Source organism: Halichoeres trimaculatus, unplaced genomic scaffold (genome assembly GCF_033239565.1).
Source record: "Halichoeres trimaculatus isolate MK-OKI-2021-1 unplaced genomic scaffold, fHalTri1.1 fHalTri1_scaffold_17, whole genome shotgun sequence".
NCBI classification, from domain to species: Eukaryota; Metazoa; Chordata; class Actinopteri; order Labriformes; family Labridae; genus Halichoeres; species Halichoeres trimaculatus.
The window spans coordinates 11,600,177-11,672,265 of record NW_027437195.1 but is presented as its reverse complement, the minus strand read 5'-3'; the positions used below and the strand labels follow the sequence as shown (position 1 = coordinate 11,672,265).

The 72,089-nt window shown below is 39.2% G+C and overlaps 1 protein-coding gene and 1 long non-coding RNA gene across 5 annotated transcripts; both read left to right on the top strand.

Moving 5' to 3' along the window:
- The first annotated feature begins 18,966 nt into the window (after positions 1-18,966).
- On the top strand, positions 18,967-46,642 carry ppp2r5ca (protein phosphatase 2, regulatory subunit B', gamma a). 4 transcript variants are annotated; one of them, XM_074692781.1, is made up of 16 exons: positions 18,967-19,290; positions 19,381-19,446; positions 20,233-20,383; positions 35,732-35,931; positions 37,079-37,189; positions 37,419-37,511; positions 37,622-37,752; positions 37,846-37,905; positions 37,991-38,099; positions 38,360-38,413; positions 38,577-38,747; positions 38,849-38,976; positions 41,156-41,257; positions 41,385-41,457; positions 42,907-43,023; positions 44,117-46,642. In XM_074692781.1, the coding sequence occupies exons 1-16, from the start codon at positions 19,264-19,266 to the stop codon at positions 44,249-44,251; spliced, it is 1,728 nt and encodes a 575-aa protein (XP_074548882.1). In that variant the 5' UTR covers positions 18,967-19,263; the 3' UTR covers positions 44,252-46,642. The 4 variants fall into 4 exon arrangements, with proteins under 4 accessions (XP_074548882.1, XP_074548883.1, XP_074548884.1 ...); XM_074692782.1 differs by lacking the exon at positions 42,907-43,023; XM_074692783.1 differs by lacking the exons at positions 18,967-19,290; positions 19,381-19,446; positions 20,233-20,383 and adding an exon at positions 26,430-26,638.
- Positions 46,643-54,392: 7,750 nt separating this feature from the next.
- Positions 54,393-71,227, top strand: LOC141807027 (uncharacterized). Its single transcript, XR_012599805.1, has 3 exons — positions 54,393-54,449; positions 70,878-70,906; positions 71,161-71,227. It is a non-coding gene; the product is annotated as an uncharacterized LOC141807027 (long non-coding RNA).
- Positions 71,228-72,089: the final 862 nt, after the last annotated feature.

Genomic DNA, 72,089 nt, shown 5'->3' with positions numbered 1-72,089 from the left:
ATGAAATGCACATCATCACTAACACAACATGGACTGTCATTAAAGAGGGGGTATTGTGCTTATATGTAGGCTATATACTTGTCCCTCTGGTACCCCTGTAGCAGCTTTACTTGATTTACAGGTAAAAACAACAACAACAACAAAAAAAACACTACTTTCCTCACTTTTTTAGAAAACTTCTGTTTAAGCCTCTGACAGAAACACGGCTGTCTCTTTAAGGCTCTCTGCTTCCCCAAACCCATTCCTTCTGATTGGCCAGTCCTCTGGATGTCAGTTGGGAGCAGAGCTAATGGCAGAGCTAATGGCAGGTCTTGGTGTCATAAACCACTTAATGGATCCTCATGTGATGACCTCATCATTTCAGGAAGTGTCCTGATATTCTTGTGTTGTTTTAAAGAAGGACCATTTTAGCAGTTAACAGATATGTTCAGAGATTACTACGACATGAAATATGTAGTGGTTTTACACTCTGCATATGTTTAGTTTGGACATCCGGCATTGTTACTTTATACCTATGTTTAAAATACAGGAAAGCATTGATACCCTCTCTTTAATCATTTATGGACAGAGTTAGCTAAAAGGCCAATCTTCATCTGGTGTCTTAAACATTTCTTCTAAAACTAACCACACTGTTCTTTGACATAATAAGGAGGGAATGATGTGATGTTCAATAAATAAATAGATAAGTCCTGTAGTATGTATGGGAGCCACAGACACAGAAACATGTGCTGATTGAAGATTGAAGCCATAGGTTTTTGATGATATCAGTTTTGTTATGTAAGAGTTGATAAAGACTCTATAAACTTATGTAATCTTTAAGTCTACAGTAAATATTTCTGTCTATTTAAATAAATCAACCTTTGAATGTCAGCTGTGTTTTTCAGTTATCCATCATTTTTAACCCACTTAAACAGAAGCAGTATATATTTTTCTAAGAGTCTTTTCATCTCTGCTTTCCCAGTTTGATACTCGCAGCACTTAGAGTGGTGAAAACTTTCTGAGCCCATTTGCAAGCAATTTCGACCTTTTATCTTTTGAAATGGGTTTCTATAAAAGCTGAAAAATTTCAAGCACTCCCTCAGAGAGCTCTCAGTTCCTCTTTAGCCTTTTTCCTCTTCTCCTGAAAGATTTAGGATGCAGCAGTGTAGTTTTGTCTCATGCACTTTGCAGTTAGAGTTGAAGTGTGATGATATTTTTGCATTTTTAAAGATACAGACTTTACTAGAGAGAAAAGAGTCGATGAGAATCAGAATGTGGGGAAATTTAAAAAGTTTTGTTTGACTGTGGGAGTCCAGCGAGGAGACTGGCTTCTGCAGGAGTGGCATCAAGTTTGTGACTGCAAACAGAATAAAAAAATGTAAGATTTAAGGTAAGATGGTTGTTAAAACCACTCTGTTTCACTTATTTTTTAAGTTTTCTTTTCCATTCATACAATTTGAAACAATGAGCACAAACTTGTTGCTTAAACCTTTGAAGCTTCTGCGACAAACTTTTAGTTTGTGTTGCTTTTGGCACCCCCCTGTGGACACAGACATCAAATTAAATTATTATTAGCATTAAAACGAACAAATAAATATCTGTTAAAAAATAATTCCCTGAATCAATCCTGACTTGTTTTGTGGCTTTTATATGACAGGCACTGTGAGGACTTTATAAGTAATCTTGAAACAATCTCACTTTTACATAATTGCCTGTTCATAATTTATGATAGAAAAATTAGATTATTGGTTATTCCCAAAATTGGTTGTTCCAAAATACTATTTCTCAGTATATGTGGTCAAGTCAGACTTTCCTGGGAGAACACAAATCCATTCATGACAAGCAGATTGAAGGTCCCTTTGTTGACACTACCCCTGCAGCCACAGCTTGGCAGGGAGAAGTGAACTGACAAAGATCTGACCTTTTTCTCTAGTGAAAACAAACAGACAAATAAGAGAGTAATAGAGCACGGGTTAATCACAAATTGTTTCTTACATCCCACAGTCAGCAGTTATTCTACAGTGGTCTGCTAATACTTGAGAGTCTATTAGTAAAATGAAGAGTGAGGTTATGTTAGCTCTGCTTGGTGAGGTTGTAGCTAGTAGATTAACACTGGTAAGACACAACGAGGATTCACTAACATCTTAATAGTTTGCTTGTTTTCACATTTCAAACAGTAACTCTGTGTAACCATAAAGAAATGTTTTACCTCGTAGCTTTGCATCCTGCAAACTCTTGAACAATACTCACATCCTTTCTATGGTGGGTGATGGTGCTCAAAGGAAGTGGTATCTCCATTCTGGTAAAACACTACAGATTTTAGTAACAGGTGTAATTGCAATCAACACCACACAGGTAGACCTCACAGCACCTTTAATATCAGTACTAGTTTTGGACTGTTTTATAACTAGTTTATACAGTGGCTGATAGGTGTCAGCTGATTTGCAAAAGCAACAACACGGTGGAAGGACAGCCACAACAGAAGTTAAGAGGACAGTTTTCCTAATGAACACAGAAAAGTTGTGAAAGTAAGTTAATAATTGTTTTTTTCATAACTTACGCTATGATAAATACCCCACTAATGCCAATATAAATAAAGAAATATAAGTACTATGAAGGCTATCACAAGGTGACACCCCTACAAAGCTATATCTATTATAGATGTAGTTAAGCATTTTAATCATCCGACTCAGCTCCATCTCAAATTGCACAACTGAGCGCTGAGTTCAAATGTTGGCAGCCTCTGAATCATGTTTCACAATATACGACCCAATGCTCTGATGCGACTTCACTGCTCTCACTTAACGTCCACGTGTCAGACTTTGTATCCTTCTTCAACTATGGCATTTGGGAGCTGGACTCTCATATCCAGCTCTGCAACGTCAACTTCCTCCGACTTTGGATGTCACTTCATGCTCTGTGCGATAGTTTGAGGCTTGTGGTGCTGCTTTTACTGTACGATACCTTCACGAGGTGAGACCAGGATTTCAAACATGTTAGATTTTCTTGTGATCAGTGGATTTTCAAGTGCAATTTTGTTGCACTTGTTGCAATGACAAATACAGGTCTATTCTTGTGATCAGGAGCATGTCATGAGGTGTCAGTCTCCTCCTTTCCCCTCGTATACCACATGAAGCACGACACATGATTGAGCTGAAATTTGGCCCGATTCAAGAAATAGTTCCATGGCGGCGAACCCACAGTGTATGCCCAGCTTTACTTACATTTACATCTTTTCTGAGTTTGTTTGGATAAATAACCTCCTTTCACTTCTGTTGTGGCCACACTTTCGTTGTGTTGTGACGTTTGCATTTATGTTTTTGCTCCTGTATTTGTATTGTGGGTTCTGCATTTGCATTGTAGCTTTTGCAGATTGTCTGACACCCACTAGCCACCATAAGTTTAACATTAACTACAGGAACTTTGTAAAAATGAGGAGGTCATTCAACAAAGGAAGAAAAGTCTCGCTTTAATGTGGAGGTAACAAAGTGGTGGCATCCACAGTAGATGATTAAAGTCAAAGCGAGGGCCCACCACCCAGGGCCACCCTCCAGCGTTGCTCCAGGCAAGTAGCTGCCAGTCAATGTGAGAAATTCAGAAACACAGCTTCAGTGAACTGCACAGAGGCTGCATTGAGGCATCTGTGCATGACATCAGCCTTCTGTTACCACGACACAATTAGCCTTTGATATTCTTTTCACCGGCCGCCTGTGAGGTGCTGCTAAAGGTCAGGGTATTCAAGCCCGCTAAGAGCTCCTGTAACATTTCAGCAATTAACAAACACATTGGCAGTCAAAGTCTTTGAGAGGAAATGGAGGTGTACATCAGATGAGTTTAATAAATGAGTCTTTGTAGATGTAGCTGCCTGTTGTGTCAAAGACAGGTGAGGGATTTAATATGAACTACAAGATCAGGATACACAGGTCGTAGATACCGACAGAGGAGCACAAACACTAAAGGAGGCTGCTAGACCAGCTCAGCAGTGACAGTGTGCATGATCCACAACAATGTTAATCACACTGAGAAACACACTCGCACACGTTCATATGCACGCACAGCCTTGAGGTAATTTGACACAGTCAGCGATCCATCTTCAGATGAACCATGTATGAACTCAAACTAAATGAAGCATAGCAATCATCTTTATTTGATGAAGAATGACTTTCAATCCTGAAATTATTTACAGCAGATGTTCTTAAAAGTTGGTGCATCCACAGTTTGGCAATGAAACAAATTAAAACCTTCCGGTTCCTTTTTAACATCATTTTTAATTCATGTTTCTTTCTCCTTGACGGCAGAGAAACCTGCTGGAGGAAGTTTTGTTTTAATTATGACCTACAGTCTGTGTGAATGTTACACAAAGAAAGAATGGAGCAAATGAAGACAACACTGCTGGGACTGAAACAAAGCAAACACATGGCTGCCTTAATCTTCCTCTCTAATTAATAATCAGAGGTTTATAAAAGAGACAGTTTGCCTCTAATCATTATCAGAAAGAAACAAGACAGAGAAACAAAGAGAAAAATCTCAGTCAGACTGAGTAAAAACCTTACTTACGATAAATTAAATGCATTTTGTTTAAGTTTCACTTCAGTTTCATTTCATGCATGAAATGTTTTACTTTGCTGTTAGATTCAGGCATTGACGTCCTCCTTTATGTCCGTCTCAGCTATTGAGCTCTCTCTTTATCGACGCTGACAAAATGCTTCAGTTGCAGCTCGAATTCAATCACAATAGGACTTTGCCATCAGTATTGGGCTGCAACTGCACTGCTGAGTGGACAGTTCAACCACCGTGGTCCTCCCACACTCTCCTGCGACAGCTCAGATAAATACTTCATCACTGCTGCTCCTGCAAAAGGGTCCTTCAGGGTCACAGAAACAGCATCTTGTTTTCAGGTAGATGCTGTTACCTGTTTGTCTTTCAAAGCTCTGACATATTTATGGAGAGTTTTGTTTCTTTTGCCATATACCTCATCTACATTGTTTATTGACAGTATCAAGATGGCTTTCTGACATGACAGCTCCCCAAAAGTGAAGCCAAAATATGTAGAGTCCTTGTGATTGGCTGACGTTCAATAGTTTGTTTTTCTCATTGCTGATGTGTGCACGTTTTTATTTTACTGACTGTTTTTATTAAGTCGTTGGATACTAAAAAGAGGGATAGGAACATCCTGATTGGCAGCTTTGTTGACACATGGTGCTTCCTAAAATTTATTTTCCTGAATTAGCAGCATAGGAAAGCAACGATGGGAGCAAACACAAACATAAGAGTTGTGGACTCTTGTTTATTAGTATGTTACATGTGTTTTTAGGTTAGCTAAAAGGATGTGATGTTATTACCCAGGCTCCACAGATCACTTGTCTCCAGGGCTACAATACTATAGTTTCATGTCGGTGCCTACTGTGGTTGTGTCATTCATGTATCAGTAACACACAGTTTTATGCAAAGTAAGATAAACATCTGTGTTGTGTTTACCTTACTGTGTTAAATTAGAGGTTTGTCATGTCTTGTTCTCTGATTGGTCATCAATAATAAGGTTTTGTGGGGTTGAATCATTCCCTAACAAAGGAAGAGTCAAATATGATGATGTCGCTGTGTGCATGTGTGTTGTGTACATTAGCTACAGAGCTCACTTAGACCCCATTTGCGTTTCATCTGAAAATGCAGTGAAAACGCAGTGAAGAAAAATCTGCGTTTACACAGAAACGCTGAGGGACTGAAAACTCTGTAGTAAGCATGCCAGGCCTGTAGTTGGCGCTGTAACTGTCTTGTCCAGAAGCCACTTTTGGAAGATCTCCACTGAAGTAGAGTTGGGCCGATCAGCTGGTGTATTGGTGAATACTAAGTGCAGAAGTGGAGCAACAGATGCACATTTTGTAGAAAGACAGTCAGCAGATTCAGCAGATTGAGCAACACAAGGACAACATGGTAACTTGTGACGATCGTAACAATAGCACTGAAATCGGCTGAAAAGCTTCCGTGTAAATGCGAGGCCAAAACGTAACAATACTTTTGCGTTTCACCCTAAAATCTTTGTCATGTAGACGGCCACACAGGCAGGAGTGCGTAGTCGTGATTTGATTCCCTGTGGCGAAACTGTGTGTACTTTTTTCACCACAGGCCACGTTTACACAGAGACTTCCGCAAAGATTCTTCCTTTCCGTTTCCAAAAGCCGCCCGTGTTTACATGAGGACGGCGTGAAAACAATCCAGGTTCATACAACTCCAAGAGGACAATTAAGTCACAACGATGTAGTGGCCATGCCAGGTCAGTGGTTGGGGATGAGGATAAATGTGTGTATATATGCTACTCAGATATCAGCCATCATTGTTGTGGTTTTTCTTTCTTTTTTTGCCATTTTATTGTGTGAGACAGTTGGCAATCCAACCTTGAGGTACATTACCGCCACCAACTGGACCGGAATAGCTTAACGGGAAGTTGTGGCTGCACGCACAACCTTCACCTGAAACTGCGAGAGTTTGTGTGAGATGCTCTACACTCTGGAGAGCATTTTCAAAAGTTCCCGTTTTCAGACAAAACGCATCACGGTCTCATCATAACGTAAGGCCAAAACACAACGAAATGTTATTGGATTTGACTGTTTTTGGTGTCATGTAAACGCGGCCTAAGATATAATTTTGGTCACTAAGCATGAACACACCATCCCACTAAAAACCATAGATACCTAAAACACTGTGTTTATTGTTTGCATGCAGTGCTTTCTATTGATTTGCGCATTATTGTTCAACTTGAAGCATATTCCAACAAAATGAAGATTGTTTTGGCAATTGCAGATTTGTTAAGCCCTCAAGACACTAGTTCACCACACAGACCCCAGAGTTTCTGCCTTCTATATGTATGCTGAATAATGGTCACTGTCACTGAGCAGATCATGTCAGAGACTGAGCTGTAAATTTCATGGCAGAGAATATGGGCCCCTCCACTGAAGCTGGTATCACTCTTGGGTTTCTATGTTTGATCAACTAGGCTGTAAATTATGGCAGAGCGCCTATGTTCCCACAGCCCTTTGTTCCCACAGCCCTTTGTTCCCACATTTCTGAGATTTTTTTTTTTTTCCAAAATCTGTTTTTGTTCATCTGGCATAGGTAAAAGAAAACAAGGGTTTGGCATCTATAAGCTCTGCTTTTATCAAGTTGTTCTTCGATGGTTGTGCTTGTAACAATTTCTGCAGCTGCTGACCAAAATATAACTACTCACTCATTCATTTTGAAAATGTCCAAGAAATGCTGGAGCATATGGATGACATCATGCTAATGACGAGCATAGCACACAGAAGTTTCAATGTGAAGCTAATAAGCAGACCAATCAACGCTATTGTGGTACATGCCATCATCACCACGTTTCTCTGGAGATGTGGGTCAGACTATGCTCCCTGCTTCGTACCACCACTGCAGAATAAATAAGGCTGAACACGTTGACTGGAACACACACAATACAAGAATACACAAGTTGGCCTGTAGCAGGTTTGTTTTCTCCCCGTGCTCCTGACACAGTCAACTTTTCAGGACCAAAATACTCTCAACTTTCCAAGAAATCTGCTGTTCCCTTCCAGGAGTGTTGTGCACACACACACAGTTGCACACACTCATGCACATACGCGCGCACACACACACAAATAGTCAGGACCCACTAAAACTTGCTTTGCCTAAAGGGCACCAGAAATCCTCCTAGAAATTTCTCCCTGCTCTAAGTTTGCCAGATAAATAATTTCCTCCTCATTCGCTATCTGTGTGAGCCGCTGCCATATAACCATGGGGTGAGGAAAAAATGGCTAAGTCATTACCATACTCACTATCATGCCTGCAAAGCAACACTGGGACTAATTAGCGTGCTGTTGCAAAACAAAAAGGCTAGGTCTCTGCACATTTTAAGTTTTCCCATTAAGGCTAACTATGGGAATCTGTACCTGGCATGAATTATATTTGACATGCTTAGATCTGTGCCCAAAGCTGAAAGCAGGGCCCAAAAAAAAATGTTACTTTCAGCAATAAAAGGTCTTTTTTTTTTTTTAATGATCTCACTCTCTTTGGCAATCTTCAACTCCCACACACTTTATATAAAATTATGTAATTAGCACTTTGAAGCAGTTTATTCAAAGAATGAATAATATGTTTTAATGTTAATATTTTAACCTGCTAAAGGTGATCTTTGCCTTCTTTCATCCTGAAAACTTCAAATATTCAGCATCCGTCTTTCCAAACACTCTGTGGTCCTGATTTCAGATGTAAGTTTCTTCTTGGACAGAGACCAGATGCTGCGTTCCTGCAGCACTTGAGCACATTTATAGGTCAGAATGGATGGTATCTGATTTAAGGCACGAGCGCAGTCTTTTGTCAATGTGAAACTGCTGGCCTCTCTGCCAACCTCTGTCTCAGTCTCCAGCCACCTGTATTAGCTAGATTAGTCCGAGCAGCTGGCTCTTCTCTCTGACCTGAGTAACTCACCAGGAGAGAGGAGCTGAGCTGAGAGAGCGTGAGAGGGAGAATGATGAAGAAATGTGAACAGCAGAGAAAGAGGAGGAAAAAAACCCTGTGAAATACTCTGTGCAGGAGAGAAGGCTCTAAGCTGAATGCTGAATGACAGCAGGAGAGTGCTTTTCATTTAACTTTATTTTTTTATTGAACTGTGGTTGATTAAAAAACTACAACAAGTAAAAAAATATCAGAAAAAGTCACACTCTAAAAAGATACAAGTCATTCTATCTATCTATCTATCTATCTATCTATCTATCTATCTATCTATCTATCTATCTATCTATCTATCTATCTATCTATCTATCTATCTATCTATCTATCTATCTATTCCTGCACATTCTACCAAAATAATTATTCAAGCCTATATTTGTTCTTTTCTAGTTTATTTCAGTATATACTGTATAAAGAGATCTTGTATCTCAACTCATCTCACATTATATACTGTCATATTTGCCAAATATTTCCTCCCTGGGAATTAAAAAAGTATTTCTGATTCCAATTCTTATAGCAAACTATCACAAAGTTTTGACTTTATTTCACTTAATTCTATCATTTTTTTATCATGACTTTGACTTTCTATTACATAACTTTATATACAATGTTTTAATTATTATTTTTTAACTTGTGGTCGCCACTTCAGAGTTTGATTTTTTTATACTACATGTTTAACTTTTTGTTTCAAAATGTAACTTTTTTTTCTCACAATTTCATCATTTTACTACTGAATTTTAAGTTGTATCTGAAGAGTCAAAGTTTTATCACTTAATTTACAACTGTCTAACTCTTCTTCTTATTTTTCCAGTTTTATTTCCAATCAAGAAACACAGCATTACATTTTCTAATTCATTAAGGCTTGCAGTAACAGGCCTCCATAAGTGATTTTACTCCAATTTGAGAGACTTCACAATTGAAATACCATGAATGAATACCATCACAGTCCTTCTCTCTTTCCATCTATTTAGAAGTTTTTGCTACTGAACATTAAAGGTCCCATATTCTGCTCCTTTTCTGCAGTTTAAAATGGATCATTGATGTCTTCATGAAATGGTAGTAACATGTTTTGGTCCAAAAAGCCAATAAATCAAGCACAGCAGCATTGTTTCCAGGCTCTCATAGCCCCTCTGTTCAGAACGCTCTGATTTAGTGGGCGTGACCTTCATATGTAAATGAGTCACCGCTGATACTGCCCCGTTTTTCCACGTCACTGAGAGCTGCGCCACGAGCTCCGAGTGCACAATGTTTAGAAAACAGCGAAGCTCGTTTACCGTAAAACAACAGGCTAACCGTAGCTAACGTTAGCATCCTGAAGCTAACACGGAGACAGGGGGGACACTGAGGAAAAGCTCTTACATCTGCTCCACATCCAAACAGCTTATTTTAGGTAAGGATTTTACTTTCACAAGCACTACTAAGTACAGGTTTTGTCATTAAATATCACATTTTGTGGGCTGGGAGGAAAGCCAAAGACCCACAAATTTCACTAAAGGACTTAATGAAGAGATTTTTGCATAATATGGGGCCTTCAAATAGAGTTCCATGTTTCCAATCACATTTTAAACTGCAGTGCTTGTCTAATCGTCACATGATATCTGAAACTTTGATGTCCTGATGTCCTAGAGTCAACATTAAAATGTCTTAATGGCTGTATAACTTTTCTGCCCTGACAATCCACCCAGTTCATCCTGACGAGCTATGCACAGAGATGGTAAAGTTTAGTCAGAACTTCTCATAACCTATACTTTCTTACTGTAAATGAATGCAAAGATAAAATGTTATGGATGTGTTCAATAAAAGCTGAAAACTTTTGTGAACTTCCAGCTTTAACCTTCCTTCAAACTCTTCTTTCCTGAAGTCACATGAGACATTTTGTATTCCTCAGAGGAACTCCAGTGATTTCACGTCAGTCTGTTCGCAGGTCTTAGAGTAGACTTGTACAGATGTTCAAAAAGAAGAAAAAAAAGGTTCTGCAAAGCTTTTTATGGTTCCAGGGGGAGCTGAGTGAAATCTGAATGAATTCTGCATCCTTTTTCATGCCCTACAAAGTTAATGGATTGGAAAGCTAAATTTGTGGAGTACTCTTAAAGGGCTTGGTTTTTGTCTTCATAAATGCATTAATAGCCTGTTGTACTCTCAATGGGGACATTAAAGTGTTTTTTCAATATTTTCAGACAGAATTCCAGTCAGGGGACGAGCAATTACAAGTCTGCTTGGAAATCAGCAGAGCTGGTGCCAGGGTATGGAAAACCATAGGGACCAAACAGTGCTAGTATTCTGCAATCTGACCTTTAAATCAAATGTAAACAGTCATAATTAAAATTAATCTTTGTTTCATTTGTAACTAGATCTGATGTGAGGTATGTGTAGAGTGAAACCCATTTCCTCTTTCAGATTCTCCTCCTTCTCCTCTCTTTGTCCTCTTAGAGAGAGCCTCTTCACAGCTGCAACTGTGACAGGCCCTTTTATTCTCCTTACTTACTTTTTTCATCCGAGATAAAGGGAGGTGGACAAAAAAGATAAGACAGGGTGACCCTCACTGAGAGGGGATTTAGTTACAATGCTGACATGCCTATGTGGTGTTAGCGGAGATTGCAGTTTTTATTTCAGGACGATTCCTTTTCTTGCTAAAGCAGCAGAAAAAAAGAAAAGAAATAAGTCTGCTCTGCTGTAGGAAACTGAACTCTTCCATGACATGACAAACTGGAGTCCAAACAAACGTCAGGGTGACATGGCAGCTGTGGCTGCAGACTGTCAGTCTCCTGGCTGATGACAGCAGGCAGGTCAGGTGGAGAGGTAACCCACAGAGCAGAGATTTTACTGCGACCCTGTGTTGAGCTGTTCTTTTATACGGATCATATCGTGCATTAGAGGATGTTTTTGTACGCTTAAGCTGGTCTGTGTCTGTCTTTGTAGGCGGGCGTAGGTGTGCAGAGGCTTTTAGAAACTCGGTCCAGGCTGAAGGCTCCAAATCAAAATCAATGAAGTTTTGTTGCAAGCATTGAATAGCTATACGTTTAGACTACTTTGATTTTTGAGGGTAATACTACTCAAGGCTTTAAATAAAAGCACTAAGTGATTCAACTTTGCACGACTGTCTATTTAATACAGGGGAAAGGCCGGGCAACATTTTGAGTCTTTGACTTCTTCTGTGTGTGAAAAACACTCAGAGATCAGTCAGACATTCCACATGAGTAACAACCTGAAACTGAAAAGGCCTTTAGCTGTCACGACAGAAGCTTACTGAAACAGAGTGTAATCGTGCCGACAGTCAATAGCCATTATGTCTAATCAGAGCTGAACGGATGGGGTAACTGTTCGTAATGAACTTCTGGATAAGGGTGGCTTGTCAGGCTTTAAGACCAATGACATGTCGTGGATAGAGGGCAGAAAACAGAGCTCTACTCAGAGCCTCTTAATGGAGTGAAAGACTACTTCCCAAAGTGATAAGATTAAAAGCTGACCAAAATACTGCATAAACAGTTTAAAGAGGGGTATTATACCATCCCATATTTTGACATGTACATTAAAGGTGGGGTCTGCTGGGTTTTTCATTACTTGTTAGTAAACACAGCATTCACACTGGGCTCCTCCTCCTTGGCTCAGAGCCAGCAGCGGCACACGCCTACTGCCTGCGACCGGAGCTACGTGAACACACTCACTAGCCCAGCAAACACCTGTAGCATCACATTTTGTGCTAACATTGGCATGTTAGCACAAGCCAATCACTACACTATTTGACACATACTCGGCTAGCAGAAAGCCAACTCATGTCGCTCTTCTTCCTGTGCTTCTCTCCAAGTACCAAAAAGCAAATGAAAGTTGAGCCAAGCTTCACCCTTGTTTAGTAAAAAGCTTTATCTGTTTGGTGTTTCATTTCATTGTTGTTGTGTATTTTGCTTCTGTTTTTTTTTTTTTTTTTTTTTTTTTTTCCCGCCATGCTGCGCTCACTATCATAGCTGCTCTGAATAGCTTTTACCACTCGCTATCATCAACATGTAAAGTCACTTGCACACTGAACGCGCTGTGATTGGCTGAGATTACCACGCTTACTCTCCCCCCAGAAACGTCCTGATTCAACCAAAACATCAACATACAGGTTGAGGAGGGGTTGAGGCAGACACAGACACAGACACATAGAGGCCCATAGGAGACGATTGGCAGGACTGTTCCTGTAACAGTTGACATTTTATTTTTTAGGAAATTCCTGAAGACTCTGCCTTTAAGTAATAATGCTGTATGACCATACTAAACACATGCAGATTTTCAAACCTTCATACAAACATATGATGTAGAAACCAGTGAATCTGTTAGAAATCTAATCCAATCTAATCCTAATAAATAAAGAAATAAATCTAAAGATTTGCTGAAATGATGAGGTCATTGCATAAGGATTTGCTGGCTGGTTCATGACACATTTGAGAGTTAAGCCTCAAACACCAAGGTCTGCCTCCAGAGGACTGGCCAATCAGAGAGAAGGGGGGTTATGGAGTGGGTAACCTTAAAGAGACAGCAGCTAAAACAAATCATGGTCATAGCAGAGTGACGCTGAAACAAAGGTTTTATAAAACACAATTGTGAGATGAAAAGTTTTTTCTTCTTTTTTAATATAGCTGTAAATCAAATGAAGCTGGTACAGGGGTAACAGAGAGATAGTATAAAGTCTAAAATAATCCCAAGAACCCTCTTTAATATATAGTCTCTATTTTATATTGTATGATTTTCCATGTTAGTGGTGGGGTCTTTAGAGTGTAGCACTTGTTTCTTCACTTTAGCTTTGTGGTTTTATTTATTTTGATATCTGACCAGTTCTTTATTTTTTCTCTATAAATCCAAGTCTTCTGGCGTAAATGAAAGCATTTTTTGGTTCAACTAATTATTTAAAAAAAAACATGCTATTATCTCACAATTATCCAAAACTGGTATTAAAGGTGTTTTTTCAGGCTATAAATCCACTGTTGAATATACTTTGCACACTGATATCTTTATCTGTTTGTGTAAAAAAAGGCCCAACATGGATGCAGAATAAAAAAAACAAGCTTGAATATAAACATTAAAGTGAGGGCAGGGCTGTCTGAAGAATGTTTTATCCCCCCTGGGAAAAGAGAAGGAGTTGGAGGTAGAGCAGAGTGAGCTGCAGGCTGCAGAGGTACAGTAAAGCTGGCACGTGGAGAAGGTGACTGTGCAAAGTAGCTACGGGCTAAAAGACTAAAAGGTCACCAAGGAGTAAGTGGAAAGTTGAATCTCAGAGGACGATGTTCCTGAAGCAGCCAGCGCATGATGTTCTTCCAAACCCATCAAACAATTCATCTGAAGGGTCGAGGTGAGGGCAGCAGGATGCTAACTCTGTCTATGGAATCAAAGTGCTTCATCATGCTAAACATAACCATGTCAACATCCAAGCTGCCAATGAGTCCGTTAACATGCTTACAGGGGCATGGTGGTAGAAGAGGAGTGGATTTTCCTCTTGCCATCATATACCTCCAAATAAAACTGTGCACGCAAGTCATGGGAGGGTCAGGGCAGGAGAAACTTTCTGAATCATATTTTTGTATGATATGGACATATAGCACTGCTGATTTATATCCATGTTTAAAATATGGGAAATCTTTCTACCCCCTCTTTAAGAAGCAAATGAAAACAGGGCTATACGTTTAAATAAAAATTAATCTTTGAGTTTATGTAAATGTATTTGTTTACATATGTTATTTATTCATTCAATCATTTAGATATGGAAGCATTTTTTCCAGTGCTTTTCCCATGTCTTGGGCTTTTATACTTCCTTTGAACCTGTACATAGCACTGGATGAAACAGGCATAATCAAAGTAATCCAAATATTGTCTGAAAAAGGACGTCATATACATCAATCTGGAATATGAGCCACCCTTTCAAAATAAAAGCAAACAATCACGTAACACTCAGAACAGAAAGTAAAGTCACACCCTCTCAGACCTGCGTGTGACTAGCTGCGTCACAATCAATACACATTTGTGTGTTATCATTGGGGATCATGAACCTGTGATGCAACACAGTGATTACAGTCAAACAACATGTCCCTCCCTCTCTTTTTCTGTCCCTCTTTTGTTCTCTGCAACAACCTTCCTCCATCACAACAAGCTGTCCGTCCCTCTCCTGCCACCCGTTTCCTCTTCTCTTCTCTGGAAAAGTAAACAAGCTTGTGTTGAGCAGCCCACCTCATTAGCCCCATTGCCTTGACAGCTTCCTAATAAAACAAGCTGGTGTTATGGCAACTCTTACTTTACTGACTGTGCTGCACAGGGCCGGTCCAAAACAAGTCCAGTTTGTGTAGAAAAGGTTAAAGGATATAAACATGATTATTCTGAGAGAAAAAGGGAAAACATACAAGAAAGCATAGAGATCAGGTGAGACAGAATGTGAAATCTGAGAATGAGAAACGTCCCAGCCTGAATTCATTGAAAAAAGAAAAGGCGTTTGTGTAAAATTACTGTTTTTATTTGTTAGAGTACGGTAGAAACACAGATCCATCCTCGCATCACTATCACTGATATTCTTCATTACAGCAGCTGCCACAGAAACACTCATTTATTACATTTCTGAGTGAAGAAAGTAGACATTGTGCTGTGTTATGCACAGTCATCTGCCCATCCAATCACACACACACACACATATACACACACACACACACACACACACACACACACACACACACACACACACACACACACACACACACACACACACACACACACACACACACACACACACACACACACACACCTTTCATGCTGCTGCATTCAGTGGTGTTGCAGAGGCAGGATATGAAGGCAGCCGTATCTCTCAGTAATAACACCATGTTGATGATGAGGCTGTGGCAGTGGATTGAGGGAGAGATGGAAACACAATGAGTCAGAGAACACGGCGCTCTCACAGCCTGATCAATACACACCAGTGTGCTGCATTGACAGCCAGGACAGAGAACAATCCTACTCTGTTTGTAGCCCACACATGCTTTCATTGGCCTCGTCAATATCTACTTTCTTCTTTAATTGGTTCTGTTACACATTAAGTTCTTCAAAGATATGAGGTATCCTGAGATTAAAGGAGAGGTGGAGATTGTTTGAACTTTTGGGATTAAAACGTATCCTTTCACCTGTCACACTACAGCCAGAGGAGAAGACATTTAAGAAAAACTTTAACGAGGTTGTTGAGACTTCAAGATTCATGTGGATGTTTTAGAATTTCCCATCATTTTGCTGAAAAGACAAAATCATTTATAAGACACATCAACGCAAACATACCTTCGTACTGAAGACTTTCTATTAAAGTCTTAACCTCAAAATGAAAGATAATGATTTCCTTCTGTACACCTGTCTTTATGCAAATGAAAACACTGAGATGTCTGAAACAATCTAAAAGCATTTAACACTGCCACCATGTGGACAAAATTACACTTTACAGAATCTCTGCACAAATATAGGGAGGACAACCACACCCCACTGTCTGTGGGTCTATTAATTATAGTTTTTCTCAGTCCCTTTTGTACATTTCTTGAATCATTCTCACTGTAAAACAGTAAGACAGCAAAACACAGTGAAATACCTGCAAAAGCCAGTGTCCTTTTAAAATTCTTAGTTTATCCCCCAAAAGTAAATACCTGTGTCATTGAACATGTCAGTGCCATCAGAATGACAAGTTGTTGTGTCATTGTGTATGGATAGGACAGTCAAAGTGCTTAGTCATGTTGTCAGTATAACAGTGTACTCTGGAAGGACGTTCTGATGAAAAGTATGCCAAAAGTTTTGATCAGCTATTGTAAATTGTAGGTACAGAAAGGTACAGAAAGGAGAAGAAGGCGCTGCATAGCACAAAGAAAAAAACAGAAACAAAATCGAAAATAGACATGTGAACATAGAACAGTCTCTATGGGGAAAACTGTTCATGCAGTGGTGTGGAAATTACAGTACAGTCTTCCTACACCTCCTTATGTTCCTGCATGCTGGACCAATCCACATCACAACAAAGATCTTCCCTAAACACAAAAAGTCTGAATGATTGAGGACACAGTTGTTTTCTCAACTTTTGGATTCATCCTTCAACCAACCTCGACCATCATAAGCTGATGACTGAGAACATGGTCCACCAGTGTGATAGATCTTTATTGTCCTTTTACAGGAAATGTGTTGCCACGGTCTGCACAGAGGAAAGTACACATACAGACTTGCCAGTTAATGGTTAATGAGATGAACCTATAAGCTATTTCAGAAAACTGGTTGATCATTGGTTGATCTGCTGCTTCACACATTTCCATTTGTTAGAAAAATTCAGACAGATTTAGAAAAAAAAAAGGCTAATATAATTGTGTGGAAAGATACTTGACATATTATGATAACTTTTTCAACCTTTATGCATGTGATAACTTATGCCATGAACTCATGACTAAATGTTGTGGGGTGGCCTATTCCACAGAGACCCGTGATAATCCTTTTTTGCATCTGTTTAAAAAGAAGAAGAAGAAGAAGAAGAAGAAGAAGAAGAAGAAGAAGAAGAAGAAGAAGAAGAAGAAGAAGAAGAAGAAGAAGAAGAAGAAGAAGAAGAAAAGCTAAGAAGTTCATTAAATTTCAAATGTTCACCCCTCCTTAAGTTTCACAGTGACCTCTACTATTGATGTTGTTTTCACTTGACATCAGCCAAAGGGAGGCTATAAGACAGTTAAATTTCTGTTGTCAAACTTGGATTGAAAACTGACTTTCAATAGATCACAGCAACTTTTGGGTCAAGTCCTTTTGTTAAAGGTTGAGTCCTTTATATCCCATATAAAGGGATACCAATTTTGAAAAGTCTCTGCTTGATTTTGTTTCTCTTTACTGGCTCCTTGTGCATTTTAGGATTTATTTCAAATTCAAGGGTTAACATTGAAATCCTTGAAGGAAAGCTCCTGCCTATCTCTTGGATTTTCTAAATCCCAGTTGTTCCTCAAGGTGCAGATCTACCAACCAGTTGCTCCTGTCTGTCCAAGGTCTAGACTGAGCTTTCTTTTCAGCTCCAAAGCTCTGGAGCGCTCTGCCTCCACACGTTCAGCTGTCCCATACACTCGGTCTGTTTTTAAACCAAACCTTAAAAAACACTTTTATTCCTTGACGTTTTGCCAGTGCAGTGTCATGGTTTTAAATGTTTCTTCATGTTTAATGTGCTTAGTCGTTTGATGGACTGATTAGGCTGCACTTTGGCCAACTTTGCTTCTTTGTTGTGTTTTTAAAAAAGAGTTAAGGGTTGAAAATGAAAAAAATTGTGTAAAAAATTTGAGAATCAGCAAACGCCTGTTGAAATCTGCCTCATATGGTGGGCAGGAAACAAGTAACGTCTTCAAAACTCAGCAACTCCTTCAATCCCTACAGTTTTTCTCTTGGAAAGTGGTTTAGATGTTATCTTTGTTTGGTGACACTTCAAGGATAAAAAGGAGAGTAGTGGTCCTCCTTTGGTGGACTACAAAACACATAGTTACGACAATGAATTGGATATTTCATCCATGACTGTGAAAATATAACAAAAAATTGTTGACTTTGGAGTAAAACTATACATACAGATTTTTTTTTTATTGTTGCCACAAGAAGCAGCATGGTGGTAGTAAGGGTGGTAACTTAATTTGGATGCACATAGGTTGTTCAGTTTCCAACAGATCAGCTTCATTAAGTATACTAGGCTTTATTTTTGTTTGTGACTTTGTAGCTTTTTCATCAATATTTCCACAGTGGAGGGTCTTCAGCACTTCAAGGGTCAAGAGCTACAAAGTTCAGTAACTTGTGTCATGAACAAAAGATGTCGTTTTAAAAGCTGGCTCGATCAGTTGCTCAGCTTTGCTCACAGCATCACTTTGTTTTGATTGACAGTATGGCAGCCATGCAGCCCATGTGAGCCGTTCTGTGATAGCAAAGAGGGGGACACTCAGTTAGGTATATAGTGTCTTGTGTCCATCTTGTGAGTGAGACAGCAGCCAACGGTGAGGAGGAGAGTGTGTCGTGTCACAAAAATGCTTACTTATGAGTGACACCTGCAAACAAAGCAGCATCTGGATCACGATGGCAAACAAAAGTTAGAATGCCTGATTTTGTAACAGATCAAACGCACCATAGGTATGAAGCAATTTTGAGGCTTCTTATGAAAACACTTAATTCAAAAGGATTTATCGGTACACAAATCATTTAGATTTGCCAGCTAAGGCCAAAACATGAGGTTAAAAATAATGCTAACTCAGGAGCCGTTTGGGAATCGAAAGAGTCGGTTCATCTTTGTACCGTGTCAAAAGAACCGGCTCTCTGAATTGAGCCGAACTTCCCATCACTATCGGGAACCCCTGGGAGAGAGGACCCCGTGACCCCGTTGACATGACCAACTTGTAAAGCAAGATCCGTCACACTCAACTTCTGGGGTACGACACCGCCACCCGGTGGCAACCAGCACGTATCACACCCGGCTATGACATTCGTCCCTCACTCAGGCTTCAGATAACAGCGGGGAAGCAGAAAGTGCCGCTTCGGCAGCTGTAAGTTGGACGCAGAGGACGAACTAAAAGGTATTTCTCTCCGTTATGACCCCTGTGTTCGTGACCATGCACGGGTTGTGGTTCTTAACCGCTGCGGAAGTGGGATGACATGTTGTTGGGACTCTGACTCAGTCACATGGTGTTTGGATGGTCAGTCGTCAAAGCCACATCTCCGTGTATACAGCAGAGTGTGTTAACCAGGAGCCTGCTGTCAGTGTGACCACAGCTCCACCGCGACCCGCTGACTCAGGGGGATCCTCATCCCAGGATGCCTCACAAGAGCAAAAAAGAAAAGGTAACGGGGTTTGGAAGGAAACATGCTTGGATTAAGGTTGGAACACTTTGAGTTGCATGTAATCTGTTTGATGTGTTCATCACTCTTTAGGAGTCCTCCAAATCAGGAAGATCTAAAAAGTCTGGAAGTAAAAACGGGCCTGCAGAAGACCAAGATGTAAGTTCTTTATTTGACCTTATGTACAGTTTGGACTTGTTCTAGAAGCTTCTGTAAAAACAGTTAAATAAATAAATAAAAATTATTGCATTTTATGATGTAAACTTAGTTGCAGATATCATTAAAATTGTATCCTATAAGAGAAAGAGTTACTTTTTTTTTTTTTTACTCAGGTCTCAAGTTTGCTTTTTATTTTCACCCCTTGACTGTTTAGAAGTTCCCTAAAAACTCTGTATTCATTTAGCATTTATCCTTGTTTAAAGAAGACAAAGTAGCTTATGTGTCATCACATCTTGATCTTGTGACTGTCGCTGGACATGCATTCATCCCCTGGTTGTCCATCATAAGTTGTTTGGCCTCTAACTATAAGAGAATCCATTGTAGCCAGGCTATTTTTATCCTCATTATTTCTGACGTACAACAGTGATGTGGAGTATCACACGCTGAGATTGGAAGAGACCTGATTGATTGACTGCTGGACCCGCTGTTTGTTCTTATTGACAGCTTTATCAGCTCCATCTGTGCTCAATTATTCTGTGCAGCCAGGTCCATCCCAAACTGTCAGCAGACACAGTACAGTGCATTGACGTCTGTGATCGGGTTGCTTCACTGAGAATCATCCGATCTGATTCGGAAAGGGAACTTGACCCTTAACCACAACACCCTCACCCCTTCCTCCTCCTCTCCTTCATTGAGCTCCTTTAGTAAAGTGATTCATGCACTGTTTCCTAGCCCTACCTGTCTTTCGTAACAGGAGCTCTTCCTCTGTGACTCTTGTTTCTGCAGGGCTCCAATAAGAAAGTGCCTCCCGCAACTCACCTGATGAGGGTGAAGCAGCCGGGGTCACACTCCGCTGTGAAGAGGGAGAAGAGATTCAGCACTTCCTCTTTCCCCCTCAGTGCTAACAGAGAGCTACATAAGCTATCTGCACTGGCAGGTATGCCTCCCTCAGTATACAACTTATTAGAAGCTCTATCTACTCTTACTTTGAATACAACTTTACTTTGTTTTCCTTCATGGACTTATTTCCTCTTCTGGAAAAAACACACACCCTTAATCTAAGTTAGCATGTTTGGCCTACATGGACACAGGGAATCTGATTAACAATTTATACCCCTGGTGGATCCTCATAACCACCTTTTTAACCTTGAGGTCTTTGCACACTACATAATTTATAGCTATGCAGACTGCTCTGTCAGCTTTATCTGTAATGCAAATGATGTGCAATCAGGTGCGTCTCTGCAGCCAGACATGCACGAAAAACAGATACTACTTTTGCAGGGTTTGCTTATCCATGTCGAATAAGAACTCAGAGCTTAAAGTAATTAAAAAGATTGCAAAAAATCAAAAACAAAATAAAAAACTATTCTAAGAGCAGTTGCATCTGAAAAGTATATAAACACATAAGTTTATGTCATCTGATAAACCACACACACTAAATACTGCAAGCCAGCTGCTTGCCCATCAGTGTTTAGAATTACCGTTCTGATTGATTATATTAGTCCCGACCTTGTTGATGGGGATTCTGTGACGAGACAGTGATGTTGAGGTTTGAACATTTACATCAATCTTTCATGGCTTCTTTGTTTACACACAGTATTACAGGCAGGATCTGGCCTAAGTGGTTTCCTGTAAACTATACCCAGCTATGTTTTGTTCTCATAGCTGGATGAGCCGAGTGAAACAGCGCATCAACAACAGAGGTGTACAGGTCAGAGGATTTGCAAGTTTGAGGGGGACAAGTGCGTGCAACAGATAATTAAATTATTAATGATTAATGCTGGTGTTTCATCAGGAGACACTGTTTTTGTTTGAGCTTTGGGGGGAAGCTTAGGAGGGCAAAAGTGTAAGAGACTTAAAATCACAAGTTCAAGCACAAATTAGATTTCAGATGCACTGTTAGTCAATATTTGATTGCTTGTTTTCAGCCTGAGAAAAACATGTTTTTGATGTTAAGTGAAATGACGAATTGAAGCATTTTTTAAAGAATTCTTTTAACAGGCTTTTTTACAGTGTATAGAGCAGAAAATGGAGATATTTGGGAGGGACATGCAGGAAAGAGGCTGCAGGTCAGACCCAAACCCACCCACTTCAGGGTCAGCCTCCTAGGTGCCCAATCTGAGATTATATAAATCTTAGGCAGAGGTGCAGCATAAAACAAATGTAGCACACACGACAACAAATGTAAAAATAATAAAATTTGGATAACATACTAAAAATAAATATATTCCTCTAATATACACAACATTTAAAACTTAATAAAACAGTTTATAAGAAAAAAGCCGAAAAAGGGAAAAAAAAAAAACAAGATTTAGAAGGGCAGAACAAAAGGCAAATTAAAACTGTCACTCTTGTATGTACTGGCTTTGTAACATCTGCGTGAAGGTTACAGTTCATCCTGGGGACACGGATCATATGTGCAAGTCTGACAACTGAACCTTCATGAACTGGCTGCTCCTTCTTCCTGATAACTTCTATGGCTGATGCATCCATGTTGCTGTTTTTTACTATTAGCTTCATTTTAAGGTTTACAACAGACCATATTGTATGTGTCTTTCCTGAACTGCACCCTCAAATGTAAACAGGATACAGCAGTAGAAAGTTATCAGACACCCCAGGCATTGGTGAAATATTGCATTAAGAATTGGGTCTTTAAGTGTAATTCCCTTTGGTACAGTCACAGCCAAAATACTAAACACATCCTAAAAAAAAAAACACTAAAAACTTAAAATAGATTGGTTCCATAAAAATGCACAACACATTTTGAGTATTGGGTCATTTTGATACCAGTGATTCATAAATGAAGAGCATGATTTTTAATAGAGGACGCTGTTTGTATAAAGCCAGAACATTCAAAAGTTCTTCAGAGACAAAAACAGCTAAAACAAGGAAACTAGCGCGGAAAGAACGCCAGATAGCCAGGAAGTGCAGATGTAGCCTTCAGCAGTAGGACACACGTGGCAGAAACGAGACGAACCGACAGCTTGGAATACAAACCACTATCTGGACATCCAAGGGTTTCTTCAGCAAGAAATAACCACATCCTGATCTGCATGTGCCGGGAAAACCATCAAATGACATCACAGGAGCTTCAGCCAAACCAAACTAATGTCCAGTGCTCTACCTGCACTCTGTGTGGCCGACTTTTAGATCATGGCCCTCCAAGGCTTTCACGAAGCCTTTGATTAAGGGATTAATGAGAGACAGAGGGTAGCCATGTGTTGTTGGGCCCAAGCACACAAGAACTGGTCAGCCAGGAAATGGAAGACGGTTCTGGGGTCAGATGAGTCCAGTTTCCAGCACTGTTCCGTCAAGGTGAAAATTAGATGTTTCAACAAGATAATGCCCCTTGCTGCACATCCAGAGCCGGGAGAACTTGTTTGCAAGGAGACGATAACCGGGTCTCAGAGTGGCCAGCTGAACCCCCGACATGAGCCCATTGAAAATCTGTGGTGGATTACCAAAAGGTCTGTTACAAAGCATAAACCAAAGAACTTCGAAGAATTAAAAGCAGTAAGTCAAGAAGAGCGGTGCGAGATTACACCTGACCAGTGGCTGAAGGGGAATATATATATATATATATACACAAATTTGTACTTCTTTGCTAATGTCAAATGCAGCCACACAGAAAACACAAATATTTCATGATAATATTTCAGATTGTGTAAAAGTAAAAGATGACAGAAAACGTTTTTCCCACTGCTTTATTTGTGCAAACATCAAACAATCTTAGTCTACAATAACAGCTGCCGTACAATGACTTTCTGATTATATACTGAAGTAGAAATACTTGTTTTGTCGGATGTATAAAATTATGACTATAAAGTATGTCAAAAGAATGAAAAATCTCCCCATTTAATCTAAAATAACAACCAACACTGCTTCCGCCCCTTCCCTATCAGAATGTCATTTGTTGTGCAATCTTTGAGTGCATGACATGAACAACCTCTGCTACTGTAGTTCCTCAACATTATATAAACGCAAACTCCAAGAAAGCTACTTAAAATATCATCCAAAAATAACATCTGAATGACTCAGGGCACAAACCAAACACAAGAGAAGTCAGGAGGACATTTGTAAATGCACTTTTGTTTATAGCTTAAGAAGCTCTTCGTTTTTATACAGACGTTAAGAGCCACAGGCTATTTTTGTACTCTGCGTGTGTGTGTGTGTGTGTGTGTGTGTGTGTGTGTGTGTGTGTGTGTGTGTGTGTGTGTGTGTGTGTGTGTGTGTGTGTGTGTTTGTATTTGATTGTGAGCTCTCAGGACGAGGTAGAAAAGAGGCTCTGCAAGAAAGCATCAAATGAAAACACATACCTGTATAGAACCTGTTATCTTTGTTTCTTTGTTTCACATGGAGTTTCCACAGTTCATAGAGCTTTAGTTTCCTGTGAGGACAGAAACTTGTAGCAGGTCAGTCGTGCATGTTTGATGGTGAAGGATAAGCAGTCTGTTGTTCTAGGTGTTTGTAAAACATTTAGTGATGGGCTTGAGTTACAGGTGACAAAACAGTGAAGTGTGCTGTGCTGCCCTCAGCTGGTTAAAAATGAGAATTTTGACGTTTGTTAAGCCAATCTCCAAAGCTGAGAGATATTTTAAAGTGTATTTCATAATTATTTTTTTTTTACTTGTTATAGCAGTTAAAGTATGGCCACATAGTCTGTGAGTTGACAATAAAAGTCTTACGTAAGTAGTTGTTTACACATTCAAAACAAATAAGGTATATAATATAAGCTTTTTCTGAAAAATTCTTTAAAATTAAAAAAAATTAAAATCATCACTATTTTTCACTGTTTTGTGATTTATATTGTGATATAGCTTGTGTAGTGAGTGCCAGTATTTTAAGTTCTGTTTCTCACTGATTCCAAACAACCTTCAGAGCTTGTGTTAATGAAAATAAAGGAACACATCCTTTAGTATCAAATCAAAGCATTTTCTGTGTCTTATTAGCCTTAATGTAAGCCACACTGACCTTATGTCAAGATATAACAAGGCTTGCATTTTCTTGTGTATTGAGTTAAAAAGGATCATATTCCTTTGCTCAGTTTTTTTTTTTACACAAAATTCAAGCAAATATGGCATAACTTTTGCCACATAGTTTCAAAATATGACTTTTCGGAACCCTTGAGGTTGATTTTGCATAGTCATGTTAAATCAGACTTTTTTTGTCAGAAAAAAAGACAAGCACACTTTGAGCTTTGAAATTTTACACTATTGTAGTCTAAATATTTTATTTTGGACAAAAGTTGGAGTAATGCTGAGAAATAGTGCTTGATACATAGACAGTTATTTAAAGTATCTGTAATGTTGCTTTTGGTCTTTGAATGGCAGTTTCCCAAAGTCAAGTTTGCTGCTCAAAGCTCCATAGGTGTCCTGAGGTCATTAGGATCCCCAACACTGTGCTACCCAGCCAGTACAACCAGTAGGAAGTAAGTGGCAGCTTTCAGAAAATACCGCCGCTGGTTGTCATGGTGTTGGAATGTAATGGCACCTCTAGGAGAGGCTCTGGCCCCTCAGTGAGAGGAGAGGGAGCTGCTTACTGATACACTTGGCCTTCCTTCCTACCTTTCTTTGCTCCTTGTTGCCCTGTCTGATTATTTTTCTGCGTTGTAAGAAGATAAGCGTGGCTGCTCAACTTCTGTAAACATGTTGAACAGTTAGGCCCTAGAGAATATCATAGAAAAAAGGGTAAGAAGTTAGATGTATTCATTTTGAGATTAATTATTACTTGTGCAAATAATTCACCCACACTGTCTTGTATGCCTGAAACACATAACCGTTTGTTTTTCCAGTGAAAAAGTATAACACTGTTGGTTTAACAAAATGGTGTTAAACTCCACAGTTATGAAACTCTGGTTGGTCTTGTGGCGTGAATGTGGTTTCAGTACGCGTGCCCTCTGAAGAATCACATGAAACACCAGAGCTGCTTCATTTTGCAAAGATGACATGCAGATTATGCAATTGCCTCCCTGGAGTAGAGACTTATTTTGGTGCGTTGAGTCTGAATTTAATGACTTATAATAACAAAAGGTATTAACATAACCCCTTAAACAGAGATGTATTAATGTTTGATACAGATGATTGAATAACTAGATAAACTTTCTAAAAGGCTTCAAAATACTGCTCTGGCTTTCTGCATTATCTGCCTTTGCATTTTAATTTTCTCTACTCTCACTTTCATTTCCTGTTTGCAGTTAGTTTTGTCAAGCACATACTCACTGCTCGGATAAGGATGCAGCACATTCTGCCATCTCCAGTATGCCTGTATTAAAACCACAGCATTATGTAAAGCAGCTGAAGATAGCTGAGAGTAAAAGTGTTTCAAAAACAGAGTTACAGGACCAGAACTGATCCTATACTGGATGTGCCATCAGGTATGACACTATGTGACAATATGTATAATATTCTTAAAGGTTACTTTTCACGTCACAGTTTTTGCACGATACCAGATTCAAACACACAGGAGATCTCAAATGTCTGACCACCCAATAGTCTCTTTCTCAGCCCCTTATGTGGTTTCCTCATGTCTCCTTCTGTTCCTCACTGGATCTAAGGACTTTCAGGCCCCTTCCAACCCTCTCCTCCTCCTCCTCCTCCCTTTGAAAAAAGAACCAGCAGAGATGACAGGAGGAAACAATGAAAGACTTTAAAGATTCAGCCAGGGCCTCTGTCTCTCTCCAAGCACACTCAGAGTAAGTTATTTCCAGCTGCTTATCCTCAGTCAGATTATTCTGAAACCCCTGCTAATATTTAAACTGTGGAGAAGACTTAAGACAATCTGATCTGAGATCTGTAGCAGGGCCTGCCTTCACCACAGATCCAGTGACTGAGAAGGAGGAGTCGGACCAAAAAATTCCAAAGCCTTTCCCACCCCCTTCCATCCCCTCAGCCAATCAGCGGCCCTCTCTCCCAACAGCCTTTGCCCTCATTGCACCAGAGCCGCCACAGCTCAGCCAATCAGCGAACTCCCTCACTGCTTACATCACTAACTAGCCAGTTCCCTCCAGCAGCAGAGAGCTTCATTTTCTGATCTGCTTTTGTGCTAAAATGGAGGCTGGCCTCTCGCCCTGAGTGGATCGCCTTCCTGGTTGAGGTTTAGATGTTGACATGCAATAAATCTGGAGACAGGATGGTAGTTGATGCACCGAACTCCAATGGGCCTTTTCAGCCGGTGGCTCTTATGCACTTCAGAGGTACGTACGGACGAATTATTCTGCCTGTATTGTCCTGGGGAATTGAGGAGAGAGAGAGAGAGAGCTGTGTGTTGCTGTGCTCCTGTTCCCCTCCACTGGTTACTGCTTGGTTAGTCAGCATTCAGACATTTAAGATAGCATCTTTGTTTCAGTGTGTTTTGGATGGCAGCTGTATTGTATGCGAAAGGGAGCAGAGAGATTGTTATTCGTGAGGCTTGTGCGAGTTACTGCGAGACATAAAAATCTGGTTTTACTAGCTAGGTGCTCTCTCTGCCCATCCCCCCGCCAAGCTAGTGATGTCAAAGGAAGTGAGGTCATAGCCAAGGGAAGGGTCTTCTCCTTAGTTTTTCATATGTTTTATTATATTTTCACATTTCGTGTCTGTACTCCTGAGCTGTAGCATCCGACATAGAGCTAACGAGGAGTCAACGGTTGACTGTTGAATCCGGCTCCTCCTCAGTGATTCGACCCAGCCGGGCATTTTTCGTCACACACCACTTGATCTGGGCTCACATCGGTCATAGTGTGTAGGCTGTATACAGACACATCTCTGCAGCAGACTCCTTCTCCATCCTCACCACCCGTCTCCCTGATTAGCAACATGCTAACAGGTACCTCAAGAGGATACAACACACAGAAACTGGATTTGTCAACAAAGCTTTGCTGCCAACATGTCACGACCAGCTCTGTAACCGCACAGTAGAAATGTTTAGGACTACAACACACCAGGCCCGGCCTCTTAATGTGTGCACAATGCACCCAGTCATGTCTGAAAGGCCCAGCCTGTTACCACTGTACTCGGGTGCAGCCCAGCGTTAGATGAAGCCTCAGGCAATTATTGATTACACTCTATTGAGCCACAGAGGAGACTGCCTTGAATGACAACTCAGTGATGGGGAACAATCAGACACTCTGCGTCTTTCTCTTTCCTCTCTTTGTGAGGCTCAATCATTCTAACTCTATTCAGACCAAATGTCTTGTATCCAGAGCTTTCCAGATTGTGATTGTGGATTAAGAGGAAACAGATGCCCTCTATACCAGGAATCTGAACTACTTATTTAAGCAGCGACTTAGAAGCACCTTTCCCCTGTAGCATAAAATGTTCTTTCAGGAAACTGACACTACTACTAAACCAAACCATTGACAAGTGCCTGATAGTGATTTGCAGTACAGCTTCCCACTCCTCATAAAGATTTCCATACTTACTCTTGAATTTTCTCAGTTACAAAGCACCACAAAACACTAACTCACATATTTTAGCCTTGAACATCATTACAATTTTTTGCTAGCACCATGATGTCATTTGTTTTGTTTCCCCATCAGTGGTAGCTCTCTGAAGGCTTGTTTGTTATGGCATCAGATCTTCTGATCATTGCTTTGATAACTACAATTTTCTTAACACAGTCTTTTTCAAGAACCAGTGAAAGACACCCCTCATTTTTAGTTTACTTTGGAAAACAAGGAATTTGGTTTGACTTGCTGACAGTTCTCTGCCGTGTTTAGGTTGCTTTCACACCTGCATCCACAGATTTGTTGTGGTATCTGTAATTCTATTGGAGAAAAGTTGCCAAAAACGAGTAAAAGATTCTTGTAAATCTATAATATACCACGCTTGTTTCTTTCAGATGCAAGTCCTAACTTCAACAAGCACCATAAAGTGCACTTCTTAACAATAGTAATCTTAAGAGTACCTCTAACTTGCTGCTATCAGAGTGTCTCAAGTGTTGTGATGATGCCTGCCTTAATTTTTTTCAAGTACTTTTGATCTACACACACTGTAAAGATGGATCTCCAAGTCATAAATGAATGTGGCCAGCCTAGTTGCTCATGTGCCTTTCAAAACTGTAACACACTGTCCATCTGTGTGACTATTAATAGTTCCAGTCAATGTTTACATCGATCATAACGCACCGTGGACAGCAGATTGCCATCAGGGTCCTAACTTCAGGATACTGGCTGTCTATTTAAAACATTTACAGAGCAAACAAACTGCAGCTCCAATGTGACTGTAGTTATTTGTTTTATCAGTGTTTTAAACAAGGAGGCATTAAGATAAATCTTTCTCTGTTCTCCACAAAACACGCTACTTGTGTGTGCAGTTCTTCTCCCAAGGCTTCTGTTGGTAACATTAATAGAGGTCACATTGTGGTTGACATCAATTTTGGGATCACAACAGTGGGCCTTTATCTGTTACACAACAAGCTGCTGGGTATTTTCGGAGTGTACAGAAACTTTATAACACAGGCAGACGGACTTATGTAACAGGAGCAACGAAAGTCTGACACGGTCAGGGTGCGAGGCATGGCAACACATTCCAGTCCAGCTTCACGTCTCCTTGCAACCAGCACAGATTAGAAACTTTGTTACAGCACAGAAGTTTATGCCATGGAGAGAGGCGACTCTGTAGCATAGCTAAGTTTTACTGTTGCAACTCAGATGGCTTTCTGATGTACCTCATTATACTTTGCAGGTCTCACTGAAACATACTCATCTACTTTGAAGATCTTTTTATTTTGGATTTCCTCTGCATGAGGATGACACAAAAAAATAAACATAAAAGTTTAAAAACTAGATGTGCTTGATGCACCAGCAATCTGGAACATGTATCGGTTGTGACTGTTTCAAAGCATTAGTTAGCAGTAAAGTTTGAAAGTTGACTTTATCTTAAGTCAAGCTATCCTGTCTTTCTTGAATCAAACTGTCTAATTTGTTTTGAATTAAATAGTAGGGCTGCATATCACTATCATCGCCACAGTGATTGGAATATGTTCTTCACATATCACGAGCATTTTAATTACACCTGCCATGTGTTCATATCAGCATACAACCTGTATGCTAGACCAGCGGTCCCCAACCTTTTTTGCGCCACGGATCGGTTTAATGTCAAACAATGTTTTCACAGACGGCTCTTCTTCTGTCTTCTCACTGGCTCTTTTACCCTGCCTAAAGAAAACTTTGTAAAGATGTTTGTTCTTTGTCCATTTTGTGAGCTTGGGGGTTTGGCGTCAAGAATGAGTCATAGGATGGTATGACGGCGAGAATCGGTTTATTTTTCAAAATAAAGTAAGTTGAGTATTTTTTACATGCAGCCTGGTACCAATTGACCCACGGACCGGTACTGGTCCGTCGCCCGGGGTTGGGGACCACTGTGCCTGACCATGCTTTTGATACACCATGCTTTCAGTATTCTGTCAATTAGATCAAGCACAATCTTGCTATTAGATGCTCTTGGATAAATGTGTGACTAATTAAAGACTAAAAATTAGGGATGCATGATATTGGATTTTTGCCGATATCCGATATGCCGATATATCGAAACCCCTTTTGTCCAATACCGATAATCACAAATTTGTTTATTTTTTCTCACTATAAAGAAAGCTAAGTCTATCCTGTACTGGAATTTATATGTTACTCTTATTGTGACAGTCGTATTTGTTTAAGAAACACATAAAACAAGACAAAAAACATTTGATTTTACCATAAATAAGAAATGTATTATTTTTTCAAACTCAAGACATCCAGTATTGAAATACAGAAAAATAATTTCTTCAGATCACATGAACTTTAAATGTACAATGCATTTTTAAACATAACCAAGTTGCATTTGATTATTTTAGAGCTACTGTAACAACCTGGTGACAGACACAGAGCTCTGCAGTACAAATAAATGAAGTGCTACATTTTATTTAAGGAGCTTATTTTTCAGATGGAAAATAGTAATAATCCTAACTGGATAGCACCTTATCGGCTGTGCATATCGGCAGAAATTTTCATATCTGCCGATACAGATTAACATGTTTTTAAGCTTTTATCAGCTGATACCGATATTGTGTAGATAATATTGTGCATCCCTACTATAAATACTTTTATCCTACAAGGCAGTTTTTAAGACTCAAGCACTCTAAACAATCAAATAAATAATATGATAAACCGCAGAGGATCATACAGTGGACCCTGAGGGACCCCTCAAGACAGAGGAGCATTCTGGCGACATGAAGCGAGCAGGGTGGCTGCAGAAGGAGAGAACTGCGAGAAATGTGTATGAAGGCAATAAAAAAAAGTTTTCACTACAGTCGGCTACTTGAAATGAGGTAGAGTATTTTTCATAAAGCTAGCAGGGTGGCTACAGAGGACGATGACTGTGAGAATTCAGAATTAGGTTTTCAGAGGCAGAGCCACAAACAAGTTGAACAGCACTAAGAGAAATGCATTACTCTGGTATCATTCTTTAATTCAACAACTGTCTCAATATTTTCATCATATAACTCAACTCTGAGTTATACCTGCTGCTCCTTTGGCTGTCAAATCTTCTTAAAAATGGTCAGTAATGGCTGTTCGCTCTCTAACCCCTTTGTCCCCTGCTTCTCGCTGTCATCTGAATAATTTGGCCTCCTTGTAACTGACACTGCAAAAGTGTGTGTATGTGTGTGCACGCGCCAAGTCTCCATTATGTCTGAATAGGATATCTCTCTTCTTACCTTGAATCTGCTTATTTGCAAGACTGCTGAGGATGTTTGTGTGTGCAACCTTCTCAAGCCTCTGTGTACCTCCTAGTTCACTTTTCACCGGCCTCAGTAAATTCTCTCTCCACTCCAGTTAGTCCAGAATGTCTCTGCAAGGCTGCTGACCGAGTCCAGCCAGACTACTCAGGTCGCACCAGTTTTAGCCTCCCAACGTGGACTTCCAGTCAGACTAAGGACTCATTCAAAGGTCCTTGTCTTTTTGTACAGAGCTCTTCATTTATTGCTGACTTGCTCCACCCTTACCTCACCAGTAGGTCACTCAGGTCTTCTGACCAGGGCTTGCTGGTTGTCCCTTCAGCCTGTCTAGAGACTAAAGGGGACCGTACGTTTGAAGTAGTGGCTCCAACAGTGCGAAACAATCTTCCTTTTAAGTATTCGTTTTGCTGTCTCCGTGGTCATTTTTAAAAACCTTTTAAAGATGCATTTATTTTGACTCGTTTGACTCCCCCTGTACAAATTAATGTTTGATTATTCTCTTATTTGTTTCTTTTGTTTGCCAATAATTTTAATGTCTTTTTTCTTCTTTTCTTGTGCTGTTATGATCTTATTTTTACATTTTTCCTGTGAAGCACCTTGGGATTCTGTTCTGTGAAAGGTGCAACTTACTTACTTTGCTTTTAAGGCACAAGTGCACAAGTTATGTTTGCTCTTACTTTTTCTCAGTAATAAGTTTTAGCTGCTATGCTTTCCTTCCATTTCATGTCCCATGACTTAAGAGGAGAAATCATTCTGTGCGTAGCTGTAGATTTGCTCATCAGCATAAGATTAAATAATTAAATGGAAAGCAGCAGCACAGCACAGAAAATCCCACATCTATTTTTAAATTAAACATTTATTTCTATGTCCTTATAGCTCACTTCCAGTTCTCTCATTTAACACCCTTTCTCCTGATTTGAACCCAGACCATTTTCATGAGTGCCAGTCTCATTTCCCTTTAAGTGTACAGCCCATAAGTTAAAGTACAGCTATAGGACACAAGTATGGTTTTCTGATGTATACGCCATGTTGCATATTTCAATTGAATCAGCTGGTGGCGTCAGCACCCACATCTTCATGTACAGACAGCCTCACACTTGCCCATTGTAAACGCCACACCTTTAACTGTTGAGTAATTATAGGGTATGTTTAATGCAGCCTTTGTCGCAGCTTATTAACACTGTGTGCTGTATGTATTTTTCGTTAAAGGATAACACAAGCTCCTCTACCTGGAAACACTTGGTCTCCATATAAGCAAACCTACAAATATCACTTTAGTCGCAGAAACACTATAAACCCGAATGTAAAGCTCCTGATGTAATAGTGAAATAAAAACGTTGCTTAAAAAATGAAAAGCAAAACTGAAGGCTGGTTTTCTGTGCATTTTCAATCACTCTGAAACCTAATGAGAATATTGGATGACAGACCTCTGATCAGCAATACAAGCCCCTGCTTCTTTCAGTTAAATCAATGTACACCTCAATTTTTGTGCCTTAAAAACTACTGCCGACAAATTGACTTCAGTTGAGAAATCAATCTTTAACCATTCTAATGAAATATTGAAAAATTGCTGCGCCAGAAAAAGGTCATCCAAGGCAAATACTTTTTTTGTGTTCTCCTTGCACTGCTAGTCTTCTTCCCAAACTAAAAAAAGAAACAAATAATCAAGTTATTATTATTATATATATATATATATTATTTCATACATGCCTTTAAGCAGTCACCTAAAGTTTGACAAATATGCCAATTTTGGATGGAAGCAGTGGAAACATTCTTACATCTCTGAAGTACAAGAGGCTCATCTATCAGCCTGTTGGCCAGGGGTGTCAAAGATACGGCCCTTGGGTCAAAACTGGCCTGCCAGAGGGTCCAATCCAGCAAAAGTTTGGTTTGGTGAAACCCTATTGTTCATGCACTGCCACAACTTTAATGTTTGTGAGTTTGTTAGTTTTTGGTTTTGATGAATAAATTTATACACTGACTAGGCAGGGTTATAACTGAACTGTCTTCTCTAATAGTTCCAGTTTTAATTTATATGGTATGGTGTGTCAAGTCACAAGTGGAAATGATTATAAATTTGAAATAATTTCTGTATCTTGACAAGATTTAGAAATGATCTTTTTGTAAGTTATTTGTATCATTAAGTAAAATTCTATGCTGTTCCTTTACCAGATAATTGAAGCCAAATTTGTTGAATCTTTGTAGATGCACTGTGGTCTGTAAATTTTAACGGACTTCTGTAAATGATAAATTAAGGCATGGTATTGATGGAATTGCACTTTTATTAGGAAATTTCATGTTGCTCATAATTCATTTGTAAAAAGATGAGCATTTTCAGAATATACCTCCACTTTGTGGAACTTAAATGAGAAAATTGGAGTTGATGTTTCTGATTTTTGAACCTTTAGCCACGTTTACATGGACCCAAATATTCCGCTTGCATTCGGTTTATTTGCTCAAACGGAAAGAATTTAACCTTTGTATACACCTCAGTCTGAAAGAAAAGTGCCAATCCAAATGGACATTTAATCAGTTTCTCAGGGGTGGAATATTCCTTTCCCCAAACCGATTGAGGTATCATGTATCCACTCAAACAGAAAGTTGTCAGGGTACGTTCTTTCAGCGCATGCTCAGATATGATGTAAGACGCAACTAGAGACGTTCCTCAACTTTAAAAATGGCGGCGAGCCGTCAGCACTGGACTGCTGCAGAAAGTTTGTTTTTGATCCAAACTTTGAAAGAAATGACCATAATATCAGACTGGATGGACGACAAACTCGCAGTACAGAGTATTGCAACACTGTGATAAACAAACTGTCGTCCTCCAGCTTTGATAAATCTCCTGATGTTTACGTTTTTCTGCGCATGCCCCATTGAGTATTCTGTTTGATTACAGCGACGCATGTAGACCAGAGATTGGAATATTCCTTTCCATGTATAAAATTGTTTTCAGAAAAGTCATTCGGAAAGATTCCAAAAGATCTCTTTTCCAAAGAGGAAAAACTCCTCATGTAACCGTGGCGTTTGTTTTTACTGGTATGACCCACTCAAGATCAAACTGGGCTGTTTGTGGTGCCTAAACTGAAATGAGTCTGATAAACCTGCTGGTCATAGATATCAGGTATTAGCCTACGACGGACTCACAAAAAAAACTAAATCAGATATTGACTGTAAAAGGCCGATCCATTGGACTCATCTATTCAACTCAAGTTGGCAAAGCATGAATTTGCCAAATCTTAATTTTCAGTCTTACCCTCATATTGCAGAATCAAGAATGTTAAGTTGATACTGAAATCACATTAGATCAGTTTCGTTTTTGTGTCAATACTAAAGTCATGGAATTGGTATCACTACTTTTAAAGTTGGATTCGTGTAGGCATGGTGTAGCATACGGTACATGATGAGGTGAAACTGCTCAGGTCAAGTCTGACCTCGAATTTAACACAGCTGAACATGGGGTCAGAGTCTGCAAGAAGACAATTTTGAGTTAGTTTGCCCAGCTAATGTTAGCAGAACCAGGACCACCACCCTTTGGAACTATTTCCTTTTACCTGTGCTGGTTATGCATCACCGAGGTCCAGTGGTTTTAAGACATTATAACCAGACACACTAAGACTCAATTCTCTGCACTGAAGTTCTTTGTAAAAGCACTGCACTTTGCAATCCCATCTGCTCTCTGTGCTCGTTTACATGCAGGTAGTAGAGCATTATCATTATGGCTGCAGCCATTAACTGAAGCTGCAGCCTCAGCTACTGGTTCATGGCCCCAGCATAGCTCAGAAACAACATGTGATCAGCATTTCAGGCCGTCATTCAACAATAATACTGATAATAAGTTGCTAATATAAGCTAACTGGCTAGTGTGTACAGTGTCTTTTCTGAAAAAGAAGCTGTTTGGGTGGCTAAGATGTGATTGTTTTCCTCCCGTGATAAAGAGTGAGAAACAGGCCTTGTTATAAGTTAATGTGGTGTCACTGTGTGTTGGTTGAACACATCAGCAGGTAGGAATTCGGAATCACTCAAATAGTTGTTTCCTCTCTGTGTTGTCATGTGCAAAGCGTTGAGTAAAGCACAGATTGTTTGTTTACAGTCCTCTGCTCTTGAGTGCTTCACTGGAATTAAAGTGAAACAGGAATTCCTCAAACCACTGTGGACAAATATAATGACAGACTTAAACAGCTTGGTTTCCTTTTGTAAAAATGTCTCTTCTCTGAGCGTGAGTGTCAAATGGCTAGACTGTGACCGTTAACCCACTTCCCAAATCCTCCATCCTCATCTCTTTCTCCTTCCAGTCTTTGCTCCTTCATACAAATCTGGGCTTAGGCCATCTCAGCCTCTCTCCCAGTGCACTTTGGGCTTCATGATTCATTTGCAGTCTTCATCACACCCCTGCTGCCTAATTTTTTTTCCTCTGTCATTGCTGTTTTAACTGACATCCTTGACAGCCCTCACTCTTTGAACATGGTTCCATTGTCCTACATTCCCACCCGCTCTATTTCATCCCCGCTTTGCTGCCTCTTTGCTGCTCGTCCCTGAGCTTTTTTTTTCTTTCTCTGCTTCACTCAATTCTCTTCACTCCAATTTGTCTCCTCAGATGTGGCCCCCGCAGAGCAGGAGAAGCTCTTCATCCAGAAGCTACGGCAGTGCTGTGTGCTTTTTGACTTCTTGTCCGACCCACTGAGCGACCTGAAATGGAAGGAAGTTAAGCGGGCGGCGCTCAGTGAGATGGTGGAGTACATCACCCACAACAGGAATGTCATCACAGAGCCTATCTACCCAGAGGTGGTGCACATGGTCAGTAGACATGAGAGGAGAAGTTGGGGGGGGGGGGGGGGGGGGGGGGGGGGCAAGGTCTGAAAAAATGAAGTCTGTGACCAGGATTGATTTGTTTTATTGTGGTCAGCATGATCCATGTACAGTACATAAAAGGGACAAGTAGCCCTAAAAGTTACTTCTTTGTTGGTTCACAACCAAACTCCAACAAGAGAATCGAAAGGAATCAAAGTTGTCATGATAGATGGTATTAAGTTTCCTATCTCGATACAAAAACAAATCTTCTCATGATGAAAACACTGGATCCTCTTTTCCCACCACCGATAATAATCTGTTCTCTATTCATCATCAAAGGCAGCAGAAGAACAGCCACCATCTTGGTGCTGACGTTCACTTTTAAAGGGACCATTGTGGGTTAATTCAGAGTCATCCTCCCTGCATGTTCAACACTGAAGTGCAGCACGGTGCAGACCATCCACCTTGTAGTCTGTCTTTCTCAAACAAGGCTCCCTGTGTTTTAGTAGGCCACCTGCACTGTCCCATGATCCGCCTGGTAGGGAACAGAAGCCCATAGGGGAGTCAGTTGACACTGAGCGAGACCAGAAACACAACACTCTCAGATTATTGTGGACCAAACCCTTAGAGGCCAGTTGCAAGGACGGAGTTAACGCTAACCTCAAAAGAAGTTATTTTGGAAAACCCTCAGAAAGGACAATTCAGAGATGGAACAATGAAACTTATGATGAGGGAAGGTTGCATGTGAAGTGATTTATTTTTGCTTCTTGACAGAAAATTGGAAAATACATGTTGAAGTGTGGCATTTATGGGTGTCAGTAATCATGTAACACGTGATCAAACTCGGTGTGCTTCACGTGTCCAAGAGGAGGCTGTGCTGCACGTGGCTAAAGAAGTTCTGCTTTTGCTGTGATTGCATTAGTAGTTTTCAACTGCAGTGTAAGAACAGTAAAGCAAAATGTTAAAGTTTACATCTGAAAATTCAAGACGCAGCTCTCCGATCTGGTGTCACCGGTGGAACTGTGCTGTGAGAATCAACTACTGAAATAAACTCAGTGGAGCTGCTGATATTTGTTTGGTCACAAGATGAACTCTGACTTTAGATTGTGAAACTTAAGAAGTCAAGAGCTTTTTTTCATGTCTTCTTTTGCAGTTTGCAGTGAATATGTTCAGAACATTGCCTCCGTCATCCAACCCTACTGGAGCAGAGTTTGATCCAGAGGAAGATGAGCCCACACTTGAAGCTGCATGGCCACACCTCCAGGTTAGCGTTAACATCTTAGAATTTTTGGCACAATAGTTTTGGGTGTATCAAAGGTTGTTTGACCTTGAAAAGCTTCACTGATAGTGAAAATTAATGAACTTTTCATCTTGAAATTCTGCAGGCACAGGATAAATATGCTAATGTTGCTTTTTATGCATTGAGTTTGTCAGTATAAAAATTGTGTTGTATTGATCCTTCCTCAACTCATCCCAGTTTTCTTTTTTTGCAGCTCGTCTATGAATTTTTTCTTAGGTTTTTAGAATCGCCTGACTTTCAGCCCAACATAGCAAAGAAATACATTGACCAGAAATTTGTTATGCAGGTGGGTAAAAGCATATTTTTGCAGAATACATCATCATCATCATCATCATACATCATTACCAAAACAAAAAGAAGCGATTTAAGTTTCGCTTTCATCTCTCTTTTCTGCAGCTCCTAGAACTATTCGACAGTGAGGATCCCAGGGAGAGGGACTTCCTAAAAACTACCCTGCACAGGATCTATGGAAAGTTCCTGGGGCTCCGAGCGTACATCAGAAAACAGATTAATAACATTTTCTATAGGTGAGTACGGTCTTTTTCAACCATCTAAATGTGATTTATTAAAGTTGTTTTATAATAAAGTATGGAAGTGAAGAAAACTGTTTTTTTTTTCAGGTTTATCTATGAGACAGAGCACCATAATGGTATAGCTGAGCTACTGGAAATACTTGGAAGGTATGGCTAAAATTAGTTATAATGTTGTGGAAGCTTCTATTATACTATTTCATTACCTAATCCTTCTATTATCTTTATTTTACAGCATTATCAATGGATTTGCCTTACCATTAAAAGAAGAGCACAAGATTTTCCTGTTGAAGGTTTTATTGCCTCTGCACAAAGTCAAATCACTCAGTGTCTACCATCCACAGGTATGTTAATTAAAGCATGAGGAGTGTTTCTTTTCTGACACAGTGAGCCTGAATGAAGCAGAGATGTATGTATTTAGATGATCATGTCCAAACCTGTCACCGAAAGCACTCCTCTGCTTTACGTGAGAGCCACAGGTCATTCTGCAGGTTTCGTAGAAATCTGGCGTTGCATGTTCAAGCCAGTCAGTTCCCCAGGCATGTCACGTCAATTTAAATACTTCTGACAGTTTAATGATTGCATTTGTTTATGTGTTTTGCAGCTGGCCTACTGCGTGGTGCAGTTTTTAGAAAAGGACAGCACTCTAACTGAGCCGGTATGTCAAAATCTGGTGGAATAATTTCTGCTCACTAAACTGCGGACTTAAACTTATTGTAAAATCTGAATGAACTGTTTTTATTGACTTTATTTACTTGGCTCAAAAACCTGTACCTCCCTGTTTGCTTTGTTAACCTTACCTCTGCCCTTTTTTTAAACAGGTGGTAATGGCTCTTCTAAAGTACTGGCCAAAGACTCACAGTCCCAAGGAGGTGATGTTCCTGAACGAGCTGGAGGAGATCCTGGACGTCATCGAGCCTTCTGAGTTTGTGAAAGTACAGGAGCCTCTTTTCCGACAGCTCGCTAAGTGTGTGTCCAGCCCGCACTTCCAGGTACCAGAAGCATGGTCACAATCTTACCATCATAGCTACAAAAAGTTAACGCGACTCTTCAGTGTTTTTCTCACTGTGAGGCTCTGTGTTGTTTTCTTCAGGTGGCAGAGAGAGCTCTGTACTATTGGAATAACGAGTACATCATGAGTCTGATCAGCGACAATGCAGCAAAGATTCTTCCCATCATGTTCCCTGCTCTGTATCGCAACTCTAAAACCCACTGGAACAAGTAAGAAACTCAAATGTAACTTCTCCACAGTGTCCTCAGCTCTGTGCTTCACACTGCATGTGACACTAGGTTGACACGAAGCTTCCAGTATCTCTCAAGTGTATGAGACCTCAGGCTTGTCACAGAGCGTACCCTCCTGTGTATCAGAAGCATGTTATCACACTGTTCATAAAGAACCTGTGAATAGCCGTCCACCTTTGAACATTTTCCCCAGCTATTTCTTGCGGGCTATGAGCAAATGAAGGGCTTAACTTCTCAGTTCTTCAAATGTCAGATTTTTAAAGAACACGATAGCAGCAGAAGCTTTTATTTTGTTGAGTAAAATTAAATTTAAAAGTTTTTTATTTAAAAACAGAGATGGTGCATTGCTATTTTTATTCTAGTATGGAGTCTGTGACCCTATAATGCAAATTAACTTATCCGCATCCAACTGTGGTGTAAAAGTTCATAAAAATGACAGGATAAAGTAATGTTGTTGCATGACCTGGCTTATCATTTGTAAAGTATGGAATATGACAACAGACAGGTGGACTGTTTATTTTAACCTGAAAGGGCTGTTAACACAGATTCATACTTATTATAATTTGTGGTACAATTTGGCTGTTCCCACACATGAAATCTGTGTTTTGGGAAAGACAACCTCTGGCCTGAAAATATTCTAATAGGCTGAAGTGGGAGCCACAAAATTAGATCTTTACAGCAAAATTAAACATGTTTAAAGCCTTGTTTCAATCTGAACAGCTCAATATCTCATTTCAGGGTTTCCAATATGACCCACATCAATGATAGACTTTAAAACTAGTTTTAAGAAACAAAACATGTAACATCATGGACAATACTACTGTAAATTAGACAGTCTCTGCTAAAAATGCATGGATGCTCATTGCCTTCCTGGTCAAATAGTTGTGCATGAGCAGGACACTAACAGAAATGGTAGATTATCAGCTATGTTGGTTCAACTGACTTTACATTTTAACCATTGACTGTATTAACTACAGTCTACTACTAGAGCTGAAACGATTCCTCAAATGACTCGAGGTACTCGATTACAAAAATTACTCGAGTAATTTTCTCCGCCTCGGGGAATAGTTTAATTTTTAAAAAGATCAAAGAATGGTGTTTCAAATAAAGCTGAGGCCATATTAAGAGAGGTTTCAGACCCTTCAAGCTACCTGTTATACAAAATAGCAACTAACAACAAATCTAGCTTCTTTTCTGGAGTTTGGAGACTGATGGGTCATTCTACGAAACGGGTGCCATTTGGGTCCGCATTATTTGATGAGCTGTACAAGGCCCAAAAAATGTGTCAAAGTGTGTTTACAGATTTTGGAGCTACGAAAACAAGTGCCCTTATTGACATGCTGTATCAGAAAATTCTATTTCTTAAAGAGAAAAAATTTCATTTGAAAAAAACCTGCTCTTTAACTTAACAAAAATGTATTTTGTCCGATTACTCGATTAATCGATGGGATTTTCAGTAGAATACTCGAATACTAAAATATTTGATAGCCGCAGCCCTAGTCTCTGTGACATCACCCATTTGTTTCTGATATCTTTGAAGCAAATCCTCAGGAGCTTTTTTGGCTCAGAGCCTTCACACTAACAGCTATTGGGTGCTTGATTGGCTGAATTCAAATCTCAATATTTTCTAAACTGCTGAGTTGAAAAAAGAATCATCCCCACGCAGTGTGTGCTATTGGAGATACTAGCTTTTTAGTTTGGAGTCTTTTTGTACCAGGCTGTAAACATGTTTATTTCTGCTGTAAAAATCATCTTTTGTGGGCTTGGTGTGGCGCCAGTACCTCCAGAGCCAGCCTCAAGTGGACACTCAACAAACTGCTGTTTTAAGCACTTTTACATTACCTTGTATTTCTAGACTGGAGTTTGACGGAGTTTCATCTAAATACAATGAAAAGAGTGTAATGTAAAGTTATGTAAAGCCGTAACTGTCTGCCTTACATTATACATAAAATATCATCTGAAGTGTCACAATCATCCATCACAGCCAAGCAGCACTTTTGTCAGGTTGCCATGAGCAGTTGTTCCTCTTGCCATGTTCAGACGATAATGAAGACGAGAGCTGTGAGGGGGAAACACTGACTTTCCAGTGATACTGCCTCTTTTTTGTAATGGTTCAATTCATGAATGTCTGCTTGTGTGTGCGTTTATGTATTCCCAGGACCATCCATGGCCTCATCTACAATGCTCTGAAGCTTTTCATGGAGATGAATCAGAAGCTTTTTGATGATTGCACACAGCAGTTCAGGGCGGAGAAAAACAAGTGAGCACCTCATACTCACATCATTTTTTTCCAAATGATTTTTATTAATTCTATCAGCAGTCGTGTTTTTTTTTTTTCAGTTTGGTGTTTCACAGTTCTCTGTGTGGTTTGATGCTTTGTCCAACAGAGAGAAGGCGAAGTCAAAAGAACGTGAGGAGGCTTGGATCAAGATCGAGAACCTTGCCAAGTCAAATCCACAGGTGAGCATTGGCTGCATCAATTCGAAGACGCATGCCCCCAAACCCCTTACTAAAGTGTTTGCTCGTGACTAATTTAATGACATGAGTGTCTTTTTAGTTTTGTAGTTGACTTGTTGTCCCTTTTTCATCTTATTCCTTTTTAAGTTTGCATTGCCTGTGTTCAAACTGTAACTGCTAGTTATTGTTTTTCCTAATGACACTAAAGCTGGAATGATCCAAATTAGTGGCCTTGCTCTGAGAATGTGCTTGGTTGTGGTGAGTGGTTAAGTCAGACATCTCTTAATAAATCAAGTGAGTCTCCAGAGATCTTTAAAAAGAAACTGACTGATTACTATAGTACAGCTATTTATAGAGCACATCTGAAACATGCTGGGATTCCTTTGTTGCTGAGATAAACTCCACAAGCTCAATATCTTAATATTTATTTGGTTACCTTGAAACTACAGTAAGCAGCTTCTTAGCCTAGCATTAGCTCAGTGACTGGAAAATGTGTAAAAATAGCAATTTGGTATTACAAAATCTACAAAATGTACTTTTGGGTTAACTTAATGGATTTGTGTTGTTTCCAAGTTCAGTTTTTTTCCCAGCCAAGAGAAACGTCAACACCTAAACACGTTAGCCCCTATGACACCCAAATTGTTTTTGATGGTGTGATGTGTTTTTTTCTGAGTTCTCAAAGTCTTTCCTTTAAAAATTATATTTTATTGTTAAAATTGTTATTGTTTAAAAAACTGTTATTTTTAAAATCAAGGCTATGCTTGCTGTTTCTCACACTGATGGGGCTGAGAGTGGATCAAAGGATGGTTGATCAATGTAATCAGTTATTGGTTGCGAAATGGGATCGTAGTTTCCATAAACGATGAAGCTGGAGAGTTGAATTTGAGACAACACTACCCTGTAAGATTTTGTGCGTTGTTCTAGCAAGTGTACAGTGTATGTAGTGCACTTCATGTAAGTTTACTTATGGAAGTACGTGATTAGGGACACAGCATAGGCTAACTGTCTGCCTCAGTTCAAGGATTTAAAGTGTCCCAGCATTGAACTATATGGATCTCAGCAAGATGGGATATAACCTTTGCACTTTTTTTCCCCAATATTACTAAATATAATAATAAATAATAACTGACACGGACATCCCATGAAAATGAATCTGAATAAAAAATCAAATTTTAAATGTCTTAATCAAGCGTTTGTCTCTGAAAACCATTTGACACCCAGGCTTTTGAAATCACCAGCTGGATATAATCTCAATAAGTCAGTTGTGAAATTTCCACAGTGATCTTGACTCCGACACCACAACCAGCGCATGTTCAACTGATGACTGAAGTAGTTTAGCGCTGCTCCCTCTAATCAGTTCAGAGCCTGATTCATTCTTCTTTGCATGTGACTGAAAGTCTTTTCTCCATCCTTTTGTGTTTTTGTTTTTGTTTCCCTTTGTTTTCAACATAGTTCTCTATGTATGTTGATTCCTCTGACCTCAATAGTCCTGTAGCAATGGAGACGGATATCCCTTTGATAGAAGATGTTCAGAGGTTAAAAAAGACAGTTGAGGAGGGTGCGACTCAGGTAAACCTGACTTTCTCTCTGTCTCTTTATCTTTCCTCTACATACATAGACATGTGTTGACAAAGTGTGATCATTTAATTCTTTAAAGCTACTTTAATAACAACTGACTTTCTGTCTTTCAGTTTTGTCATGCTTTTTTTTTATTTTTTATTCTTTTTGTTTAAATTAAACCTCCTCATGAAACAAAGTACAGTGTGGCCATGAACTAAACACTGAACTCATGAGCTCACTGTCACATGTTTTCTTGGTTGTCTGGAGCCTCAACATGTTTAATATATACACACTAATAAGTACATATTAATCAACCACAATAATGAGTTTCAGTGAATAACACATGGGGCAGCTATTAGTTTATTGATAATAATATACTTAAATTATTGTAGATTTTTTTTTTGTGTGTGATAATCTCATTTTATAGCTCATTTATCGAAATCTTGCAATGAATAATCTAATAGCTCCAACAGGGAAAGTTGATGTTGATGTATTGATAAATTAATCGTCAAGAACTTACTGGAACATGCATTTTTGCGCAATTTTCTGTTTGGGGTAGATGTTTAAATTCAAATTATCAAATATTTTTTACTTGATTAAAAAAAAAAATAAAAAAAAAAGGTTATTTTTGTGTCATTGAAACAAAATGTACATTTTATGTGTTTTTTAACGGTGCGTGGTTGTAATACAGTGTACCTGTCAGATGCAGGCTGCCATGCGTCTTAAAGTCAAACTTGTGTTAATAAGTTCGCAATTACTGACATTTCTATTGATTCATTACAGAAAACTATTAAAATCTGCATCACTAATTTTCTAAATATTTAACAGGTTGTTTAAACTGTGACTTTTTTTTTTTTATATTGAACACCTTGAGGCTCCATACCATCATAGTAGTGAATTCAGTGTTGTCCATTTGTTTCGATTATATTAAAGTTTGCTCATTGTGCCATATTTTCCTGTCTTAATTTCTGTTAATTACATTTTCATGCAGTTGCTCTATCTCAAAGATTAAATCAGATTTGCTCATGTTAATATCACATGCTGACAAAAAGCTGTGACCTGTGAGGTGACATTAGGCCTAACTTGTCTTGTCTATTCTCAGTTGCAGCATGACCATCGGAAAGAGCGGCCTATGGTGCGACGCAAATCTGAGTTGCCTCAGGATATCTACACCACAAAAGCCTTGGAGTCCCACCGCAGAGCTGAAGACATGTTGACCACCCACGATGGACTCTAGTTATTCTGCTACCTGCCGGCTCTTTGGTTCAGCTGCCCTTTCTACCCTCAACAGCCATGGACATCCTCTACGCCCAGGCGCCAGAGTTACACTGGTTAACATTGTTGGGCTCTCCATCACTCCTACTCAACATCCATTTACCCACAATCCTCAGTTCTCCTTCATTCCTGCTACCACAGTGCAGACGCCCTGAACCCCCCATCCTTCAGATTTCTGCTTTCTCAGGTTTTTTTCTTTATTTGGAGCAGTTCAGGGTGTGTTTGTCTTTTAGCTCTCATCTCGCTCATTGTGTTACTCCCATTCAGTTCTTTGACCTCCTCTCCTCCTCCTGCCTGCCCTGCACACTGCGCTCACTGTAAATGTGGAACCTGGGAGTACAGATGCCACCATGCTGGTTCCTTCATTCCTTCTAGCGAACGTGTTCACGATGGATTGAACATGGAAACATAGGAACTGACTGACTCACTGTCTTAGGATCATCTCTTGGTCTCTGCTTGGTTTTCTTTCCTATTAAAGGGAACAAAAACAGAACCGGTTGGTGAAAGATAAAAGACGAGGCTTTCCTGTCATCTGTCTACATTTTCTTTGTTTTTCGCTCAATCTAATAGACACCTTGTCAGTGCCAAGATCGTTGTGTTCTTTATGTTTCTTTTTTTTGTTTCTGTTTTTGTGTGTGACTTTAACAGGGACACCTGCCTTTGTTTTTGACTGGTGTTTGAAAGTTTATTTTTTTGGTTTAGAGCACACCAGACCAAACTGAGGCCTGTTCCTCAGCCTTGCAATGTCCAGGAGAGATGGCGAAGAAAGGAGGCGTTGTCCTGTGGACATTGGACATTTTCCGTTTTGTTGTTTTGTGCCATATGCCGCTCTTTTTATATGCTTGCTTCCCCATGTTCTTTGGCAAGATTTGATAAACAGACCATAGTGATGCGTAGAGTTTAAACAATGGTACTGTTTTATAGTTTAACACCGAATGATGATGATGATGAACCTGTATGGGAGCTGCATGGAGTGAAAACAGAGATATTTGATGCTTTGGTGAAGAAAGGAGAAGTCTGCTGTGTTTAAAAAAAGAGGAGTGTTTGAGCGGCTGGTTATAAAAATATATATCAAGTAAAATAAATAGAAATGATTACCTTTAATAATAAAATATAATCGGGAAGTAGTCCAAGCTGAATAGGGTAGAAAGAGGTGTTTTCTTTTTATAGCTAAAATGCCACTGACTGATTGGTTTTAGCTACTATCTTTTAAAAATCTTGTAATTAAAATAGAAAATTATTTATTATCAAACACAAAAGAATGGTAACCTCAGTAGTTCTTAACCTACTGACGGATGACTTCCGATTAATACGCAAAGTATATCGATGAAAGCCACCAAAAATCCTTTAAGTTAAAGGTTGGCGTGTATGCTACCATTCCTTCTTTCAGGTGTGTGGTTGCGGGTTGTGTAATTTGTATCCTCCTGTGGAAGTTGTTTGTTCCAGTCAGTACCATTGTTTAAACTTAGGAGGTCTGCTAGATTCTTCATATTTGATGTGTTGTATTTCTTTGTCTTGTCTCTGGAGGCTCATCGCGTGGCTGTCAGGTTTTGATTTCTGGCTTTTCAGGAAGTCCAACGTTGAAACACACTGGTATCACATGGCCACAAAAAATGCCAGATGCTGAAAATAAACAAATAAAAGACATTGTGACTTGGCTTGTTAACTGTATTAATACTGTATTTGCTTGAATGCAAAAGATGTAAATTTAAACTACCATGTTAAACATGTACCTTTTACCCTGGAGGAATGCCATTCACCAAACTGACTGATTTCTGTTGTCGAGGTTGTTGCATTTATGAAACAGTCCTGCTTGCTGGGAGAGATGTTTTATGGATCTTTGAGTTCGAGTCAAGAGATGTTTGAGGTTTATTTTAGTGCTGAAAACAAGTCGTCCATGATAAGAAGAGATGATTTAAAAATGATTTGGTGGCTTGTTCTCTTTCTGCAAAGTCTTTGCAGATCTTTAATTTTAACATATTATTTCCAAAACATGATAACTTAAAGTGTCCTTTTGTATGTGACCTGTACTATATGATTCATTTAATATTGTATATATGATTTACCTTGTTTCATGTAGTGTTATATATCTAGATTAATTTTGTACAAATTGTCCCTCTGTACAGAATAAAACATGAATAGCAAGTGAAAGAAGTCAAGCTGGCACATACCGTCTTATTTCTCCTGTTTTGATGTACTTTCAGCAACACAAGGATTTAGAAAATGTTCTTATTTTTATGATCAAAAGTTCCCTCTATATCACTGACAAATGTTCATGCCCGTTGTGTGCTCCTATCACTGTCTTTAGTGGTGTAAAACTATATAGAATGAATAAAGAGATTATTTGAATATATATTTCCAACCATGCATCCATTTTGGCTTTACTTGACTGCAGGGTCAAAACCTGAAAGGCTGCCAACACGTTCCTTTGAAGTACGGTGAATAAATGATCCATACAGCAGTACATGTCCTCAAACATTCAAGGTTCTCATTACGATGCTACATGGTGTTTTACTTTTGAAGTTGTCTCTCAGATTAATATCTATTTGGGAAATAAGCAGCTTTAAACACCAGAGGGCGCCAGATACTTGGAAAAGCAGCAAGAGTCCATTGCCAAATCACATTCACCCTGCAGCTTTTCAGCCTCTCATCTCTGACTTAATGGTATCGTGCAAATCTTTAATTCAATTTAACTTGATCACTCACATACACGCTGATGAAACAGTAAAACTCAAACATGTCACTGACTTTGTCTTTGAAGACTTACTTATCTAAGACTCATGTTTGTGACAACACTAACTGGTTAAAAAAATTAGAGTTTTTGATCACTTCCTGAAACTAACCTTTTAGAATCAACGTAAAAAAATCAACTTGTTTGTGCTTATCAAATTATCAAATACTTCAAACACTTTTTTTTTTCCTTTTGAGTTTTGATCTTAAACAGTATTATAAAGTTCACACAACTTAGTCATGAAAAAAAGTGTGAGATTAGTCAACCAACAGCAGCAAGAATCACCACAGCGGTATCTTTTAAAAATGTGGCAAAGCTTGAGCATCAATTTGAACAACAATAAAAAAGCATGAATACCAATAATTTGTTTTTGGAGGACGCGACACGTTGCTTCAGAGCACTAATGAGCATGAAGGAATGAAAGAGTCGATAAGCATCAGTTTATTAGCTTCAGTGCTGAAACTTATCTCATGTCGACACTGTAAATTCAGTATTAGGTTTTATCATTTTTGAAATTCATCTGAGCCACTTATAAATAAAACTACTTACTTGTTGATAAAGAGAATAACCAGCAAGTTAACAATGATGAAAGTAGATGAATTGAATTAAACTTTTCCAACTTCCTCAAAGTAATTTATTGAATATATTTACAGCCTTGACATCAGCACAGAGACACAGCACTGGTTCCTATGATTCATCAAGGTATCAAAGCACTAAATCGTCAATTAAGACACTTGTTCTCCAGCATCAGGCAGATCAGATTAAAGGCTCCTGCGTAGGTGAAGTCAAAGAATTAGGTTTTTGTTTTTTTAAGTAGAGACAAAAGCTTTTTTGGAGACACGTGCTTTATGGATTACTTCCTGTTTGAGTAATGAAAGTGTCTTTGTTTTTTTGATGTTGGCCTGATATTTCTGTAACAGTTGGCTGTTGTAGCTTATCTCCTGGTTTGGAGAGTATTAAATCTGGATGTTACACAAGGTGAAGGTGAAGCAGAGAATCACACAGGATTGCTGAGCGGAAGGCCAATTGTAAACAAGCGTGTAATTTTTTTTTTTTTTTTTTTTTAATTTGCCAAGTGGATGATTTCAGGGAGTTTGGACATTTGCAGTTTCTCTGAGACATTTCCGGAGGATCTGTTGCTTTGTCCTGAGATGACACTGCTGGGATGAGGAGTAATGCTGAAATTCATTGTTAGCCAGAAGTACTGAAAGTAGGATGACTGTCGTGGTGAATCGGTGACTTAGTTAAACTCACTGTTTCTTCTTTTAAATGCATAAACAGAAGTAAAGTTAAACTCAAGTGGTTTACAATGTTGATCTCCCATTACTCTGTGTGGGTCAAGATCCATGATGAAACTATCAAAATCCTTACTACACAAGTTGCTTTTTTTTTTTTTTTTTTATAATTATGCACTTTTTTCTAGCATAGCCAATGTCACAGACTTTGTAAGTAGTGATTTTTTACAATTGATCTGGTCCACCATCACGGTGCACCTGCAAACAATATCCCCAAACCTGCAACTCACAAAACTACAGGACTGACAATTTCAAATTAGGATTTTTAATATCACAGTTTTTACTTTATAAGGTTTATATTTGTAATCCCTACTACTACATGTGTATCTACTCCTATCCAGGACACACAGCAGTTAAACAGAAGCTGTAACTTACTAAATGTAGGAAATCAAATTTTGTGAGATAGAAGTCAACAACAAGCTAATATGACACCACATTTTCCAACAGTGCAGCCAGGCTGTAAATCAGATGTAATAGTGCTGCTGCCCGAAGTAGACTGCTTTGATGTTCTGTGTCCTCAGTCATAATGAAAGATTATCAAAGCAAGTCCTCCCTCTCTGTCTTCCCACTTATTAAACATGACCCAAAACGAACCCACAGCCAGGACACCACTCTAGTTACTTATTGAAGTGTTTCTGTTTGGGACTTTTTCGAGAGTCCTCAGTGACGGATCACTCACAGAGACATCGATGTAACACTACATTTGCTCTGCTGATTACCATGTCACCAAAATGACTGTCAACATATGCAGTGAAATGCAACATTTTCTTATCAAAATGTCTGAAAATAGAGAGAGATTTATTATTATAATGTATGTTGATCATGATGACATCTTAGAAAGTGGGAGAAGAGAGATTAAGGTGCAGGCTGTCAATTGTTGAAGTCAGTTTACATCAAAGTCACTTGAGAATATTTCCAGATACCAAGTGGTCATAACCTAGGTTAAACACTCCTTTGCTTACTCCTCCTTTTTTATTTCCTGTGGCCTTTGAAAACAAGAAGATATTCCGTGTTATCCTTGACTCGTAAATGTTTTACATTCAGAATCATGTAACTATACAAATTGTTGTGTGCACAAATGTTTGACCTGTGCTTTTTGGCAGCTACCAAGGGGCAAGCTCTGGTCTGGAAATATGAAGCCTATGCAGAAGTGCTAAAAGCTGTATTTTGAGTGTCCAATAGAGGCTGGCTCTGGAAAGATTAGAAACCACAAAAAGCCACTAAAAGATGATTTCAACAGCAAAAATGAAGATGTTTACAGCCTGGCTAAAAAAATCAACTTAAATCTGGATGGCTAATTTCTTTATCTGTACACACACAGTATGATATTTTTATATGACTTGTTATTTTTAAAGCTATTTAACTTGTGTTTTGCTTGTGTAATGATCTGACAGTCTCATCAAAACTTAAATGAAGTTTGGTTCACATCAACATATTAATATGTCATCAATGATAGTCTTTAAAACTCTGATACAGAAACAAATGGGTCATGTCACGGTGACGAAGGCAGTCTGAGGCAGCCACTCACTCACTTTTGTGTTACAGTAGCAAGTAGCGGTGAAAGATGGTGGCCTCCTGAGAAGAGGAGCCTCTCCTTATTTATAAATGTCTCATTTCAAGTTGACCAAAAAAACAAAGCCTTCATATTTAGTTTACTGCTCACTAATTCAACATATGATGTATTTCATTTTATTAAGCCTTTTGTGATAAATGCGACTGAACAAAATTTTGGGGAAAAAGTAAAATAAAATGTGCCCCAGTTGTGCCCCCAAACATTTAACAGCTTAATTTCACACATTGCATCACAACTTTTAGGACCCAAATTGTCGTTTTTTGTAACGTCACTTTTCTTATTAAAAACCACAGACAGCAAGTCTAAAGCAATCCACTGCCAGCTCAAGGTTTTGGAGACAGTTTAAAGTGAATTTATAAAGACCCATTACTTGAAGCTCTCTAAAGCACAAGTATCTTAAATTTCTACTTTAGTCTACTTCTTTTCATTTTTCAATTTCTTTAATCACTGATACTTTGATGATGCAAGCTTTTAGGACATGAACAACGGCAAAATGGGCAAAACACTTTTCTTTTTGAAATTATCAACAAGCTGAGAGGATACGAGAGCTAACAGAAAAAAAATTATATAACTTCATAGAATTTGAGATTGTATTAACTGATTTTGTTGTACGTGCAATGTTAGAGAAATCAAGGCAAAATACAAATTCAATCTCGCTGAAGCAGGTCAGAGACTGGCCTGCTCTGTCAAATCCCACAACATCTCCTGGGCTGTGTATCGCAGTGTATTGTTGCCAAGCTGTCCTCACTTGCCCTACCTGACTCACAGGTGGCTCGGAGCCAACACTGACAGACTGCTGGAAGGGAAACCTGCCACCATCTGGAACATCACAGGCTGCCAGTAACTGCAACAGCCAGCTCACAGACTAAATGTTTTGCCCCCTGCCATCAACCTATCATTGTTTGATGCTTTGGCTTAAAACAATCCCCTATTGACAAGTGTCATACACCTTTGTTTTCCACACCAACAAGTGTTTTGTGTCTTTTATTTGAAGTTTTTTTACATTTAGATTCAATAGACTTTTGAGAGGATTGTGCAATTAACTGAAGGGGGTGCAGTGTGAGTTTAATTCCGCTGTTTACGATGAGATTCATATGAATTCCAGGAGAAGTTTTACCAGGAAAAAGATCTAAATCTGAGTGACACAATAGTACACCAGGGATGAAGTGAATGTTTTGAACATAGAAGGAAGAAAAGGAACAGGAGATCTAAACTTGTTTCAGAATACATCTCACTGAGATCAGACAAAGTGCTGTTTAATCTGACTAAAAGTTATTCCAAGAAATATTGTTAAGCAACACCAAATCTAGCATTATGTAATAGTAAAAATCGGCCTTTCTAATATGTTATGCTGTCATCTTGTCTGAGATTTGTGTTTTTCAAAATTATCAATGCTTGTTTTTTCTCACTGTTATTACATTAAGAAAACCACCAGAGCTGCAAATTGGGAGGTGATATACATATAATTGCCTCTGAATAGATTATTTTTATTCTCAGAGCACCATGCAGTCTAAGGTTAATGTTAAAACGAGTAGTGAGTTTTTATCTCCCAATGTCATGTTAGCAATGCAGACCTTCAGTGTTTTACAGCAAACAGTTAACAGTTAAAGACTGTAATTGGTTTTAAGGTAGAGTTGCATCCACACGGATTATCACAGGTTCAATCTTGTTTACTTTAATTGGTTGGCTGGGGAGAGGTAGCATTCTATCCATTAAATGCAAATGATCAACACTGAGCACCTTGTGTGTGTGTTTCCTTTTTTTTGTTTGTGCTTGATTCTAGAGTTGTGATTTAATTTCAAAAGCTAAAACTATTGTCAAAACAACATTCATTGGGTCTGATCCTGAAACATTTTCTCATTCTATTCATCAATATGCATAAATTAATACAAGATTTTAATCTAAATGCCCAAAGACCATCAGCTGAGTGCACTGCATGGCCAGAAAAGCTTCAGATTTGTTTTTGGTATAATTAAGTCTAATGATGTAGTGATGTTTTGATTTGACAGGGATGCAGATAAACTAAAGCGTCTTCATTTCACAATCCAACAAGCCTGAGGGTTTTGGCTAGCTCTGTGTTTGAGAGTCAGAGATGTTTACCATGCAGCCTCACAGAGGAAGATATCTATAAGGACAATTAGTAGTGCAATGAAGAAATGACTGACAAATGCAAAAGATGGTAGATCTTTGATATCTGGATCCCACTAACCTTTCATCTTTCATCCCTCTCTTTCTCTTTTATCCAGTATTTCTGAAAGTTGCACTTAACAAACGGTCAGATATTATATACCCTACCCACAGATAATGGAATGATCAGACTCACAGGATTTTGAGAAATCAATCTCTTTATAATCAATCAAAGGTCTTGGTACCACATGTTTCTATAGATGCATATCCTCATATCTTTGTGAGGATATTTTGTTTGGAATGAGCCTTTACTGGGAAAGACTGGAACAACAGAAGTGGAGGACATGCACCATCTGTCTGCTGAGTAGTCTTACACCCACTCCTGAAATCACGATGACTCCTTTTCTTCCAAAACGACAGGAAATAAAAAAAAATAATCCACTCAAAACATGTGCCGCAGCAGTCTGCTCACCTCAGAAGACTTCCCGAGCTGCAGCCAGGCATTTGAGGTTTCCAAGTTGAAGTCCTGGCCTGATCCTACAGGGGGAGGTGTTACTCTGCAGGGACTTGACGGTGAGCCTGGGATGAGGAGAAGATGAGAGACAGAGGAGAGGGCAGCTGAGGTGAGTGTCGGCGGTGGCAGGCGCAGCCTAAAACCTCACTACAGCCGCAGCGGGGTAATCTAATCAGCTGTTTCAGAGACGCTCTTGGCCTGAGCTTGAGGAGCTCTGCATCCCTCTCTCTCTTTATAGGAAAGGAGAAGAGCTCATTCCTCACTTTAAAATGACATGACTTGTCTCTTTATCTCCAATCAGGTATGTGCAGGTTTAAAAACAACTGATAACAGAGCCAGCTCCACCGTGCAAGAGGCATAGTCAGGGACATTTTTGTGGTTGGTATTTTATCTTTGCTTGATGAACTTAGCCCAATCTTAAAGGTGTCCACCGCCCTCAGATAGGTTTACTTTATCACAGTTTGAAATCATTTAAGAAACATTCATTCCTGGTGCAGATTAATATCAACCTAAAGCTGCACCTACAGCTACCAAACCAGGAAGTTTTTTTTGATGTGATGATTCATGATTCATGATGTCTTTAACCTGTAACACACATTAGAAGAAGTAGAGTATTTATCGTGTAACTTCTTAGCTGCACAGCTTGTCATCTCTTGCCTTTCTTTGTAGCTCAAAAGCCCCCCATGAAAGATACAAGACAGAGGTTAACAATAAGAAAAACCCAATTTCAAATACGACTTACCAAACGGGCAAACAGGAAACCACCAGCAATGCAAATAAAGAAGTAAGTCAACATGCTTAGGTTCAAGGTGTGGGTAGAGAACTTCAAGAAGCTGTTGGAAGATCAAAGTAGTCATCTACGTTTTTAGCAAATCTTAAAGAAAGGAAAAAGGAGGAAAGAAAAAAAAAACACTTGAGACATCTAGTTTACGCACTAGAGAGCACTACTAAGTTCATTTTTCAAATGTTGTCAGATCCTTTCGGTAAAGAAAAACAGGCAATCTGTGTTGCATTTTTATGTTATCAAGAAGGTCTACGGTATCAGCCTTAATTTCTCAATAGACTTTATGGTATATATTTGGTTGAAGTGCTGGAAGAACTATTTCAAGATATGCAAAAGTATTTTTGACATTTACATGACAGCAGATTATTAAAAAATGTGATTCCTAATTTGTAGAGAGCAGACCAAACCATCCTAATGGTCATGTCACTTCTATTTATTTAACAATTAAATTTTTTTAAAGTGTCTCAATAGAAATAGCAGATAACCAATGGACTTGCACAATAAAAAAGACTCTAAAACAGAAGCAATACAGCAAGAGTCATAAGTGCAGGTAACATCTGTGTTTTTCTCTTGTTGGGGGGGAATAACCTGAATCCTTCATCTTTGTAATTAGGCCACGCCCAATCAAGCTAATGCAGTAATTTTAACTGCGCAACAAACCGCCATCTTCCTCATTGTTAATCGTCTACGTGTGCACAGTTATGAACGTCTTCTTACGAATATTTGCGTTAAGGCTGCATTAACTTTGAGCAAAGTTTCGCTATCAAACAACCTGACAACCAACTCCACCAACGAGTTAAAAATGGCGGAGCTTTCAGGTAGCTGTGTACCTCAACACCTGCCACATCTCAGTTAAACTCAACTGAAAACCCCGAACTAGTCCACACCGGACGGTTTTGTCAGCAAAATGTTTTGTGTGCGCTCCCCAGCTTTTGCCTTACCGTAACGCCATAATATTTTCAGTTTCCTGTATCAGCTTTTGGCCTCAAACGCCACATCTGAGGTGCTAATCGGAGACCAAACAGACGTGAAGAGAGGGGCGCTTGCCGCCGCCGCCTGCTGGGCCGCGGTCACCCGCTTCAGCTACTCATGTTGCAGCGACATCACGAAAAAAAGTCCGTTGGTGTTTCAAAGAGGTTAGTAACGTAATTTTCTTGTGGCTATAATCTGCTCACATTCACATCATTGGGCCTCCAAAGTGAGTGGCGTTATTTCTGTTGTTTAAAACACTGGTTTGTCTGATAGTCTCACAGCAGGGAATGCATGTAATGCTCCAATACTGGCTACTGTTGTGTGCGTGACTATCTTAACCATATTGTCATCACTGAGTTTGGGCTTTTAGAGTGTGGGTTCAAACCCCAATTGTTAGATTTGATCTTGTAATTAAACTTAAGTGCTCATTTACTGTTTGACGTCTGCCAACATCATCTTCAAAATGCATTTTATGCAACAACAGTGGTGTTTAGGATTGAGGACTGCTGCTGTGTGAATGGCTATCTGCAAACTAAATTTATTACATAATTCTACTGCATCTGTATGAATTACTTTCTTTATTTAAACTTTTTCTTTGGAAAATCAACAACACTGATTGAAAAACGTAACAAAACTGATATCTTTCAGCTTTTTGGGGTGCGAAAAGATATTGAACTGTGATAGATGTTCCTACTGTTGCTTGTCTAAAATCACGGCAATCTGTTGTTTGCATAACCAAAGTTTAAAGCAAGATAGCTAAAATGTATTTTCTTTGAACTACAATTTTAATTCAGAAATGAAGTTTATAAAATATCCAAACCCACAGACTGAAACAAGACCGAGAAACAAGTTTCTGTACTATATGGAAGAGAAACACAGTGAAGTTTCAGTGATAGTGAGATGTGTTCGTCGTCGTCAACAGTTACACAAACATCAAATGCTCACATTCTGTAATAGTTATTAGAAGATGACTCTTCTTCTCACGTATTTTGGGGTAGTTTATTCAATTCCATTAAAAGAGGACAAAGAGACTGCTATGTCTGTAAACCAATTAACCCTAACATCGTCAACTAAATAAGCAAAACACTTAACAATTCGGCAGGTCTTAGCCTATTACAGACAAATTTTATTGGCTTTTTTGAAGTGACTGAATTCAAGAGAGCCCAAGCCAGACAGGAACATGACAACATGAACTATGATCAAGGATATAAAAACATGCAATGACAGATTAAAAAAAGGTGAACTGCTAGTATGAATGGGTACCCTTTACATTTGAAATTGAAATATATGGTACAGATGCCCAATACCTGGCAATTTGTATCGGTACCCAACGGTGCCAATTTTCGGTAATAAATATTAGTTGTTGTTTAATAATAAAACCTCAAAGTTTTTCAATTTAACATATTTATTCTTCAGTAAACTTGCAATGCTGTGTTCATGCCCAGCATGGAAAATCACGTACTCTTCCACTCCTTCAAAGTCGTGGGGATGCGTTTATGAACCTAAACTTGGTACCCTTTGATTTTGCATTAATTGGTACTCGGTACTACAGACGGAATTCAGTCGGTACCAATAAAAGTACCTAATCTGACACCCATCCCTAACTGCTAGCTTATAGTTCATGTATGTTTGACTCTGTTATTGGCAATTCTCAGAGAACCACCTGCAGCACATAGATCAATAAACAGACAGTGATCTGACTCTTATTGGATTTATATGTATAATTCTTTTTAATTCCCAAACATCATAAATATATTTTAGCAAATAACTGTGCACAGTTGACAGGGGTGAACAATCTTTTTTCAAACCAGCAAAAGTCAGTAAGCTGTTTTTTTATCTGGCAAAAACCCTGTGAGCTATAGGGATCCATACAGTAGAGTGATTTTTTCAGTCCTAACAGTTGCTGCCTTTTTTAAACTCTGGACAAAAAGCGTACAATATTGATGTTCTGTGTATTTGTCTTTTTAAACTTGATATTGGAGTCAAAATTGTTCTTTAAAAACCTGAATTGGACCAGCTCTTCAAAAAAACAAAAGTGACTATTGAGGAGTTGCTGGGGATAATTGTTGCAGCATAACGTTGGTTAGTTCAAATTTTATTAGTAAGACTATGTAACTTGAATTCTGAGAAAATGACGTTTTTGTTCTTGTGTAGCTGCTGCTGACGTCACTGGCTCCAGTCTCCTCTTCACACTAATTCTCATCATCATGGGGAGAGTATTATATTATTAGATGAAAATGCAGTCCAAACACTGTGCATATATTTCATCATCCAAACCTCAAAGGGAAGGATTAGATAATAATTAAATATCTGTTTAAACTTACTCAACTATTTTCTGCGTTTGGATCGAGCTGTGTTGGAGAGTAAGTTTAATGTACAGACTTATGGTTACCTCACATTCACCGCTCCCACATGCAAGCTGTTTTTCTGACATTTTCTCTTTATTACATCCACCTCCTCTGCTGATCCCTCCATATGGCTCATATGTTGAAGTTTTTGCAGATATTGTGTTCTTGGCCACATTCATATCTCACATTTCTGTTCCTCTCTGTGCTGAGATGAACCCTGAGGGTTGAGCAGAGCATTTCTAAAAGTAACTCGGACCAGCGATCAAAAATGTTGAAATCTGTAATCATTTGGAAGCCTGCAAACTTTACAAGGCATCTATGCTTCAAACACATGTTGATGCATACCGCTGTATGAATAATGCTTGAATGTGGGAGGTTAAGTGCTTGAGCTTTGATGATCACGCTGATGACAAGGCAAGATGCTCATGCTGACACCTCAGTAATGACCACGTTTGCAGAATTATATACATCGACATCCTACATGGCGTGACATCCTGATAATTTAAGCTGGGTGTGATGGTTTGTGCTGGAAGCCAGGGTTGTTGGCGTATTCAGATGCCCCTCTGTAGCCTGCAGTTTTGCCTGAAATATGAGGATGTGGGTTAATTTGTGTTTCTTTTTATTAGACGCGAAAGGGTACCATTTTCTTTTATGAGCTAAATATCCTGTAGATTTGAATCAGATTCTTGGCAACTAATGATGGGAAGGATGTAAAGTTAATTTATCACCAACTGTCATTTTTACACTTGCATATAGTTATTAAATGTTTATATACCTCTTTGAAGAACACTTCTCTGTACTGATGCACACATTTTTTACTGTAATTGCTTGACGCCGTCTATGCTTATAATCTTGATAACAGAGAAGGTCTTATATCTCCAGGATTCACATGTTGAAGTTTTGCCCTGTTGCTACCGAGAATCACAGAACTATATTATGAGTGCTTAATTGTGACAGATAGTTTTCATTTGGAACCAGTTCAAAAAATGACTGCAACAGACAAACAAACTTGTGGGTGGTTCAGCGGCTGGATGATTTCATGACCACATTCCCTCAATAGCTTAGTATGTAGTCATGACATAATGAGTGAAACTGGCAGTAAACATCTCATAAAATGCTGTGTGCTCTTAGACAGCTGTATGAACGTTGTTTCTGTAGCTCCAGGTGTGCTGATTCCACGTCCACACTCCATCATTGTTGATACTTTATGTAGGTGCAAAATGGATAAGGGGCAAAAAAAAAAAAAAAACACCAAGCTGCCTGTCACATTAAAAGTCTGGCACCATGACATAACTTAGTGTTTGCAGACTAAAGGAGTCACTGTGATAAAGTATTTTTTTTATTTTATTTTATTTTATTTCAGGTGTTATCATGAAATGTTGATTCATTGGTTAGCAGCAGTGTTAGTTTGGTGAAAGTTTAGTTTTCAATGGATGCATGATAACTGATGAAAATATTGGCTATCAGCCACTATCATCCTCACAGTTATTGTTTCATTACCCTGGTTTGTGTAACTTTGCACCTAGGCCTGTCATGATAATCAATAAATCAATTAACCAAACAATAAATAAAAATGTATTCAAGTTTGCCAGCCTCGATAAACTGACACCTATCTATAGCGGATTTATAGCGGAGTGAGCATCTGTCAAAAATGCAATCTTTGGCATCTTTTGTGACTAGCTGCTCGCGCGTACACATGGAAAGAGCTGAAGCGAGCGTCCTGAGGGGTAAGGAGGAAACACACGCTAATATGAGTGATGGCACGAAAGATACGGTTCTTATGCCGCCTGCCACAGTCCCGGTGTGGGAATATTTTGTTTTCTATCAGAATGAACAAAGTGTGAGCTCATGAACACCAACGAGCTGATATGTCGCATTTGTTTGAAAATAGTGGCAACGAAGAAGAAGAAGAAGAAGGGGAGGTGCAGCGGAGCCTTGTTCTTTGACAATCCGCTTTTACTGAGGCTTTTGGTCTGCAAAGTAAATAGAAATAAAAGCGCCAAATGGTGGACGCTCAAAGACAGCTATATTTCCAAAGAAATGCTGCCTTTCAATACGGTTGAAAGCCAGAAATGTTAAGAATGTTTGACAGACAGTACAGATTGACTGGGAAAAAGTACATGTTACAAACAATTCAGGAACTGTATAAACTCCCTTTTATTTAGGCTATAGTTTTTATTGTATTTTTTTTTTTCGGGAGTTTTGTTTTTTCTTTAGAGACAGGGTCTATGTTTTATTGTTTTTGATTAGTATTAATTATTTTCATTAACATGTATTTTTTTTTCTAAAAGAGAGTCCATTTTATTTTCATTGTATTTTTTTCTCTTTCTTGTTTGTTAAATTTATTATATTTTTTGTTAAATTTATTTTATTTTAAAGATCCTGACCTTTTAATTACAGTTAAATACTCTTAAGAAATTAAAGTTTCTTGCTTTTGATATGGTGTACTCACTTTATTATCCCATTTATCATAATTACATCAATGAAAAAATGGAAAAAAAATCAAAATAATATTGACAATAATATCGTTTATCAGCAATAAAATTTTGGAAAATGATCGTCTAGCAAAATTTGTTATCGTGACAGGCCTATTTGCACCTTCATTACACTTTTTTTAATGATATTTATTATTGAACAGAAAAATATATTTTGACTTAAGGGCAATTGAAGCAGTTGGATATTTTGCCCAGCAGAGGGCACTGTTATGCCATTCTGACATGATATTGCCTGAAGGTGGTTTTTTTTTTCCATTTTTTTGCATTTTTATGCACGTTTCTTGTCTTGCAACTGTCTGCTCTTCTTGTAGTTTAAGAGGACGATGGCACAATTTCAATTATCTGTAAGTGTCGTAAAAGATTTCAAAGGATAAAATTCAATCCTCCTTTCTTTCTCAATCTTTTTTAACCGGTTCACTTTCAGACTCGTCAAACAACAGTTAAATGCATCAATACATGCTCTGGTCTAAGAGCAAAGTCCTTAAGTTGTTATCGTTTTCAGGTTTTAGTCCATTTGACCGGAACTTTCTGGTCAGAATCACAATAAATTGTGCTCATCCTATTCTGAACAAAAACGTCTCCGCTAGGCTTTGCATGAAGTATTCTTGTTTGTTTCCAAGTTTTGTGTTTAGCTAATGAACATCCACAGTGCGTTAGCTAACCTGTTTGTTCTGCTGTAGGGAGAAGAGTTAACAATCAGAGATGTCCCCTTTAAAGACACGCAAAGACATCTCCACTCTTTCCTTAACTGTTAATCGTTGAACTGTGACTCCAAAGTCGAAAACTCTGAGGCTTTTTTTTGTTTGTTAGTTTTAAGCCAAGATTCAATTGGCAGTGTAGAGTTACGCTATATTGTTTTTTTTTTTGTGTGTGCTGAATGATATTTCCATGGCTTTGGAAATATTGAGGCTATTACAGATAAAAATGAATTAATATTTAAGTATTCCAGAGTTGCTTTTCTAGACTTAGCGTTATGTTTCACCTGACACAGATGCTAGTAGTAAATAACATGTCAACACTTGAGGTACACAGTTTTGTCCCTGACTGTTAGGTCACTCTTTGAGGAGACTATAGTGATCTTGTTTGCTGGAGCAGGTTAATGTGCTCATCGTGACTTTTGTTATAGCAGATGTACCTCAGATAACAGATTTGAATCCTTTTAAACAAGTTAATGCTGCGACATGTCAAGGCTTCAGTGTGGTTGGTAGGATCCAAGGATGATCGTGCATTTCAGAAGCTTCCATCCCAGACGTGCGAGGCTATTGGTAAATGCTGGAAGATGAGCGGTGCTTCAGAATTCAAATTAAGTTCACAGCAGCAGAGCCGCCTCTCCATGAAATGGAGCCATCAGCAGAACAGCAGGGGTATTGAGCAGACATTCGCTCTAATTATAAATCAACCTCTTGCTGCTCAGCCTTCTCAGATCGCTCACACAGGTCACTCTCCCTCTCCTGTGTGCTGTCTGTATCCCTCTTTCTGTAGCTCTACCACTCTTTATCCTCCTCCCCACCCTCCCTCTGTCTCCCTCTGCCTCCCTCTGTCTCCCTCTGTCTCTCCTCCTCTCGCCCACGTCTACCCGCAGCCAAATACTTTGGTTCATCTAAGGTAAATCTGCACTGGGTAAACAATCACCCCCATCGGAGATGCAGTTCAGACCAGAAGTCTGCAACGTTTTGTTGGAGCAAACTGTCTGAAGATGAACACTTTCTCACACATTTGACCTTTATCTAAAAACCTTTGTGGCACATTTAGCTAACTGTGTGCACATCAAACTCCCTGAAGTCACTCCAGAATAAATCAGAGGAGACAAAGCTTAAATACTGAACACAAGCGGGGTGAAAAGAATGGCCTGAGGTAAGCTACAGGCAACATTTCGTTGAAAAGTCAGAGTCTGAGGCTCAGCTCTGACAGACGTCCGTGCTGTGGTCTTTACTGTCTGGGGAGATGGAAAATAACTTAATCAAGAATCTTTTGTTAATTTTTTGTTTTGTTTTTACACAACTTTTGAAGGAAGTGTCTCTTCTTTTTACTGCAATTTCGTGTCACAGGATAGATACAAGCAAGAATGTCTGTGATCATAAATGTAGGAGGTTATTTTAAGCTGAAGAAAACAGATCAAATAGCTTTTAAAGTTGGTTTGGGTGTTCAGGCCATGAAACCATTAAACTTTTTTCCTATTTTTTTTTCTTTTAGAAAATCTGCTTTGATCTAGTCTGCAGCATGTGATTCTGCAAGCTGAGTATCAGACATGCTGAATAAAGTCTTCACTTTCACAAGTTCGAGTGCATCTGTTCTCCGTTACAGAATCATCTTATTTTATAAGTTTTGGTTATGCCACTTTCTTTGTAACACACTTCCCTTTAGCACTTTTAGCACTGCTGCAGGGAGATCCTCGTAGCTAGCTTCCTTACATTGTGCACTAAAACAGAGTAATCCCAGCTGTATCTGTTTCTTTAAGAACATAGGTTCTTATAGAGCTTTACCATCCACTCATTTTCATCTCATCTCCTGCAGATGTGAGGGTATTAATGGGGCACTATGTCACGTTCGACAGCGATTCCCACTAATGCACTGTAAGCGTCCTGAAGGCAGAGAGATCTGTAAACCAGGCCACCACCCCAGTTACCTCAGTGATCATGCCTGTCGTGAAGGTTGCCAGTCTCTGATGTAATCTGCATCCTGAGTAAATCTGCTTCTCATGAAGACGCACATTATCTTTGCACTGCAGCACCAGGTTGTTTTGTTGGTTAGTGTCTTTTTGACAGAAAAATGGTGGGCCTTAAATATTCTGAAATCATTTTCATTTGTCTTTTGTGTGTTGTTGTTTCTTCTGTTATCATGAGATAAGAAGTTGCACTTCTTTAAAGTGATACTTCGGGATGAAACAAGTTTGGTCCTATCACAAGGTTTAGGGCAGAAATTACCCCTACAGCAGTGTTTTTGTGCAGCAGAAGCCCAGAGCGCTCGCACCAAACACCCCCTCCCTGCTCCACTACAGGTTTCCTCTGCACTCAGACGGGGCCATATTTTACTTGACCAAAAACACAAATAAACGGACTCCCACCAAAAAATCTGATATCGGTCTGCATTCACGCTTCATCTAGAGAATTTTCAGTGCGTTACTTTCACACAAAAACACTGCTAAATAAGGCTCTAGTTCTCATCATGTCGTAAAACGGCGCTACCTCCGCTGCAGAGCCACAGCTGGCTACGAGGCGCTCGCCACTTAGTGTATCAGTCCGCGTGCGCGTCATTCCAGATATAAACAAACGCAGCAAACAAAAGCGGTGTTTTTGTGTGAAAGTAACGCCATGAAAATTCTCTAAATAAAGCGTGAATGCAGACTGATATCAGATTTTTTCGGTGGGAGTCCGTTTATTTGTGTTTTTGGTCAAGTAAAAATTGGCCCCGTCTGAGTGCAGAGGAAACCAGCAGAGGAGCAGGGAGGGGGTGTTTGGTGCGAGCGCTCTGGGCTTCTGCTGCACAAAAACACTGCTGTAGGGGTAATTTCTGCCCTAGGACCCAAATTGTTCCATCCCGGAGTATCACTTTAATGCAATGTTTTGGTGGCATGTTGAAGCCATGTAATGCTACAGTAACCCTAGACTGACAAACTTCTCCAAAAAAGAAAAGAAAATCAGATGCATAGATTTTATCCTTTTCTTTTTAGTTTAGTTTCAGAGCTTCAGCAGTCCTTCAGTCATCAATGACACGCAGTCACATTGTGGAGAAATAAGTCACGCTAGCTAGTGATACAGCAGTTAAGCCCCTGGAGTGTAACCCCAGTTGACCCTCGTAGTAAACAAGCTTGGCCAACAATGAAGTCAAAACCAGAGCACCACCCCTGAAGCTCCCCCTCTGAATGGTAATGCTATGCATTATGTCATTGGCTCTTGGAGGAAATCCTGGAAGAAGTGCTGAGTCTGACCCGCACGTGCCTACACTGTAACCTTCCCCTCAGCCTCCCTGGGGTTGTCTAAATCACACCTCGAGGTGAAACGAGTCCAGTGGGGTGTGGGGGGCCCGGCATTGTGATGGCTGAGCTTAGTAAGGATTTAAACACTACTACTTATCGGCTCTTAACCTCACTGACCCTTTTGGGACTAATACAAATCCTGTTGTGCTAGAGAATTACATTAAGCTCTTGCTTTGAACCAAGGCCCCAGTGAGCACATGGACTGGAGCACTTACGGTTAAGTCTCAGCTGCGTTACTCGGTAAGCTGGGAGCTTTGAGTTTTTAATATGATAACTAGACCACAATCTGATTCTTCATGAGCCGCAGGAAAGGGAGCTGGTTTAATTGGATATGGTTTACACAGAGTCATTTTTAATGATTCAGTCTTTTAGATTTTATACGATCTACAGCTAGAATGCTCTCTCGAGAACAGCCCTATGGAGCAATCCTGTTTATGAATGTGAGACTGTTAGGCCTGTCTTATGTTGTAGCTCTGATCTGTCACCTACGACTTGTGTTCAGTCTCCCCCTCAGTTCCATGAAGTCATTCATGAATGTCCTGATCTGACCTCAGTCAGTCGTGGAGCCTGTGCTGCAGGTGCTGGAAGGACTTTTGTTTAGATTTCCTCTTTGTTTGAATTTTCTTTTGCCTTGTCTTTTGTTTGCCCCAGGAATAATCTGGATTTCATTTGGTGTACATGTTTCTGTCCTTTTCAAACACCTACTGATTGCTGAGATTTATTGCCAATAACAAGTGCCATGAAAAGACTATAAATCTTAAAGAGGACAGCTTAATCCCCTCTGATTCTTGAGTTCAAAACCTCTCACAATAAATACAAGTTTTTCTTCTTTTTGACCAAGTTCTTCAACAAGACCTAGTTTCATTTTCTCACACAGAAAAGGTTTCCTGTGTTGTTGTTTTTTTTTTTTTCAAATAAACACTGCCTTTGCTTGGATGAAACCCATTGCTTTCAGATTTAAAGATCAACTTAAGTTTTCTCAGATGTGTTGTGCTTTATATGAATATTTGACTTTTACTCTGCAGAAAAACATATGTTCAGAGTTTGATTCTCGAACACGGCTGTCCATTTAATTTGCTGCAGGCTGAACATTTCTGTGTCCTTTCTTTACATCTGAGTTCAACGCTTAAATTGATATGATCTTCTTTGTGTCATCCTAACATCGGATTTTGAAGCTAATTTTGCTGTAAAAACCGTACACAAGTATTGTGTACAAACCCAAAAAGACATTGTGAATAATGAGTGATGGATAAGGAACTGATGCAATTAGAGAATTAAAGATTAGGTTATTAAAGTTTGTTTTGAGCAGATACAAGCTAATATTTAATTGATTGACTCAGAGAGAGTGGTCTGCTGTTTTTGGCTGTCTGATGATTCGTCTGAGTAACCACAGTGATGATTATCACTGTTACTAATGAAAAATGTAACACAATAGAGGATGTTTAAGATGTTTTCTGAACCTGAAAATATTATTACTAAATCTAGCAACCATACTAGGGCTGCAGCTATCGAATATTTTAGTATTCGAGTATTCTACTGAATATCCCATCGATTAATCGAGTAATCGGATAAAATACATTTTTGTTTAGTTAAAGAGCAGTTATTTTTCAAAGGAAATTTTTTCTCTTTAAGAAATAGAATTTTTCTCAAAATTTGTAAACACCCTTTGACACATTTTTTGTGCCTTGTACATCTCATCATATGGCACCCGTTTCGTAGAATGACCCATTAGTCTCCAAACTCCAGAAAAGAAGCTAGATTTGTTGCTAGTTGCTATTTTGTATAAGAGGTAGCTTGAGGGGTCTGAAAACTCTCTTAGTATGGCCTCAGCTCCATTTGAAATACCACTATTTGATCTTTATTTAAAATTAAACGATTCCTCAAGGCGGAGAAAATTACTCGAGTATTTTTTGTAATCGAGTACCTCGAATCATTCGAGGAATCGTTTCAGCTCTAAGCCATACCACAAAAATAAAGGCAATTCACATTTAAAATATATATATATTAATATTTTAATATGATAGAGAAAATAATGATATCAATCAGTCTGTTTTCTCCTGCATAGGTTTTAAAACGTTAAGGATTATTAGCATCCCAAAAAATAATCTGGGGCAATCAAACATTTTTAAATGTAATTGAGTTTTTTTTTTTTTTTTAACTTCATGATAAACACAGGATATCAGTAACAAAGCTTTTAAACAGTAGCTTGCATTTTTGTAGATTATGTAATGTTACCCCTGACATTACCCTGAACTGAGCTCAGACGTGACTCGCCGTTAAACATTAATCCCTACCTAAAGATTACACGTATAGACACCTGTTTGAGCACTCTGCCTGTGCACAGTTAGGCACTGAATGGTTTGTAGCTCTGTTCAGCATAAAAAAAAAGATACCAAGAAGTTGAAAAAAAAGTGTAAAAAGTACATCAACATGTGCACTCACAAATCAAAGCAGTATAAAATACCCTCCTGTATTCTTCATCCTGCTCCCAGGACTCAAATTAATGACAGTCACATCAAACAAACAGAGCTCTACGTTCAGCTAATACGTCCCGTAAGCAAAGGTGATGTGAGCTGAAGTTTATGTTGTGGTGATTTGCTTCTATTTCACAGCATGGCAGAAGAAGTTAGTTAAAAGGAGCAGCCTTGGCTGTAAAACAACCCATGCATCACACCAGAACCAGTGTTATTTCAGCTGATCTGAGTCACCGTGTTGTCTGCTGCTCCATGATTGTTCCAGGAAAAGAACCTTGACTAGTCCCTAAGCTTCTACTGGAAATGCATCCTCTCTTCACTGTAAGTCCAGACATGACTGATGCAATCGCAAATCAGAAACGCATGCCTCCTTTGAGGGATAATATGAAGAAAAACCTCACTGTCTGCTGAGACATACTTATAATTTCCGCCTGACTGTAAAATGGATTAGTCACGACTAAGCCTATTCTCTGATAGTTACTGTAAGTTATTCACAAAGTTCACCCTTGAACCCGAAACACAAAAAAGTTGCTCATTCAGCTGGTTTTGAACTAAATGTCTCTGGACTTTTTGTCAAGTAGGTCAGAGTACTCTTGGCTCACACTGGCTGTTGCAAATTAATTTCCATACCTCTTTATTTATCTGCTCATTTGACAGCATCTAACTCCAGTTGGAAAAAAAACTATTAAAATGCAAATAAATATATCTAGCCCACAAAAAAAGCTGTTTATTCCTGGGCAAATGTGAAAATCTGCCTTGGGCTTTCATTCCTTTCTCTGGCTCTCTGCTGATTATTTCAAGGGCAGGCTGTTGGGCTGACATTCAAGAGTTTGTTTTCTGGCAGGAGAGAAGCTGTGTGAGGTTAACAGATTCTTGGAGAAGGCCATACTGTAGGCTAAGCTTGCTTTACGGCAAACCTAAAGAAACAGCCGGCATTAAACGCAAAGATCGAAACAAACAACGAAGGTTTCAACACGTAGGAGACAGTATGCCTTACGACATGAGAAAAACCAACCTGTGGGAAGGGGTGGAGGCTCAACGGTTAACAAATTTCTCAAACAGGCTGTCACACATTCAGCTCACGTCGGAGCCCTCCACATATGTTCTGCTTCCCATTGTCCTCACTTACATGCTTCTCATTATGGTAACATCCTTCCTCCCGGCCTATAGCCCTTTAGCCATTTATATGTCAACAGCATTACCACGGGAAGCTCCTCTGTATCAGACGAATGTTTTCTTCTTCTTTAGACCTTTTGTTCTTCTCTGATGGGCAACTCCATATGTGCTCCCTCCTTAATGCCTGATGTGCCCTAAAGGTCCCCTATGGTTCTTTCCTCATTGTGACTTGATGTTGCAGGAAGTAACAGTCAGAGCAGATTAGGATAAGATGTTTTTCATCATAAAATGTGATTTTTTTTTCTCACTTAAGATGGGATTCAGTTTTTATGCTTGAGATTCACCCCTCTGCTCTTGTCTGCAGCCTTCTAAAATAACTGCAGCTAATCTCAAGGCAGCAAGTGTACGAATCTGTCCTCATCTGAACTTTTTGGGCGGAGGCAAATTCACACAGCTGAGTCCTGCCGCTGCACAGTCTGTCTCTCTGTCTCTCTCTGCTCTGCTCCATCGCCTCCTGCCTGCTCACAGCATGTCAACAACTAAGATCTGAGATGTGACGATGTCAAGTTCGGCTCATATCAGGCCCGAATATGTGAGGAGAATGTCATTTGAAATTCACAGCCCAAAAAGAAGAGATAGCGTCAGAGAGACACATGTGTACAGATGCACTGACGCACACCCACGTTGTATAAACAGTAGACAAAGCTACCCGGCCATCTGACTCCTGATGAAAAGACACTGATGACATGGATGTAAGAAAGGGGCTTTATTTCTGTGGCAACCCTTGCAACGGAAGGAGCAGGAGAAAAAAATGCTGCATTGCGTCATTGTGTTAAATCCCAGTGTTTGCATGGCCACAGATACATTACGTCTTCACAAACTCGAACACAAGTAGGCAGAAACTGATGATACACGGGATGTGATTTACCCAGCAGCCACCCCTCGGGTACAAAAGGCCAGAGTGGCACATCACCGCACACGATGTTGCTTCTTTTCATCAGTGATTTCCTCAAGCCTTCTCGACGTAAGTCTTGAAGAACCAAGGGGTCGATGTCCAGATGTTCTTTATGTACGACACAGGAGGGCATAAAGAGTGTATAAAGAGTATTTATGCACCATCTGCCCTAAAAGCTGAGTTTGATCATATAATCCACATGGTGGGTAACTACAATTCCTACATCTGTGCACATCTTAGAGCTTTCTAGCCATGCTTCATATAAGATGCTGTCCAATAGAGTCGTTAGTACATGTTGTTAGCATAAATTATGTAGGAATAGAATCCATTCTGACAATTTTGCATAAAAGTGCTTTAAAACACTGCAATATATGAGGGTACTGTCTGGAAATAAACTGTTTTAAATGGTTACTGCATCTTAATGTTACCAAAGAAAAAGTGATTTGATAACTCTGTATGAAAATTGCATTGCTATGTTCCCATGACTGTCCTAGAAGTGATCGTAATCCATGATTTAAAATGAGATTACCAGCGCCAAAATAGATCATTTCTAAACACCAGTTCTCATTATCTGTGGTCGGTTAGTTCAGGGCTGCTCTGATTTACAGCATGTAAAAGTCCCTGTGATAACACGGTGCTAGCTAACAAAGTTTAGCAGTGAGAAGAGAGATCTGTTTTTCTCTACTGAGAATGATTTCTGTGATGACTTTTGTTGTGATGGTGGACACTGGAGCTGAACTGACAAAAAGAAAAAGGACAGAAGAGCAGAAGAAAGCTGAATGGGTGAGTGGTAGAGCACATGCTAACACAGGGGCTAAGCTGTTTGTGCTAATGTTGATTTCAACCCACATGCAGCAGTTATTCTGCAGTGGTCTGTTCAACTTGAGAGTCTACTAATAAAATGAAGAGTGAGGTTACGTTAGCTCTGCTTGGTGAGGTTGGAAAAAGTTGTCTTGAACAAAGAGGAGTAGTGTTACAAAGAAGCTCTGCTCTCCATTAATTTGCTTCAAAACAAATGTACACCTTTGTCTGCACCTACTGAGAGTGCTATGGAGAGACCTTGATGTTTGAGGCCGCCCCTCTACTGTGTCATGAACCATTAGGAGCTCTATGTGATGACCTCATCATTTCAGTAAGTCTCTTGAAGATCTTATGATGTTTTTTTCAGAATGACCATTTTGAGCTGTTTACAGACAGCGTCAGATTTCTACATCGTGACATAACAGTCAAGTTACGAAGGCACGTTAAGGAATCCATGGCAGCATTTATTCGGTTGATATTCAATCATGAATAAAAAAAAAAACATTGATGAACAGTTCGTTGTTTGTTTTTTTGTTTTATAATGGCAAACAAATAAACGAAAATGGGTTTATTTTCCAGTATTCTGTTTGTTTATATTGATTAAACAAATGGAATTTGAGTTGCAGGCTACTGGCAGATTTTGACTGGATCATTCAATTTGTCAGATTATCATGACCTGGAAGTTGTGGACGCAGTAGATTCTCTGTCAAGTTAGTGGAAATAAATCCGGCTTGATGGTAGTTGGACACCTGAGGATTGACAGTTATGTTCTATTTAAAGGAGCCAAATTAGTGACTTTTAAGGATGACGACATGATAACCGAAAAAATTCGCAGGATCTTTCAGCTGGGTTCATTTCAGCATTTCCTTCTAAAATACACTGCATTTCTTGTCAAGTTGTAAAACACTGCATATTTTAGAGGAAAATGAACATACCCAAGGCCCAAGTAGGGGTGCCGACTCGCCAACTGCTGGCAGCTGTGGGTTGATTATTTGTTTTATCAGCATTCGTATCGCATTGTCCTACCTCGACATTTCTGTGCGAGAAGTTGTATGTTCTTCCTTCAGTTGTTAAAGTGATTGCTGGTCTTGATTTAGTAGCACTGTATAAAGGCTGTGATTTCAAGTATTTGGTTCGTCCAATGGTGGTGTAATTCTATTAAGAAAGTATGAAGCGCACATGGCTTACATGAAGCATTTTGTAACCTCTTTGAAGTGTATTCATAACATTCATCAACTATAAAACAAACGGTGGAATGTTCATGAACAGTTTAATCAAGTTGAGCCTCTCAGCACGATGATGATGATGATGATGATGATGATGTTATGAATATGAAAAATAGTCTGTGATGGTACCTCTGACAAAATATTTAATAGCTTATATTTCTACTGGCACACACTGTACAAGGAAATTAAAAAAACGAAACATAAAACTTTACTTTCAGCTCTGTGTAGGAGGTGGAGGGCATCAACAAATTATTGAAGTTCAAAGTTTTGCCTATTTACTGCATCCAAAATCATTTCCATTTTGGCCACCATTGATGATGGACTACAAAACTCTATTTCAGATACAAATGGGTCACGGATGCTACATCTAGATATTATACAGTTTATGTTGCCAATGCTGTTGATCCCTAGAAAAAGAAAAAAAAGGCCACCAGGGTAGTTCCTTTGTCCAAACAAGGCCTAAACATGACTGAAACAGTGAATAAGTTGCTCTAACACAGCCTTTGAAAGTATGAATCACCAGTGTGAACATGATTCCTGTTTACTGTCTGTGAAACATGGAGGGTCTTTGGATTTGACTTTGTATGGACCAGAGCAGAAGCCTCAGACTTTACAACTCTTGTGCAGAAAGCAAGAAAAATCATTTCTAGTCACTTGCCACAGCGGGGTTTGCAGCAATGATTTCACTATGTGTAAGACCAGTGAGGTCAGATAGTGAAAACCAAAAACATCAGCAGGATTTATGACCTGTGTACTCACTTTGTTACAAATGTAAGAAACACATTGTATGGAGTGCATTAAATTACACCTGGCAGACTGGGCTGAGATCTGATCACAGTGTGAGCCAGACCACCTCTGGATGTCTGGCAGGCTGGATCACATTCTGATCACTCTGAGGGTTTAGGTTTAAAAACACTGTTAAAAACCAGGTGTAAATGTGGTCCAGCCAGGTTTCTCTGTTTTCTTCATCTCTGTGGATTAACTCACACAGTTCACTCAACTGTGTAGTGTACATGCTACATTAAAATGCAGATATGTCAAAGAATGCAACTTAATCATTTTAAGTTGATGTGATGTTCATGATTTGTGTAAAACTTGTGTGTTTTTTTGTACCCCTACTAAGTTGAAATGTTCAGGAGTTGGCTGTTCAAATCTCTGAGTTTGCATCTTTCCTTATGGCACTCTGTCCTTTCCCTTTCAGACTGCTCTAACACACTGGCTGGTACGTAGGTAGGTGTTTACTCCTTAAAAAACCTCTCACCTCCCCCACAAACACATTAAATATGGAATAACAAATTGAAAGTAGACTTGTTTGACTCCTTATGTAACCAGACCGTCGGATGTGTTGATTTGAACAAAAAGTTCCTCAGCTCTGTGTAGGAGGCAGAGGGCATCAACAACAGCTTTTATCAGACTGAAACTCATGTTTGAAGAAGTTCTCTCCTTTTCTGCCTCTTTCTCACTCTCTTCTCTTTCTCTTTTAGACAGACTGTGGAGGAAAGTCTGGTTTGAGAGATCTTGCATATTCTTTAGTTCCATGAAACGCTGGCCGATAAGTCGTAACCTTTTGGAAAACAAATGTCAGCTTTATCTGTACTCAAAATCATAAAATTACAGATGTTTTTCCCACAAGCAAACTACTGTGGTTCTGTGGGAATGAATGTCGTCTGTTAGGAATCAATCGCGTCATGAAATAAGACAATACAGCCAGACCTCTTGGGTACTAAGCGGTTTATATGATTTATTTTGAGCCCTTACTGTTAGGTGGGTGTACTTTATCAGTGTCAGGAACCGCTTCCCCTCCAGCTTTTTGTCCTGGGCAGTCTGACAATCAAAGGACAATCAGCAAAGTAGGTGAAAAATAAGCAGGGCTTGGGTGTTTCTTTTGCTCATTAGTTTTCCGTTCAAATGTCAGCTAGATTTCAACTTGTGTAAATTCAGTTGGCTCAAGAAAATAGAAATAATTGTGAATTTCTTTTTCCCAACAACCATTAGATTTGGCTTGTTCAGATAAAAAAGCTGTGTCCTCCAGGAGCAGCATCACAGCAAAAAGCTGGTGTAATAAATTAAAGCTATAGTGTATGATTTGGAAGCTTTGTACATCTTAATAACACTGTTTATATTGTGTAGATTGGACCACAAGACCATAACAGCCCTATAAAGACCAAAACAAAAAAAAAATCCATTCAGTATATTCGCTGCAAAGCTGCATACTATGCACGGTTCGGATCGGTCTGTGAGTCCATCAAATCCCTCGCTTCGCACCGTCATGCCCATGGTCCCACCTCGTCCTTCCCCACTACCCCTGTCACGTCAGCTAGCTGCTCAGCTACCAAAGCGTCATGGAGCCAGAGAAGACCAAAACCAGGAAGCTGTTACTGTTACCCTCCACAACGAAGGGAAGAAAACAAAA

Coding starts and splice junctions, on each gene's coding strand:
- ppp2r5ca (XM_074692781.1), top strand. CDS start 19,264: ATGCCTCACAAGAGCAAAAAAGAAAAG. Junction 19,291..19,380: donor ACAAGAGCAAAAAAGAAAAG/GTAACGGGGTTT, acceptor ATCACTCTTTAG/GAGTCCTCCAAATCAGGAAG. Junction 38,748..38,848: donor TGTCCAGCCCGCACTTCCAG/GTACCAGAAGCA, acceptor TGTTTTCTTCAG/GTGGCAGAGAGAGCTCTGTA.